This window comes from Pleurodeles waltl, chromosome 12 (genome assembly GCF_031143425.1).
Source record: "Pleurodeles waltl isolate 20211129_DDA chromosome 12, aPleWal1.hap1.20221129, whole genome shotgun sequence".
NCBI lineage: Eukaryota > Metazoa > Chordata > Amphibia > Caudata > Salamandridae > Pleurodeles > Pleurodeles waltl.
Genome location: NC_090451.1, coordinates 390,764,761 through 390,836,849, shown reverse-complemented (window position 1 = coordinate 390,836,849; position 72,089 = coordinate 390,764,761).

The following is a 72,089-nucleotide window of genomic DNA, read 5'->3' as shown; positions in this document are numbered from 1 at the left end:
GTATTTGGTTCTCTATTTCAACTATTCCAGATTGAACGTACCAAGTGTCGTACTGCAGCGAAAGCAATAAAACTTCCTTGACCCAGAGTATATGTGTTCGCCAGTGCCTCATATGTTAGGAATTGCCCTTCGCTGTAGATATCACCCACGGTGAGTATGCCCTTCTCTGGCCATATCCTCAAGCCTACCTCAGTTGCAATCTTTGCAATTTTTGGGATGGCCAGTAGTGGGATCTTGGGGGAGTAGTGTTTTTTTTTATCTCCTGATAGAGCGTAACATCCCCATGCCCAATGAGCTATGTTCAGTAAGATATTCTGTGAGTGTTTAGAGCCATTTCGATTCATCAGGTGTTGCAAAATATCAGTGTGTCCGAGGTCCGAATGTATCATCTGAGTTTCTACACCAGTAGGGTTACCAAGCCATTTAGATATCCATTGTAACTGGGCGAATGCATAATATAATTCAAATCTAGGTGCTCCTAGCCCTCCTATTGTAAGTGGTTGACATATTTTGGATAGCGCCATCCGCCGCCGGCCATTGCCCCAAATTAGGTCTATTAATATGCTATTCAATGGACTGAAAAAGGAGGAGGGTAATGCTAGTGGGAGTGCCATGAAGAAGTACAATAGACGTGGTAGTATTAGCATCTTTGCTATGGCCACTCTGCCCATGGGCGAGAGTGTAAGCGAGCACCAGAAGGGCAAAGAGCCCCTGATGGATCTGATCACTTTTCCCAGGTTACCGTCTTTGAGGTCCTGGGGATCATGATACACATTTACTCCTAAATATTTAAAAGTGGTGTACCACCATTTCAGGTCTCCCGGATTGGAGGTTAAATGAAATATTTCCGGAACCGGTTGCATGGGGAATAAGCATGATTTAGACCAGTTCACTTTTAATCCGGATACCGAGCCGAATTGGTGCAGAAGTTTCAATAAGTCAGGTAGAGAGTCTGTATAATTTCGTAGGAATATTAGTGCATCATCCGCGTATAATGACACTATGCGCTGTGTGTGGCCGTCCGGGATGCCCCAAGCCAGGGCAAGTGTGTGGAGCCTGGCAGCCAAAGGTTCTATAGCTAGAAAAAATAACAGTGGGGACAGTGGGCAACCCTGCCTGGTGCCTATTTCGATGCTGATCTTATCGGATATCACGTCACCTGTTTTGACTCTCGCTGTTGGGTTAGAGTAAAGTGCTCTCACCCAGTTAACATATGTCATGCCGAAGCCGATGCGATTAAGAGTTTCTAACAGAAAGGGCCATCCTATTGTGTCAAACGCTTTTTCAATATCTAGTGATGCTGCTACCCGATTGTGGTCGCCCACCGGGGAATTTGGCATAAGGCGTAGTAGATTCCGTATGTTTATGAAAGTGTTGCGGCCCGGTATGAAACCGGATTGGTCATGGTGGACCAGATCCGGCAACCATGGGAGCAGGCGATTCACTAAAATTTTACCGAGCAATTTGCAGTCTGTATTTAACAATGAAAGCTGCTTGTATGAACGAACATCTAGCGGGTCCTGGCCTGTTTTAGGCAGTACCGCTATCAGCGCCTCACGTAAGGTGTCCGGTAGTTGACGCATTTTAGGGCCACATGTAACATTGCTAGGTAAGGTGTCAACGTTTGTTTCTGGAACGTGCTATAATACTCTGCGGGGATGCCGTCGCTGCCTGGTGCTTTGCCATGAGTTAACTGTTGTAGGGCTTGTTGTACCTCTGCTAACTCTATCGGTTTCTCCATGTCCACCAACTGAGTAGCAGTTAGGCGATTTAATTTGATTCCCGAGAAGAACTAATTTAACTGTTCTGTTGAGGGAGGGCCTTGTATAATGCACTATAATACTCTCTAAAGGCGCTGTTTATTTCCACTTGAGTATTTACGATTACCCCTGAATCCAAGCGGATGGCCCCAATAGGGGGATTTCGACGTTAATTTTTTAATAACCATGCCAGTAGTTTTCCTGATCTATCTCCTTCCGCATGTGTGCGGGCCATGTAGTGGCGGTGATCATAGTGCCTTAAGCGCCTATCTGCCTCACTCCATTGTATGCGTAATCTGTTGAGCTCTGCAACAGTGATGGTGCCCTCTGTTTGTTTGCATTCAGCAATGTGAACTTCCTGTTCTAATTTGCGGAGCTCTTGCGACAGTGTATGCCGCACTCCAACTGTCATGGATATGCATGTGCCCCTTATAACTGCCTTGTGTGAATCCCATTCAATTGCCCTGGAGCTCCAGGTCCCGTTATTTAAGGTAAAGTACGAGGAAATGTGTGTGGCTATTTCTTTTCTGAACGGGGGGTCTTGTAGTAACCGGGGTTGCAGACGCCAGGTTGGGATGCAAGCATGTGATCTCCCCCACCTGATATGGATAACAAGTGGGCAATGATCTGATATTACCTTGACGGTGTATTCTGCTGCTGTGAATCTGTATGTTAAGTCCTGTGAGGCGAGAATAAGATCTATGCGGGTGTGTAGTAAATGCACAGGGGAGTGGTACGAGTATTCCCTTTCTTGTGGGTGTAGGTGTCTCCATACATCGATCAGGCTGCGGTCTGTTATCCATGTTTGTAGCATCGGTGCGTTTTTCGCTACTGGAGCGGCCACCAGTGGGGGGTGTGATCTATCCATATCTATTTGCTGGACACAGTTCATGTCCCCGCCCCAAATGCTGGATAAAGTTAAATCGCTTGATAAGTGAGAGATCGTTTTTTGTAGGAATTTGCCTTGCTTAACATTTGGGACATATAACCCATTTATCACTAGTTTTTCACCATCTAGTCAGCCTACTAACTGTAGGTACCTGCCTTCTTTGTCCGTAGTGCAGTGTTTTACTGTGTGGGGAACCCTTGGAGCAATCCAAATCAGCACTCCTCTGGCAAAAGTCGATGTTCCAGAGCTATATATTTGTCCCGCCCATCTACTCTCAATCTGTGTGATATCTTCAGGTGTAACATGTGTTTCTTGCAGTATGGCTATGTGTATATGATGGCGTTTTAAATGTGAAAATACCCTATTACGCTTAGATGTTCCCGCCATGCCTTTCACATTCCACGTTAGTATGTTGTAAGTAGGTTCCTTATGCATTATATCATGTGGTATTATTTAAAACAATCGGGATTCCCACAGCGAGACGTAGCCCAACTCCACGAATCGCCACCCAGCCCCCCGCGTGCACGCTCCACCCGTCCAACACCCCGGGCTCTAAGACCCCACGCCATACACCATCGACCCTGAAGAAAGAGGATAGGCCCGATATATGAAGATAAAAAAAAATAATATGTATATATAAGGAAGTCAACAGAAAAGGATATTTTGGGCAAGGCCCAATTTGAAACGGAGTGGCACAACCGGTGGCTTAACTAGAGTCCGGGGAGTTCAGTTCCATTCGGGTACCGTTCAGGTGGTGGGGGACGTGGAATAGTCGAGGTAGGCACACTCTTAGCCCACCTCCAATATGCTTCTTTCCCTGCGTATATCAGAGTATGATTAAATAGTCCGGTGCTGGTTTCGCCAAGGCCTGTAGGATCGTGATCGGATCGGCCTTTATTCAAGAATGACCATGTGTATCAGTCTCCACGCTCGGTGAGGGGGGGACCCGCATCCGATTGTTTGAGGTCCAAACAGCTCCATCGAGGTACATCTTGCAGGTTCTCAGATTTCATCTGCCAGACTTGGGGTAAGATTAGGTCCGACCAACAACTGGGACAAGGATGAACTGGACCTGCTACCTGGTGAGCCGCTTTTGTTGATATCCACTTCGCTCGTAGTAGCTGATATCGACCGTGCAAATGTGTTAGCTTCTTGTAAGATTTGCGCCTGATCAGCAGCCATCTGTGACTTTGTTGGGGGCACCATCGTGTTTTTCTTGTTCTTTCTCCTAGAGCTGGGAGTGTTCCATTCCTCATTTGCTGCGACATCTGCTGGTGAGATGGCCAGGCCTTTGGCGTGTATCCATGTCCAAGCGTCTTCCGGGGTGGAGAACATAAGAGTCTTTTCGTCACTCATTATTCGGAGGTGAGCTGGGAACATGAGTGAATAAGTAATTTTGTGTTCACTCAGTAGTTGTTTGATTTTGAAGTATGATGATCTTTTACGTTGTACTTCCATTGTGTAATCAGGGTAGGCTGATACGTTGCTGTTTTCCAAACTGATTGTGCCTGTGGTTCTGAAATGTTGGAGCACCAGATCTCTGTCTCTGTAATTTAGGAACCACACGATCAGAGGACGGTGCGGGGCGCCAGGCCGCAGGGGTTTCCCCGGGATTCTGTGTGCTCTTTCTATCACTGGGACCTTGGTGTCGTCCTGTATTTTCATTATGTTTTCAGCCAGATCTCTATGAATTCCTCTGCTTTGGGAGTCTCTGAGCGTTCTGGGATGCCCAGGAATCTGATGTTACTGTGTCTGGAGCGACCCTCCGCATCCTCAGCCCTGCGTTGCAGTTGCATTAATTCCAGTTCCATTTGTTGGATCTTGGTGCTCATGCCTGTGACCTCTGGTTGAACAGTTTTTAGTGCTGTTTCTGTAGTATTGACCCTGTCAGTGAGCTTGCGATGATCTGCACTGAGTAGTGAGACTTCTAAGGCCGCAGCATCAATTTTACCTTCTAATGATGTCTTAGTGTCCATTATTGCTTGCAATAGTTTGTCGAATTGCAAGGAGTGTGTGCGCAGCGTTTCGCTCACCTGGACAAGTGTTGTGGTTTGTGTATCAGAATGACTTAAGGGGGGATGCCACTGTCCATGTGGGCCCCCGGCTTGGGGTGTATTGGCTTAACCATTGTGCCACAGGGCGATAGACACTGCCGGGTTGCTCACTGAGGCTGGTTACGGATTAAGTTGCCCAGGGGTGCAAGGCAGTCGCCCTAGGTCACTCACGACTGAGCGGCACGGGGGCGTAGGTTGCCCAGAGTTCCACCTGAGCTGCTGTTATTGTGTCTCCCCGGTGGGAACCTCCGGGGTCTAGTATGTTATTTTTTCGGATGTTTCACTTGGCGAGATTCCCATAGGGAGACCCAATTTGCCGCAGTGTTCCAGAGTACGCTAGTTTACTGCCCGGAGAATGGAATAATTCACAGCTAACTTCATCGAGATCTGGATATTCTGGGTCGTAAAGTTCCGCCCTACTGTCGCTTATGGTTGTTAGGTGGGCGATTAAACCAATCTCAATGTTTGTGGGTACTTAGTGAGCTCCTACAGGGCTTCTTGTTGATTGTTTCGCCTTTGCGTCGGTTCGTCACACTGCCTGCAACTTTCTGCGAGCCCCTGAGGGGGTTTTCAGATAAGTCTTCGTAATCCGGCATGGTGCGTTAGTAGGGGTAAAGCTATTGATGAATAGCCCTTCCTGCTTGCGCCTTCACACTGTGACTCCGTGCGTGGTTCCCTGTGTGGGGTCACTGGAGGACCACAGGTGTCCTGTTTACCTTTATTCCTGCGTAGATGAGCAATACGTGCTGGTGCATGAATTGTGTAATTTTCTCTGTCTGTCCTTTTTATTTTTTTTATTTTTATTTTTTTCCCCTTCTTTTCTACTTCTTTCTTTGTCTTCAACCTTTCTGATTATTTTGTGTGGTTATTTTTTCTTTTACTTTATTTTTTCCCCCTCGACTCTGCGCTGGTTGGAAATCAGCTGTATGCACCAACTGTGCACTCACCGGGCCAAGGTCCCGCCGTGGGGTCCAAGGCTAAGGGGGAGCAGGGGCAGGCCGCACCAGGACCCGGCCGCGGCCCATCCGACACGGCCATGAGGGCACGAACCCAGGCACTCGCCCCGATGAAGCGTGTCGCGTCTCACCACAGTGGCCGGGGCCTCCCAAGTGGAGACCCAGAGGAAGACTGTTCAGCTGTGGTCGCGGCAGCACATACGGCCCGGCCGCACCGCCTCGGGCGCGCGCGGGACCAGCTGTGCCCACGAAAGGGAAGGCCTGATCCCCCACGCCCACGCGGCGAGGAAAGGCGCAGCTCGGGGTCCGGAGAGGCCGCGCCCGGGGGCCAGTGGCTCCCGCCTCCCCATCCCCGAGCGCGGGGAGGCTCTCCAGGTCCAGGCGCACGTCGTGGCCCCTCCTCAAGGCCGGGGAGGCAGCGAACCGCCAGGCAGCGTTCAGGTTAGTTTTTTTTGTTCGCCGGCGTGCTCCGGGGTTCCCAGCAGGTCGTTAGCTTTGTAAGAGAGACTGCAGGGATCAGGATAATTGCTGCAGTTGGTGGGCCGAGAGCGGAGCTCCTGGATCAAGCGTCCGCTCCGGCCGCCATTTCAGCCACGCCCCAAATTAAGTTTGATAACTAGTAAAACGATCTTCAAACCAAAACACTGGAAACAGTGTTGCTTTTACTAGGGTTGAGGGGGCAGCAAGGCAAGGATTAGGATGCTTATCAGAGAACTCCTATATGGAAACCTGTATCTCATTAATCCTTCTGCAAGGACCCCAATTCCCTATCAGTGATGCAGCCCATCTGGAAGTTGGAATCACTGTGAGGCCTCTTTTTTGCAGAAGATGAGACAGGTGCTAAAGAAGTGAGTGAACTGCAAAGTGGTATGAAAACAAAATGCCACTCAAAATGGCGACCACAATGAAGAACTGAACGAATCATGGACCTGTCACTGAGATTGGGGAGAGAGGCAGAGGAGGGTGTGGGGCTTACAGACACCGTGTCTCAGGCTATGGGGTCATATTTCTATTAACTATGGACTGCAGAGTGACTATTGGGTGAAAGCAGGACTGGAGGCAGGAGGTAACCTATGTGGTGCAATGGGAATGAAGGGTCATGATCTTTAGAGTGAGAGATATCAGCACTTCACTCAGATCCCTAGCAGAACTAGGTAAACCGCAGCACAAGACATGTGGTCAGAGAGAAGTGGCCAGAATGCCTGGTGTGAAAACTGGAGCTCTGATTGATGCTCCGCTGGGCCTGTTAGGTGGTAGAGAGTTGACAGGTTTTTCATTACATTTCTCCCTGGCTCCCACAGACCATGAGGCCAGGGTAAATCCCACAAGCATGATATGAGTGAGCAATGGACATCTTCACTCTAATGAGTATGAGCACAGGTCTGGAGAGATCACAGTGCCCATCCACACATTCATGGAAGTTTGTGATAGGGATAGGCAACTGAGATTGGCGAGTGGGAAAGTGCTCTGTTGGTCCCATCTAGCTTGTGGTCACATTTGGGAATTTTGAGCCAAAATTATTGCGGTTCTGAATTAGAACAGACTGGATATTGGTGCTGCACAGCAAGGGTTTAGACAGCATGGTTGGTCACAGATTGCACCTCCTCTCTAAAAGCTGTGATATTGTGCCACCCATGGCTGGAGACACTCCAAGGTTGTGGGGAGAACTGCCTCTGCCTGTCAAATAAAACACAGGAGAGGAAACACCCTGTGTGGAGCTACATGAGGGTCTTGACATCAATGTATCCTGGGAAAACCAAAAGCAGAAAAAACTCAAAACAGGCTCTAGGATTGCATCTTGAGTTCACTAGCTTGCTTCCAGCAGTACTGAGCACAGCTTTACATGAAGATTAAAGAAAAGGTGGATATTGCCCTGGTCATGTTGGTGTCATGCCCACTGTTGCCCCGTCCATCAGGTGCTGGTTTTGGGACATCTTCCTGATCTACTGACCTAGCATAAGAACTAAGAATGCAGATCTGCAAAGTTAGAAAGAAAAGAGACAGTGAATATGGTGTTTGGACAAGACGTTGACTGAAAAATATTGTTTGACATATATATTGTGTTGTCAAAAATATCGTCAACTGAAATATTGAAGCTAAGAATATTGTTTTAAGAGTTTTTATATAATTGTCAAAAATATCGTTAATTCAAATATTGTTGTTAAAAATATAGGCCCTCATTACAACCCTGGCGGTCGGTGTGAAAGCGGCTGTAATACCACCAACAGGCCGGCTTTAAAAAAAATGGAATCACGACCACAGCGGAAACCGCCAACACAGACAGCCACTTTAACACACCGACCGCCACAGCAGTAGCAACAAACACTGCGGCGGTCACCGCCAACAGACAGACGGAAGACAATGTACCGCCCACCCCATCACAACCGGCCAGCTTTTCCCGGGCGGTACCAACGCCATCAAAAGCACAGTGGAAACAGGACTTGGAAGGGAAACCACTCACCTTACGACAATCAACGAAGAACCAGGACGCCATGGAGCACGAGCTACAGGTCCTACCCATGCTGATCTACCTCCTCATACACGAGGAATATCACAGGAGGCGGCGGCGACGACCACGGTGAGTACTGCACCTAGCACACAGGGGAGGGGGGGAGAAAAAAGAGAGTGACACACACATGCAACACCCCCCACCCTCACCCACAACGACCATACACACAAAAACATACAGCAACATTACATTTACACCCCGTAACCCCTGGAAAAACGCAAGGACAAAAGGAATGGAGTCAAATCTGTGATATATTAGAAATAGGCAGATATACTTAACAAATCGAAAAACAGTACATACAGTTATTTACAATATGTACAGAAGGCCGTGCTCTGTCCTTTGTAAATGTACGTGGCCCACTGGGCCAAAAATCATGGGCAAAGCCCACACTTGACTCCTGTCTCAATACAGAGAGAACACTGCAGTGGCATCAGGTAGAAAAAACACACAGGCACCTCAGGGGGACGAGGAAGGGGAGGGCACCTTAGCCAGAAGATGGTACTAGGCCACTGCTCCTCGGGGGGCTCCATGCCCACAGCGATGTCCTGGGGAGTGCAAAGCCACAGTCTCTCAAGTGGGTGGGTTGCCCACTGTTTGCTCCTGGGGAGAGCAAAGCCACAGTCTCTCAAGTCTCTCAAGTGGGTGGGTTGCCCACTTCTTGGTCCTGGGGAGCACAAAGCCACAGTCTCTCAAGTCTCTCAAGTGGGTGGGTTGCCCACTGCTGGTCCTGAGGAGTGCAAAGCCACAGTTTCTCAAGGGGGTGGCATCTCCACTGGTTCTGGAGGGGGCTTTGTGCCCAGTCTGCTTCATCTTACCAAGGATAGGGTGAGTGGATGCATTTCTCCACTGGTTCTGGAGGGGGCTTTGTGCCCAGTCTGAATCATCCTGCCAAGGATAGGGGGAGTGGATGCATTTCTCCACTGGTTCTGGAGGGGGCTTTGTGCCCAGTGATGCTGCACTTGGGGTGTGGCAGTTCACATTCCCTCACCTGGGTGTCTGAGGCACAAGATTTGCAGGGAACAGGTAGCATGATACTCCATGGAGGCAGGGCCCAACTCTATCCTGCAGCGACTAAGGCTGCATACTGGTGGTAGTGCCGGTGCTGGTGGGGGTGCTTCCAGTGGTGGTGGGAGGCACCAGGCTATCTCCTACAGCCTCGGATGGCTGCCCCCTGGGTATGCTGCTGCTGACATTTGTTGTGGCAGTGGCGGGCAGGTGGCGGTGCAGGTGGCGGGGATGCTGGAGGTGCTGTCCGTCGTGCAGGTGCCGGTAGTTGTCGAGGGAGGCACCAGCCCGTCTCCTGCAGCCTCAGATGGCTGCCCACTGGGGATGCTGCTGCTGACAGTTGTTGTGGCAGTGGCGGGGCAGGTGGCGGTGCTTGCGTCGGTGCTTGTAGTGGTGCTTGGTGCAGTACAGGTGACGGGGCTGTTGGTTCTGATGGAGGGCACCAGGCCCTCACCTGGTGCCGCTGAGGCCTGAAGTGCCTTGCCTTGGCTTTTCTGCCCCTTCCTCACCTTGGCAGATGCTGCTGGGACCTTGGCATTGGCAGCTTGAGTTTTGGAGGAAGCCTTGCTGGGTGGGTCGTGCTCCTCGGCCATGCTGCATGCTGGCCCCTTCTTCACCTTGGCAGGTGGCGGAATGGGTTGCTCTTTTGCAGGGGTCGGTAGCACACTGCCTGGCCTGACGGGTGCCCCTATTGACCCTCTGGGAGTTGCAGTGACCACAGCGGATGCCGACTTGGTGGCTGAGGTGCTGGCCTGGGATCTGGACACCCTGGCCCTAGGGGAAGGACGGGGGTAGGGGTAGGGAAGAGGTCAACGTTAGCCAGGAAAAGTTTTTTAGAAACACTGGGTCGGGAAGATGGAGAGGGTTTGGGAGTGGAGGAAGAGGGAGTGGTTGTAGGAGGTGTCTGTCTGCTGAGTTTGGGTGAAGGTGCATGAGCTGGATGCTGTTGTGAGGTGAATGCCTGTTGGGTGGGTGGGTGCTTGCGTTTGTGTGCTTTGGGAGGAGGGGTCACAGACACACTGGGAGAGGACACAGGGGACGTGTGCATAGTTGTGGGGGTGGTGACTGCTCGTTAGGGGTGTATTGTGATTGGCGTACTGGTGATGGAGGTAGTGGATGAGGATGTAGTGCATGCAGGTGTGACGATACTGGGAGGGAGTTGGGTGAAGAGGAGGGGGGGACACATTGGAAGCAGTGGATGTTGGTGTGTGTGCATGGGCATGGTGTTTGTGTGAGTGCCTGTGAGATGAGGTGTGGTGCTTATTTTTGCCTGAGCCACATTTGTGTGTTGATTTGGGTGAATGCTGGTCTGAAGGTGTGCTTTAGATAGGCTGAGGTTGAGGGGATTGGGACTAGGTGGAGGAAGTTGGAGGGGGGAGGCTAGACACAGGGACAATGGCTGCCATCAGTGCTGAGGCCAGAGCCTGAAATGCTCTCTGTTGGGCTGCCACGCCAGAGTGAATGCCCTCCAGGTATGCATTTCTTTGTTGCAAATGCCTCTCGATTCCCTGGATGGCATTCAGAATGTTTGACTACTCAACAGAGAGGGATCTCAGGAGGTCAATAGCCTCCTTACTGAGGGCAGCAGGGCCTGAGGTGCCTTGGGCGAAGGAGATGCCCACCCTCCTGGGTGAGCAGGCACGGGAAACACACTGACGGGCTGCTGGGAGGGTGGTGCTGGTAGGGGGGTGTGGCGGCTGTACCTGTTGTTGGGGTGGGCACAGAGGTGTCTGCCACCGCTAAGGAGCTTCCATCGGAGGAGGAGTCGCTGTCTGTGGTCTTCCCTCGTGTCCCCGTTGTGGTGCTCCCCTCGCCCTCCATCCCACTGGTGCCTTTACCCTCGGTGGATTTGGCCTCCAGGCCCATGTCAGATGCAGCTCCCTCCGTTGCCAGTGCCTCTGCTCCTCCACCAGATGATGCTAATGCATACAAGGACAGGGTGACAAAACAAAAAGGGGAGAGAAGAGACAGAGGATACACTTGGTCAATGCCAGCAACAACACCACAGTTGGCGTACACCACACACAGGGATCAGCCCTATAAACTAGGCCATGCACTACCAGTTACACAGCTAGTCACCAGCCCATGGGGTACAATGCCTAACACTAGAATCTGCACACCAGAAACCCACAGGACCCTGCCCAATAGTAGATGGCCACTTACACTATTGGGGTAGGAGTGCTCCAGAGCCTGCCCAACAAGGGACCTACACTGCCATGTTCACCCTGGCCTAGGGGCACCCACAGCCCACATCCCCCCCCAGGTAACACCTTAACGCACGCAAAGTCGTGACTCTGAATCTGTACTCATCCCCTTGTGGCTGCTGTGATGCACTCAAGCGCCCATCCAATTCCGGATAGGCCATTGCCAGGATGCGAAACATTAGGGGGGATCATGGTGGGACGGGCACCCCTTACACGTGGGGAGGCCAGCCCCAGCTGGGCCTCCGCCATCTTCTTTGACCAGTGGCACAGGTCCTCCCATCTCTTGCAGCAGTGGGTGCTGTGCCTGTGAAAGACCCTGTGATCCGAAAAGCTGTGGATCTACCCGGATGATTTCCTCCACCATTACCCTTAGCTCCTCCTCAGAAAACCTGGGGTGTCTTTGGGGTGTCATGGATGTGGTGTGAGTGATATGTGTGAGAATGTGTGGGGTGATGTGTTGTGTATGCTGTGATGTGCGTGAATGGTGTATGGGTGATGGTGGTCTGTGCCTCTGATTAAGTGGGTGCTCCTAGCTTGTCTCTCTGTGCTTGGTCTCTTTTTTTTACGTAAGGGGTTGTGGGTATTGTGGGTGGGTGTTTTATAGTGGTTTGGGTGTGTGGGTGTGGTGTTTGTATGTGTGTCAGGTGTGTGTTTTTTTAATTGTCCAATGCGGTGTTGTTTTGTTTGAGTGTGTGTATTTTGAGTGCTGCGGTGTGTACCACCAATGGTATACCACGTTTGAAAGACTGCCACAGTGATTCGGGGGTCATAACACTGTGGGCGTATTCCTGTTGGCGTAACGGTGTGGGTTTTGCTATCGCCAGTTTATCACTGACCTTTGGTGTGGCAGACTTGTGTGGGTTTCTGTATAGTGCTGGAATTCTATGTGTGGGTCATAATACCCATGGCGGATTACCGCCTCGCTCATGGTATGTTGGCGGCCGTCAGCACAGCGGTAGGTGGCATTCACCGCCAGGGTTGTAATGAGGGCCATAGTTTTCATGTGTTAATTCATATGTGTTTTTATTGTATTTTATCATATTTGCATGTCACTTTTTTGTTAATGTTTTTAGTAAATTGTTATAGTATTTTTTAAAAATATTGGATTATTTTATTTTAAAGTTAATTTAGATTTTTCATTCTTTTGCATATATTTAAGCTTTAGGAGAGGGATGATGGGCATTTAGAGGAAAAGGATGGTGAGATTATTCAAACTTGTTAATAATAATTTATTTGTATGTTATATTTTATTTAAATTGTACATTATATTTTATGGATTTTTTAAAATGTATAAATATTGCATTAAATTATATATTTTTTTGTTTTTAAATTCTAAATGTTATCTATACATGTTTTTAAATGCTATATAGTTTATTTTCATAAATTGGTATATTTGTATGTCTATAATAGACTATTTTATCATTTTAGACATATATTATTAGAAATGTAATTACAAATTATTTACATTTATAGTTGATAAGTTTTGGGACTTTTTAATATTTATTTTTGCTTGAGGTTATTAATTATGTTTGAAATAAAAATTATATAATTTTATTATAAATACATATCTTGTTTAATTGTGTAAGTTGTTTTAAAAATATAAAAATGTTGTGCAGAAAATATTTATTAATTGTCTTTTAGAAAAAATGTATTATGTATTAATAAATGTTTGTTTTAGATGTTGAATTTTTTATACATAATATGTATTAAGACCATTTTACAATAAGAGCCTGATTACGAGTTTAGCAGTCTGGGGACCACCATGGCGGCAGTGGCAGTCTGACCACTGCTGTGTTGGCAGTCTGACTGCCATATTAAGATGTTGGTGGTGTGCTGAACTAGAGACATCGGAGTCCCACCAGCACCGCCAGCCATCCGTCGACCACCTTGACGGTGGCTGGGGAAAAACAGCCATCACAGGGTAGTATAGGCAAGGGTACTGCCATGAACATTCTGATGTGCTGTTCCGCCGAGCCAACCATGGTGGGCAAGACCACCTGTAACAAGATGGCGGAATTTAAGGAAATGGAGTGCTAGCTTCCGCATTTCCTTCTTTTCCCAACAGTCTCCAATGTGGGCCTCTTCATCCTAGGTCTACCCTTCACGGCAGCATCTTCACCCCTGGAAAAAAGAACAAAATACAGGTGAGTACCACTTGAATTTTTCTACCATATATGGCCCAGTCACTAGCAATAGAATGGTACATGCACATCGTATTTTTAAACATGTGTCTTACATATGTGTACCTTTTGGTCAAAATGTACACACCTGAATCAACACAAATGTAAAAATATGACTTGCATTTCTGACCACGTCCCCCGCCGATCCACCGCCATCAAGTGCTCCACAGCTGGGTCAGTGGTAAAATTGTTATATGGTGGGCGAGAGACCATCGACTCGGCGGTCTTTTTAGGACCACCACCTTGGTGGTGTGGGGGTCCGTCCACCAAAGTCGTAATCAGGCCCTTAATAACTTATTGTAATACTGAATTTTGTTATGTGAAAATCTACATATATAATAGATATTTTTCTAGTTTTTAATAATTGATAGTAATAATTATCAATTCATTTTGGGGTACATATATTTTTTATTTAGTTTTTTTTATTTAATTTATAGATACATGTTTTGTATGACTTTAATGAAGTATTAAATGTTTGCTAGGTCAGAACAATTTTTTCTGCAGTTTTGGGAAAAAGTATAAGCATTTCCACACTTTTTTTTTAACAAAACCTAGCATAAAATTGTAAAGACTGGAGGAAGAATATAAATGTAACCAGTGTATTATCCAACACCTTCTCCAAAATTGTACACATTGGATTGGGAATAGTAAATATAACTCCTTTAGTCGCCCACCCCTTCCCCAAAATGATATAGAATGGAGAGGCAATAGTAAATGTAACCCCTTTATTATCAAGCATCTTCCCTAAAATGATATAGATGGGAGTAGACGAGTAAATTGAACTCATTTAGCATCCAACACCTTCCTTGAAATTGTTTAGATTGGAGTGGGAATAGTAAATGGTACCCTTTCAGTGTCCAACACCTTCTTCAAAATGGTATAGATTGTAGTGAGAATAGTAAATATAGCCCATTTATTATCCAACACCTTCCCCACAATAGTATAAATTGGAGTGGGAGTAGTAACTGCAACCCCTTTAGTGTCCAACGCCTTCTCCAAAGTGGTATGGATTGAAGAGGGAATAGTAAATGTAACGCTTTCAGTGTCTTGCATCTTCCCCAAAATGGCATAGATTTGAGAGTGGAATAGTACATGTAACCACTCTATTTTCCAATGCCTTCCCCCGAAATGGTATATATTGAAGTGGGAATATTAAAGGTAGTCTCTTTAGTTTCCAAGATTATATTCAAAATAATGTACATAGGAGTTAGTATCTAGTTTTTCAGATACATGGTTATATTTTATGTTTATAATAATAAAAGTTAATAACATACTTTTTATTGACTGTATATGCATATCTTTTTTATTGTCTACTTATTTTTACATGTGGGAAAAACATTATCGTGTTAATTTAAAATACTATGCTAGTTGTGTTTCAATAATGAATAAAATAATACATATACACGTACATATGTGAATTATTTAACAGTTTTTTCATTTGTTACTTTGTTTATTTGTACATTAACAGTTGTTTTACACACATTTTTTACTCTTAACTAATACAATTGTTTTTATAGTATTTATTTTACAGTTTACATAGGTAATTAATATTTGTATAGTGTTTGACATGCATTACATTTTTTTACATTTTAACATTTTAAACATTTTCTAAACAGTTTTATATTTAATACTCATTATTTTCTAAAGGAAAATAGGATTTTTTAATTTTCATTTAGTAGCCATTTTTTCTGATATCCTATCTTTTGTTGCCTATTTGCCCTGATTTTGGTTCATTTTCCAGAAAGAAAGTTGTGGAAATGTGCTGTCACTCGCCAGAGCACTTAGGAACCTTTTAAAGGCTTTTTGAAGGGCTTTGGTGATATATGGTTATGTTACATATAGGTTGTATTTGTTAGGGAGATATCAAGTTTATTTATATATTGTATTTTGTCATATTATATGCATTGTATCACTTAATTGTTATGTTAGTTGTATATTTGAATGTATTGTTTTTTGTGGATGGGTGTTAGCCTTGGCAAACTAATAGTGTCCTTCCCCCAACATTTTGCCTACCTCCTTCACTTTTCTGACCTTAATTTTTCTGGCCTTGAGACTGTGCAGTTTACCACTACTAACCAGTGTGAACGTGCTTGTGCTCTCTCCCCTAAACATTGTGACACTGGGTTATCCCCAATTGGCATATTTAATTTACTTACAGATCCCGAGTAAAGTGCATTACATGTGCACGGGCATGTAAATTAAATGCTACTGGTGGGCCTGCAGCTCTGATTGTGCCACCTACTTAAGTAGGTTTTTAATCATGTCTCAGGCCTGCCATTGCAAAGAGTGTATAGGTAGTTGTATGCCTCCATGTCGACCTGGCACAGTAACGCTTTGCCAGGCCCAAACCTTTCCTTTTCATACAAATCAGTTGCCCCTAAGGTAGTTCTGGGACAATCAAGGGGGTAGAGTGCAATGTATTGAAAAGGCAGGACACACTTTTAAGTATACATGTCCTAGTAGTGAAAAACTCCCAAAGTCATTTTTCACTGCTGCAAGGCTTATCTCTTCACAGGATAACATTAGGATTATCTTATTACATATTTTAACCGTCGTTCAGAATCTGGAAGAGGTCAACTTTTTGAATTTGTTGTCTCTGGAATCACAATTTAAAATTACAACTGATGGCGAAATCAAATTTTAAATTGTAATTCTGAAAACTTCACTTTTAGAAAGTTGGCATTTCCTTACTTTAGCCATTTGGCATCTGCTTCCTGCCTCTGATCACTTGTCTGTTGTGGTGTGACTTGATGGGCCTTGATGGGACATCCTGGCAGAATGTGAAGGAGGGACTGGCCACAGCCTCACTTACACATGAATAGTCTGAGTCCTGTCCTCACAAAATGGTCTGAATAACCCCCTTTAATGAGTTCAGAGCCAGGGCAGGAAAGGAACGTCCTCTGTGCACTTCAAAGGTCTTTGAAGTCCCCTCACCTCAAAGGCCCAATTGGGTATAGGTTCTGAACTTCTGACACTACTAAATCAGTACACTTCTGGACTTGTGACTACTCTGCCAGGAAAAAGGATGATTGTGCTGCTGAAGTACTGCCACTCTGCTGGACTGCTGCTTTGCTGAACTCCTGCCTTGCTGCACTGCCCTGCTGCCTGCTGTTCCCCAGCCTGGGTGAGAAGGACTGGACCCTCATCACTTGAACCCAGAATCACTCCAAGGGCTGGTGGGCTGTCCTCCTGATCTAAACTGTCAGGGACATAACAGACTTGACCTGGACTCTGCCATCTGTGAGCCTGTCAAGCTGAGCCAGCCCTGGACCTTGTGAAAATGGACCCAAGATGCTTGCACCAGAAGAACCGATGCATCCTCTGCTGCGGGAGCAGAAACAATGCATCACCACTGGTGTGTAGACAAAATCGTTCTATCACCTCTTCTGTGTGGAACAGAACTGGTGCAACCAGGATCGTATCATCGCTGTACCTCGTATCTCAAAACCAGTACATAACTCTTAGAACCGACAATGCAGAGTTTTTCTTGAAGCAAGGTTATTGCATCCCCGTCGACGTCAGCCTCGACGATAAAACTCTGCATTGCAGCCTCTGTACTCATCAGAACCACTGCATCGACTCAGCTACACATCATATCCTCGATGTTGATGCAGTAGGAACTCACACCACAGCCTCACCACATTGCTTCTCAACCCAGATTTAAGGTACTTTTGTTCAGCAGGCCAAACAGGGTCCCTGTAGTCGGCCAATGCTCCATTGCAGTCGGCTTGAACTTTTGACTTTGTCCCGGTCAGGTGCGACCAGATATTCCTGCTTGGCACTTCTTGATTCTAAGTTTTATTTTACAGTTTAATCTTAAAAAATTCACATCTCAAGTTCTACTTATTGTATTTTTGCCATGTTGATCTTGTATTATTTAAATTTGCTCCACTTTCTATCCTGGTGTGGAATCTTTTTTGTGTGGTGTTTTCACTGTTTTACTATTTGAAGTGTTGCACAAATACTTTACACATTGCCTTTAAGTTAAGCCTGACTGCTCCGTGCCACGCTACCAGTGGGTGAGCACAGGTTAATTTAGGGTTTGTTTGACACTTACCCTGACTAGGATTGTGGTTGCTGCCCGACTAAGGTTTACGCCTCAGTCAACCTACAACCCAATTTCTAACAGTGTGTGTTGTCTCTTGTTTACAGGTTTATGGATTTGAAGGTATCATAAGGACATCTGGATTTTTTTAAAGGAAATAATTTTGGTTTCTAGCAACCAGTATTTTGATTTCCTATGATTTTTTGGTTTTCCTGGAGCTTTTTTCCTTTTCATACGTTTTTTGGATTTTTTGTGGTTGCTTAAGATTTTGGATTGTTTTAGTGGACCTGTGTTATTTTTTTCATTTCTGGGATTTCTTTACATCTATTTTCCCTTTTTAGTGGAATATAATTTTTACTACATTACTAAGGAGGTAGAACTCTGTAACTAATCTGTAAGTTATGTTTCAGTTATTTATTGTTGGGTGGGAAATTATATATTTATTTATGAATTTATATTTGATGAGATTGTTGTATATTGTGTTTGTGTGATTTATTTAATTGGTTTTATCTGGTTTTATTTATATTATACATTTTGGTATTTTGTGATTTTTTTAATTTATTAATATACATATTAATTTTACTCACCAAATTAATTTTGAAAATTTGTTTTATGGATTTTAAACTGATGTTTAAAATTAATTTGTTTGCTAATTAGGTAAAAAATATTTTATTGTTGCTGTTTTTTTTACTTTGGTCATTGGGATTTGTGTCAGGAATTTGATTTTGTACAATAGAGTTTTGGCTGTTGATTCTAAGTAGTGTACTCCTCTGTTAACAAAGTGCTTTACTTTACATTGTAGCATGTCATACATTGTTTTTGTTTGTTTTGTTACTTTATGATTCATTTAGATTTAATTTGAGTTACTCATTGTTCCATTTGTAATTATTGTTAGCTTTGTTCTTTTTGTAGGGTTTCAGTGAATTTGTATAGTGTAGGTTGTGCTCCCTCTAATGTAGATTAGAAACCAATATGCCATCCTTCCACTGCGTTGTTTGTTTTGGTTCCTGTACCATGGTGCTGTCAAAGACATTCCACCACGGTATTTGGAAATTGGGTTGGCGTCTGTGTCTTGACCAGTGCAGTCTGCTAACCGAGGTGTCGTCAAAATAGTTCATTAGGGCAGTGTTTTTCAACGTTTTTTATGCAAAGGCACACTTGTTTCATGAAAAAAATCACGAGGCACACCACCATTAGAAAATGTTAAAAAATGTAACTCTGTGCCTATATTGACTATATATAAAGTAATTCTCTTGAATAGGAATCAAATAAACACAAAGAAAGTATTTTATAATTACTTTATTATGAAATAGTAAGTAAACAGAAATATGAAAAATTATAAAATACTTTATTCAGTGCGCAACCTGGGCCTGTTTAGCTGAACACAAAGCTGATATTCTGGCTGGAATCGAAGAAAGACACACACGTAGCTCTTCGTCAACAGCTCTCAGTCTCTCTCTGTATTTAGTTTTTATAGCAATCATGCTTGAAAAGCTCATCTCACACAGATATGTAGTGGAAAATGGGAGCAATGTCAAAATAGCTTTGTTTGCCAGAAGGGGGAACTCCTTGGCAGTATCCAACCAAAAACTGTCCAAAGGTAGATCAGCAAATCTTAGCTTGAAACCACGATTTTGTCTCAGTTCAGTTAGTTCCTCCTGCTCCTGTAAAGTCATGTCCTTTCCACCAACTGATGCTGAGCTATAAGGGTCCCTAACCCAGTCAAGGCATTCAGTGGAGACTGAAGAGAAATAAAATGACAACTTCTCCTCGAGAGTTTTTAAATGTTTAACTATTATCTCACACAGTGCAGCAGTGTGAACACCTTGCCATTGCTTGGTGAGTGTGAACATTTCAAGATTGCCACTTTCCACGTGTTGATGCCAGAGTTGCACCTTTGAACGGAATCCATTTATTTTATCTGTACTTGTAAGCAGGTTTTCATTTCGGCCTTGCATTCGTGTGTTCAGTTCATTTAGATGATGAAATATATCTGCCAGGTATGCCAGCCTTGCACACCACTCATCACTTGCAAGCAGCTTTGCGTAATCTGACCTCTCATTTGTCAGAAACACTTTAAGTTCCTCCCGCAGCTCATACACACGAACCAAGACCTTGCCACGCGACAACCACCGGACCTCCGTATGAAACAGCAAGGTTTTATGCTTCGCTCCAATCTCCTCACACAAAGCTGCAAATATGCGAGTTTTCACGGGTCGTGACTTTACAAAGTTTACCATGCGCACAACATCATCCAACACATGAACTAGGTCTGCTGGTAAAGTCTTGGCTACGAGGACCTCACGGTGTAAAAAACAATGCGTAACAATAACATCTGGATTTCTTTCCTTCACTCTGCTTACAAAGCCTTTGGTGCGCCCGACCATGGCTGCAGCTCCATCGGTGCAGACACTTGTGCAGTTTTCCCACTTAAGTCCTCCTTGTTCAAGGTATTCTGATGTGACCCGAAAAATTTCTTCTCCTGTTGTTTTTTCTGGCAATGCCTTGCAAAAAAAGAAGTTTTCTCTAATTGCATCACCATCAACAAAACGCACATTGGCCAAGAGTTGAGCATGTCCACTGATATCAGTAGACTCATCAAGTTGCAATGCAAATTTCTCACTGATACGGATCTTTTCCAAAACCACACTTTCGATGTCTGCAGACATGTCATTAATACGTGTGGAAATTGTGTTGTCTGAGAGAGGTACTTTGGCTATTTCCTTAGCTGCTTCAGGTCCGAGCATCTCCTGTACAATAGCTTTGCAGGCAGGAAGTATTAATGTCTCTGCCACAGTGTGCGACTTTTTTGACTTGGCTATAAGTTCAGCAACTTGATAGCTAGCTTTAAGAGCTCTTTCATTTACCTTTGTGGTTTTTCTCATGAAAGTTGCCTCTTTCTCCGTGTTTTCACGCAGGCGAACAAAATAGTCTGCATTCTTGTTTTGAAGCGAAGGGTGTTTCGTTTGGAGATGGCGTTTAAGTTTGCTTGGGACCATAGCACTGTTAGCTAGCTTTTCACCACACACCACGCACAGTGGAGTTGGTTTGTTTGCATCTCCGGTGAAAGTAAATCCAAATGAAATATAGCTTGCGCTATATTGCCTTGTGCCAGAGAATTTGCTTGAGCTAACCATCTTTGCTTTCTTTTGATCCCCACTCATACTTGGGCTCTCATCTGGCTCCAAATTTTGTTCAGAGTCCAGTTCTTTCCTTTTCAAAAACTTGTCCATCACTGCAGTATCTCACTGTCACTCAGTACTTACTGCGCTTGTCTCCTCCAGATAGCCGCTGTCCAGATCCATCAGTCAGTGCTCTTCTGCTCTTCTGCTCATGTTTCCTCCAAATCCAGATCCATTGGCGCTCTTCTGCTCATCGGCGATCTACTGCGATGTCTCCTCCTGTCCTCCTCCTGTTAGTGTAACAGTGACACTGGAGCTATTTATAGTCCTTAACATCAGTGGTGGGATTCAAACATTTTAGTAACCAGTTCCGACATTCAAGCATGGTTTAATATTTGTTTCTTTAATGGCAAACAAAAACGTTGCGGACCGTTCTCTGCTCAGCGGGGATCGATCCGCTGATCCCCGCTGAGCCGGCGGATGACAGCTCCGTCTCCGCAGCTGACATCCGCTGCTCCATAGCGCTGAATAGGGCATCCAATCAGATCTGACAGGCGGATCTGATCGGAACGCCCGTGTGCAAGAGGCGAGCCCTTACTTTTATTCGATGAATAATAAGTACTGAATAATAAACTTTCCAAACTACTGCATAATAAAAATCATAGTAATAGTCAGAAAAAATCACAATGGTTATTGCTATTTGGATTTATTTTTTTTTTCATCTTAATTTGTCTCACAATATTATATGAATGAATGCGTGGTTTCTACATCTTGCTCCCAGAACGGATCATGTGACTCACGGGCATGTGCCGGGGGCCTATTAGAGTGGAAGCCCCTTTATAGTAATAGGCATTGCACAGGTGATGGTACAGGCATGGCACAGGTGTATTTTTTGCACAGGTTAACACTAACGGCGCAGTTTCAAGGGTCAAGTATCAGGTTTTGGAGACTGAGTTCAATCTGAAACCTCGGAGACGCTGGTTTAGAAGCATCTGGTTACGTAGACATCAAATTGGTTCAGCACCTCTGCAGCAACTTTATGCAGCATCGGGGTCCCTGGAAGCCACACACTGTGACTCATCTAGGGCACTGAACCACTTATCTTTCTAATCACCTGAAACACCTGTGGTTTGTGTCATCTTTCTACAGTTAAAGTGCTGGAACTTTCATTGCTATGGGGCTCAATGTTACCAGAATAAAAGTACATATATGCATAACTCCATGATGAATTCCTCCATGAATTCCACCACGATGCCCCCAATGAAATCTTCAATGATGCCCCCGATGAACACTTCCATGATGCCCCCGGTGAACGAATCCATGATGCCTCAGATGAAAAACGCAATGAATTGTGACTCTGACTCCTTCTGTGAGGTAAGTGCCATTCTAGTTTTGAATCCTAGGTACTCTGCTTGAGAAACAACTTGTGTTTTGGTGTGTATGAGAGGAACAGGTGTATGATACATCTTTAATTCTTATTAACTCGCTGTAGCTCACCTCAATTTTGAGCACTCAATTTTACTAAAATTAGCTGTAACTACAACAATAATACTGTTAGACCTGGCAGCCTTGCTATGGTTTTCTCTAACTTTTTGCATTCAGACCACATGTTTTAGAACTAGACCACAGTAACCTTACCTTCTCCGTGGTAGACCTCCTTCTCCTTGTCTCTCGTTACCGCCGCTCTCTCGTCCTCCTCGTCCCGCTCCTCGACGAGACTCCTTCGTCTCGTCCTGCCCTCGTCGCGCTCTCCCTCTCTTTCGGCTCCAGACCCTTTTCACCACTCCCCCGGAAGTCCTGAAGCGTTTCCCTGGAAACAGGGAAACGCGTCATCGACGCCCGGAGCGTTCCCATGGAGACATGGGAACGCGCAACGGGCTTTCTCGGCGAGAAGCTGGTTGGCGCTGGCATGGACGTGGTCCCCCGTTCACAATGCCCTACAGTCCGGCGCCCGCCGCCCTAGTGGGCGGAAATTTGACACGGCACACCAGGCAACATCTCGCGGCACACTAGTGTGCCGCGGAACAGTGGTTGAAAACCACTGCATTAGGGAACTTTGTGTTTGTTTTGTTGGTAGAAAGGACTTTCTATCAGTAATGTGTAGTGGTAAGATACCTCTGTGACAGGTACATAGAATAGTGGTGTCATTGGTTTAATGTTAAAGGCAAATTGGCTTTTGGTGGCGTACAATACTTTGATCAAAGTGGTAGTTACAAACGTGTATGGCTGTGTGGGCAATGTTTTAGGGTCGTTTGGATAATTATTTTATGCGAGGTTCGTTTTACTTTTAATGTGGGTTAATAGTTCTGGATAAGTATTGCTTTGTGTATTAGTAATAGGGAATGTACCAACGGTATATTAGTACTTTGGTACTCGCCATGTAGGGTGTATGTCAGAGTGAGTGGTTTGGGGAACATTTTTAATGTGCCTTCCATCATCCATGCTTGACTTTGTGTACGTTTTGGTAAATTATCAGTGATAGTAAATATTAAGATATGTTTTTCATTGTTTAGGTTATCATATAATAGGAAGGGTTCCCCAGTTATGTATGATGGTTAAGTGTTCAGGAATTTGGACATTATGGTATCGTCTAGGGGCAGGAGGGGTGTTCATTGTGTCTTTTTTAATTCATGCTACTAAGCGTTTTAAGTTAGGTCAAGATAGTAGCTGGCCTTTGATGTGGTCGGGGGTTTTAGGAAGTACATCTTTAATATTTTAATTGTAGGTTCTTGGGAAATGGTACCAGCCTCTCTTAAATCATGTAGTACATGCTGTACTTTGATTTCTGTGATATTTGGGGGATGATTGTGTTCCTTGACATTAGTCTTTTGTTGTGACCCTCTTATAGTATGCATTAGACTAATATTTAGTACATTTTCAATTGACTGTTGCTGTGCTTGTACTTTCTTTGCTGTTGTGTAGCCCACATGAGACGGTAATTGTTTTGTTTTCTGAGAGGTAATATACCTTGCTCTTTCTGTCTTTTCATCTGAAAATGGTGTAATGATATAAAGTACTAAGGGCCAGATTACGAGCTTGGTGGTCCATGGACTGCCATGATGGTTGCGACAGTCTGACTGCCGTCGGATTGGTGGTGGGGCCACCATATTTTGATGCATGCAGTCTCACTGGCATAGCCAGGCAGTGCAGACCATCACGGTGGAGAGATAGGCCAATGAGAGTGTTTGAGCCAGTGTTTCCGTCTGGGACATTATGATGTTCCCCTTCGCCAACTTGACTGTGGCAGTCCAACCACCACATCCAAGCTGCCAGAAACGGAGACATAGAAGGCAAGAACTCACCCGTATGCAGCGTCACATGTCCTGTCCTGTCATGGAGTCAATCACACACACCTTGCCTCTGCTGCTGCTCATAGATGAAGTCCAAAATACATGCCGCTGTGGACGCAACCGACAGCAAGATTACACACCTACCTGTGTCCAAAAACTCCACAACAGGTTGTCGCACCACCATAGAACTTGTATTTGGGTTACGCAAACTGAATCAAGTACACTTTTTATGTGTCCTTGTCAGAATCGATTACAAGTGACCCATACAGAGCCACATGATGCCCCCTTTGGGCAATTCACTGCCACTGCGCTGCCCCACTCCACAAAACATACATGTCTGCCCATCCCAGTTTCAGGGACAGTGAAGGGTACAGAACATTGTGTCACACAACAGCAATACCACATCAACATCACACATAATAAAACTGACACCCTCGCATTGCTTACATGCCATGGACTGTTTTGACATTGAAAACACATATGTATGGATGTTTTATTTTGCCTAAACACACCCTCCATGAAACATCCCTGTGATGGACCACACCTATTACCCACATTGCAACACAATAGAAAAGAAATGGGGTATACAATATTTTGTGAGACAAATATCCAAAGCACACAATGTAAACAATACCTGCTCAATAGGGGTGGGGCATCGGGGGCACTCCAGGAAGGAAGCTGCCCTGGGACATATTTCACTTTGTACATGCCCTTAAACACCATTTCCACAGGAACTGTCCCTTCATGTATCTCAAGGACAACCAATAATAGAGCTAAGTGCCATGTCAATCTGGATAATGTGTAAGTGAAAGTCAAGAAAGCAAATATGGGTCACACATTTAGATGAAGTGGCTGAAAGGTACACATGTCAAAATGGACACAGTTAAACACCCTCCATGTGTGGACAAACAAAACTCTAGCTTGCACACAATACAAATGTCCAATAAACATCAGGAGGACAAATTTCAACACAATACATGCTGACATTGACCAACCCAAGGTGAAATTCTTACCATATCAAACAGCACACAATGCAATGACACCCCAATTGGATTACCACCCACATATCCATAAAGTAAATATCTACCCTTCCCATGGGTGACACCAGCACTGCCCAAATAGTCAGACCTTGCCAACCTCAGTAAATGGATCAGCAATCAGGGTGAAACACACACAACTGTTGGTATACAACATAAATTACTGAGGAACAACAAAAAGGTAGAAAAGCAATGGCAGGACAAGTGTGTACCGAAAATCAACCACTTGGGTTAATTTAATTCAAATGATTTAGATCAAAGGCCATTGGTTAGTCCACATTAGTCCATGCACAGTACTGTGCTTAAGCTTGGCTCCAAACACTGCCAGGGAACCTCCAAAGGGAGGGGCATCAAGTGGGCATGCAGGCACCTCAGGGATAATTCTTGGGTGGGGTTGGATTTGGGATAGGTGAGTTTTGGTTTGGGAGGGGAGGATTTTTCTCAGGAGGAGTGGGCTTCCTCTTTGGGGTGGGAGATGTATGTCAGCTTGCAGGGGGGACAGGTGTGACAGGGGACGACTTGGATGTGGAAGGCATGAGATGGGATGTGAGTGGGGTCCTGTTGGGCTTTGAAGATGGGGTGGAGGTCACAGGGGAAAGGGCAAGGTCAAAAAGGGAACTTTCCTTGGGAAAATGGACAGTTTCTTCAGAATAGATTAGGTTTTGGGAGGTTGAGGGAGTGGTTGTCTTGCCTGTGAGTGTTGATGCTGCTGGTGGGTATGGTCTGAGGCACGCTTGGGTTTGGGTGGTATCTGTTGTGTGTGTGAGTATGGGTGTTTGCATTTCTTGGGGGCCAGTGAGGCAGAGGTGCTGGGTAATGTGGGAGTGGTTACTATGTTTGTGGTCACTGAGGTGGTGTCTGGGGTATGGTGGATGTGGTGGCTGTGTCTGTGTGTGTTGGGGTGGTATCTGGGGGTATGGTGTCTTGGGTGTGTGGGTGTGTGGGCGTTGAGGTTATGTCTGAGGGTATGTTGGGTGTGGTGGATGTGTCACTGTGGGCTGGGGTGGTATCTGTGGGTATTGTGGCTGTGGGTCAGTGGGGTGTTGTCTGTGGGAATGGTGACTGTTGTGGTCTGTGTGAGTGACTGTTGAGTGCTTGTATGCTGTTGTGTCTTGTTGTGCATGTATTTATGTGTGCTGCTTGTATCTGTTGAGGTGGGTGCATGCATATTTGTCTGTGTGCTTGGGACAGGTAGGGTAATAGGGAATTTGGGTTGGGAAAAGGTAGGTGGTGGTGGGGTGATTGTGGGGGATGGATGGCTGTCATCAGTGAGGAGGCCAGAACATGAAAATGTCTCTGTAGGCCAGACATGTCACTATGAATGCCTTCAAGGTACGCAACCATCTGCTGGAGCTGGCTGCCCTGCACCTAGATGGCATTCAGAATGGCAGTCTGACCCAATAAGATACTCCTCAGGAAGACAATAGCCTCCTTACTCAAGGCAGCAGGGGTAACAGGGGCAGTGGGTTAAGTGCCTGGGGCAAAGGAGATGTCCGCCCTCTTGGGTGAGCATCCATGGTCAACTAGGTGGGGAGCAACAAGAAGTGTGGAGATGGAACTGGGGGTAGTGGACAAGGATGTAACAGGAGCAGGTCCTGATGGGTCCAACACCACTAGGCAGTGGCCACTGGAGGAAGAATCAGATGATGATGATGAGGCTGATTGTGTGTCCTCCTGGCACTTCCCTCATCCACTGGGCCACTGGGTCCCTTCATGTCGGCCGTCTCATGACTGGAGGTACCATGGCCATCTGCTTGGTTCCACCCTGTCTGCTCCGATTGCATGGGATGATGCTGAAATTACAAAGAGAAATAGGGTTACTTCATGTTCCTGATCACACTTGAACAACAGCTGTGATTAGCAAACATTACCTTGACATACAGTAGTCCCAAGGCACAAGCCAAAGCAGCTCCAACATTTGTCACTCTATATGCATGCATGCTACATGAGCTTTCAGCAGTTGGCCACAGCAAATTCAGAATCACAGACAAGTCCAGTTGCATGGGTAAAGTTGTGCAATCACAGTACCCACTGGACAAGTAGGAGACCTCATCACCTTCAATGGTTTGCCTCATGTAGCATCCCTCAGTTAGCTGTAGTCATACAATTGTAGGGTGATGACAAGTTCAGTTACACAGATCCCACACAAGGTCATGCATCCAGCTAATCCTCATATACCCAATGCCACATCATTAAGAAATGATGGCCCAACAATTTTCAAACATGTTTCTGACAGATTTACTGTAGCCTGAAGGGGGTGACATGGAAACACCCAAGTCACACTGGAAACAAATCAACAGTGCTCACTGCACTATGTGCGCATTGTCTAAATGGACTCATGGAGGTTGTGCTAATGGTGCTCTGATAGATAAAACATCTTGCAAGGAAATGTACACTGGAGACAAGTGTGCAAAATGTCAGGGAGAAATGTCAACAAAATCCATCCAACAATGATTCAGTTAGCCCCAGAGATAACACCTCTCTTAATTGGTACTCCTAACAATACCATACTCTGGTTGCATCAGTAGGGGCAAATAGTCCTTTGAATGTTGCAGAGGGCCAGGAATTCCCACTTACTTGTAGATGACACAACAGTTTGCCCAATTGGAAGCCATGTCACTGTCTCTTTTTGTCATGCAAACAGATTTTCTTGGATGAATGGTTATACACAACCACATATGATTCCCATATAACTGCAAGTCAATCCATGATGCATGTCAAAAGTTAGCTAATGAGCCTTCCCCATTTCACATGTGCAAAGCACTGTGCCACATGATTCTACATCAATGGCATAAACATGCACATTATGGGTAAAACCTGTAGTCCTACTTGTCATGTCCTCCATTTCTACTGCAGTTGTACCTGCCACATTACATGCATTGATGTGTGAGGGTAAGTGTGAGCCACCATTCAATGGTGACACAATCCAGTCTGGGGCACCACATGAACTCTAGCCCTATCACATATGCCCAATTCCAAATAGATGTTGGCATGCACACATATGTGAGGGAAGTCAGACATTATCCCTTGAAGACAGGTAGACCATGCAAGAAACAGCAGGAAAATTATTTGGCAAAAATGGAAGGAACACATGCTAAAATGTAGGAACAAGGAATTAGGACAACAGTGATGTCATAAAATTAATGTCACTGGGCATTCACCACTTACCAAAGGGAAGTATTGCTAAGTGACTGTACCCAAAAAGGCGTCTATGCTCTGTTACATGTGTGATGGCCACCTTCACGTGACAGACAGCAGTGAGGCACCACCACTAAGGACACACTGAAGACAAGTGGCCTGTGGGGGACAGATGCCAGTATACTCACTCATTTTCAAAGAGAATGAGGCAATCCCAGTAACCCCAGGACCAGGGTATGTAAACATAACAAGATGTTTCTGGCCCAAGGGGGAAATATAGCCCTTGACTCCCAAAGCAAAAATGTATGCTCTTAAAAACCCATCTATCAGTAAAGTTAAAAGAATTTTATTTGGGAAGCATTTAATTTGATTCTAGACATTAACATGAACCAATATATGTAGGTGCTCCCAGACAAACAGCGCAGTGAAACGCGAATCGTAAAATCAATATGGTGTCAAGTGTTATATACAATGTATACAAATATTTATCGAGTGATCTTCAAAAGGACCATGTGGCAGGGCTCCACCGCAAAGGATTGCCTCTAACAGCCGGTTTGGGTTCCCCAGGGGGACTATGAATAGAATATCGTCCGCACTCATGGAGGAGTGTGCCAACGTCAGCGGGGAGAGAGTCCATGGAGCAGGAAAGTACGGGGAGAGAGATGCCTGGGAGCGGAAGAAGAGGACCAACCGATTGAGGAGGAGGTGCGCCAGAGGCCAAACGAGGACCACCCGAGCGAGGAGGAGGTGTGCCAGCAACCAACCGAGGACCGAATGGATGAGGAGGCAAGAAAAACAGCAAAGGACGAGTTATGAGGACCAGCTGATAGGTCCAGGAGACGCGGAAGAACCTGGAGCGACGTGGCTACTTCAGGTACATGACCGCTTGTGCCATTGCTGCACACCAATACTAAAATGGATGGGAATAGCCGGGAGGGACAGGGAAGGGAGAGGGCGGGAGGACAGGTGAGGGGAAACCCTGGGCACATTTTCAAAACAGCGCTAGAACAGTGAAAAACAAAAAAATGTAGATAAAACCTAGAAGAAGACCCATAAAGCCCCCTGTTTCACATGGCCAGCACATAACATGCATAAAATAAATTGTGCTTCACAAAAGGGACTTCCTCACAACCCCTCCCCTATCACATGCAAAAGAAAAATATAGAAATGACTTACCTGACCACGGCTTGTTGTTGCTCTTCCCTTCCTCTGGCTGTCTACCAGGGGACAGACTCCAGCAAAATCCTGATGACCTAAAAGATAAAGAACAAAAGAACCAGTAATCCCGGGAAGGAACGAGGAGTGGAAGAGAAAAACTATATACACAAATATACCTATGACTATACCCACAGTTTGGGATCCTGTATAACAAATCAAATAAGCAACTATTGGGATAATCACATCCTGGTTTTGATCGATTTCAGAAGAATAAGTAGAAACCTGGTTACCTCCCTGGGAAGAACCCTATGACAGACCCCTTCAACCCTGGTGTCAAGAAGTCACTCATCCCAATAAAGAATAATCCACAAAAACTAAACGTTTCGACCCCACAAAGTGAATCAATCAATAAAGGGTCATCATCAGGACAAAAGTGATATTTTCTTAGGTAGCACCTAAAAAGAACCAAAAATAATTTGAATCAGTCTTCTCACTTAACAGAGTGATCCTTAGACAAACAGTTGAGGATAAAACATCAATAAAGACTACTTACCTTCACAACATCAAATGTTAACACTTTTATGCCTTCCTTTAAATGTGTCCAATTCATAAACAATGATTTCCCTGAAGAAATCAAAAAAATAAAAAGGGGTCATTCCTGTTAATATCCACAAAAGTCAAACATATATCAAAATAGTAAGGTCAGAAGGCAAAAGAATTTCTGAAACATCTCCCATCTACTCACCCTCATCCAAAATACAAATCTGCTATTTAAAATAGCCTTGTCAAAACCATAGGGATTGTAGTATAAATCCAATATCAATCCCGCAGTCAGCCTAGAAAAAACAATTTGAAAGCTTATTATGGCAGTCATGTGGCGAAACAGTGACTCACAAGCCAGTGGTCTAAAATCCCAAATCCATTCCTGTCCAAGTAATTATATAGGAGTACAACATCTTTATTCCACTTGTAGCTTGATAACAAAAAATTGCAACTATTGTTCCGTTAATCCAGGCCGGATAGACATAGTGGATGGAACCACTCACTGCCTGAGTTTAGTCACTAAGAAAACTAACCGTCCCGTATGCGCGATGTTAAGGATAAAGGCATCTATAGTAAACCGCCTAATGAAAACTCATAAAGATCCTATCAATCAACTGTAATAATAAAATGCAGAAACAGTGTACCAATCAAAATTGACCAAGACTGTCAAAGCTGACATTTTTACAGCATTCTCGGATACATATATATATATATACACACACATAAAACATCCATACAGCGATGGTTGATAATATTTTGTTGTAAAAACCCTTCTCATCCTCTGCTATCAGTCAACCAGATTTAATACTTGGCTGCAAAGACTGCGGATAAATGTTTAGGTCTCAGGGACCATCATCCGCTAATGGAACAAAACAGTGGCTTACTATGGGCCTGATTACGACTTTGGCGGAGGGGGTTAATCGGTCCCAAATGTGACGGATATCCCACCCGCCGACTTACTAGTCCATTAAATCCTATGGAACTCGTAATAGGGCGGGCAGGATATCTGTCACATTTGGGATGGATTCACCCTCTCCGCCGAAGTAATCAGGCCATATAATTAGATTAGGGAAACAACAAAGATAGCCTCAGCCATGATACCTTATGCGACACCAAGATTAAACAGTTGTGATGTTACATAGTATCCCGCTATCGGAAACACAGTTAGAACTTTGTCGATCAACTCTGATCGACAACCTCACCAACCACGGCCTCAGACAACTCGTCAACACACCCACCCACATCGCCGGCCACAAGCTTGATCCCATCTTCTCCTCAAGCGCCCACGTCACCTTCAACCATACCACCGAACTCCACTGGACCGACCACCACTGTATCCACTTCACTTACAAGAAACATACCGAGCACCACTGCACCCAACAACCACCCCGCCGATGCTGGAGCAAAGTTACCGAAGACCAGCTTACCAACACCCTCGCCCAGAACCCATCCTCTGACCCCACCGACCCAGACACCGCCGCCCACAACCTCACACTGTGGATCAACGATTGCGCCAACAACCTCGCGCCACTCAAAAAACCCACCAACAACCAAGCCAGAAGAAAAGCCACCTGGTTCACCGACAAGCTCCTAAACTCCAAGCGCGACTGCCGGAAACTAAAAAAAAAAATGGCTCCTCAAACGCACACCTGACAGCCTCACAGCCCACAAGGACGCCACCCGCAGGCATCACCAGCTCGTCAGACAAGCCAAACGATCCCACTTGAAAGACCCCCTGGACAACAATGCACACGACAGCAAAGAGCTCTTCAGCATCGTGAAAGAACTCTCCAACCCCAGCGCCAAAGTCAACGACATCCCACCATCCCAAGAACTCTGCGACGCGCTGTCCACCATTTTCCACCGGAAGATCACCGACATCCATGACAGCTTCAACGCCACACCCACGCCAGACCCCACCCCCGAAAGCTCAACCTGTGCAAACCGCTTGACCTCCTGGACCAACGTCAACGACACAGAGACACGCAAGATCATGAACTCCATCCACTCAGGATCTCTGTCAGCCCCTTGTCCCCACCACGTATACAACAAAGCCAACTCTACCATCGCCCCCCAGCTACGAAAGATCATCAACATCTCCTTCGAAACAGCGACATTCCAGAGAAAGTTGGAAGCATGCCGAAATCCGCACCCTCCTCAAGAAGCCCAAAGCAGACCCCAACGACCTCAAGAATTTCCGACCGATGTCCCTACTCCCTTTCCCAGTGAAAGTCATTGAAAAAATCATCAACACACAACTAACCAGCCACCTCGAAGACAACGACATCCTGGACCCCTCCCAGTCCGGCTTCAGATGAAACCGCAGCACTGAGACCGCCCTTCTCGCCGCCACAGACGACATCAGGTGCCAAATGGGCAATGGCGAAACATCAGCCCTCATCCTTCTGGACCTATCTGCCGCCTTCGACACAGTCTGCCACCACACCCTGAAAACATGCCTTCACGAAACCGGAATTCAAGGAAAAGCCCTGGACTGGATCATCTCATTCCTCTCCGACAGAACCCAGAGAATCCGCCTCCCCCCCTTCTGCTCCAAAGCCACCGACATCATCTGCGGCGTCCCCCAAGGCTCATCCCTCAGCCCAACGCTGTTCAACATCTACATGGCCCCCCTCACACAAGTGGCCCGACAACACGACCTCAACATTCTCTCCTACGCCGACGACACCCAGCTCACCCTCTCCCTCACCAAGGACCCACGCACCGCCAAAACCAACCTCCATGAGGGAATGAAATCCATTGCCGAATGGATGAGAAGCAGCCGTTTGAAACTGAATTCGGACAAGACGAAGGTCCTCATCCTCAGCCCCACCCCCTCGGCCTGGGACGACTCCTGGTGGCCTACCTCACTAGGAACCCCACCGGCACCGACCGACCACGCACGCAAACTGGGCTTCGTCCTCGACTCCTCCCTCACCATGTCTAAACAGGTCAATGCAGTTTCCTCCTCCTGCTACAACACACTCCGCATGCTCCGTAGGATCTACAAGTGGATCCCGACAGAAACAAGAAGAATGGTGACACAGGCCCTCGTCAGCAGCAGGCTAGACTACGGCAACGCACTCTACACAGGCATCCCAACAAAAGACCTACAATGCCTCCACCGCATCCAAAACGCCTCCGCCCGGCTGCTCCTCAACATACCCCGCCACAGTCACATCTCCCACTACCTGAGAAACCTTCACTGGCTCCCCATGGACAAGAGGATCACTTTCAAGTTTCTTACCCACCCTCACAAAGCACTCCACGACACCGGACCAGCCTACCTGAACAAAAGACTCAGGGGCATATTTATACTCCGTTTGCGCCGAATGTGCGTCGTTTTTTTCGACGCAAATTCGGCGCAAAACTAATGCCATATTTATACTTTGGCGTTAGACTCGTCTAGCGCCAAAGTATGGGCAAATGGCGTCATTTTTTGGCGTGAACGCCTTCCTTGCGTTAATGAGATGCAAGGAAGGCGTTCCCGTCTAAAAAAATGACGGCGACGCGAATGCGTCGTATTTATACTCCCGGGCAAAAATCACGCCCGGGAGTGGTCGGGTCAAAAAACTCCGCATTTGCGCCACTTTTTAACGCCTGGGTCAGGGTAGGCGTTAAGGAGCCTGTGGGCTCAGAATGAGCCCAGAGGTGCCCTCCCCTGCCCCCAGGGACCCCCCCTGCCACCCTTGCCCACCCCAGGAGGACACCCAAGGATGGAGGGACCCATCCCAGGGACAGTCAGGTAAGTTCAGGTAAGTATAAATTTTTATTTTTTTATTTTTTTGGGTGGCTTAGGGGGGCCTTATTTGTGCCCCCCTACATGCCACTATGCCCAATGACCATGCCCAGGGGACATAAGTCCCCTGGGCATGGCCATTGGGCAAGGGGGCATGACTCCTGTCTTTACTAAGACAGGAGTCATGTAAATGGCGTCTGGGCGTCGTTTCAAATGGCGCAAATCGGGTTGAGACGATTTTTTAGCGTCAACCTGACTTGCGCCATTTTAAGACGTCCTAACGCCATTTTTCCCAACGCCGGCGCTGCCTGGTGTACGTGGTTTTTTTCCACGCACACCAGGCAGCGCCGGTCTGCTTGCGCCGGCTAACGCCATTCAATTAATACGGCGCCCGCATGGTGCTTCAGAATGGCGTTAGCCGGCGCAAACATTTTTGACGCTAAACTGCGTTAGCGCAGTTTAGCGTCAAAAAGTATAAATACGGGCCTCAGCTTCTACACCCTCACCCGTCAGGTCTGCTCCGCAAACCTCGCCCTCGCCGTCGTCCCCCGCATCCAACGAAAGACCTCTGGCGGCAGATCCTTCTCATACCTCGCCACCAAGACCTGGAACACACTGCCTACCAACCTGCGAAAGACCCAAGACCTACTCACCTTCAGAAGACTCCTCAAGTCCTGGCTCTTCGATCAGTAACAGCAGCTCCCTCCCCTCCCCCCCAGTGCCTTGAAACCCTCACGGGTACGTAGAGTGCTTTATAAATTCAATGATTGATTGATTGATTCAAGTTGGGAGATGGACGCCAACTCGTCTGTTTCCCACCTCACAAAATCAGCACCTATAAATAGGTTTTGCCGTATGTAGCATTGTCGCAGTAAGTGAGGAGCGCCCTCTTATGTCCATTTGACAAAAGGCCTATGGTAACACCTTCAAAACAGCCTCATAGCGAACCATACAGGAATATCTTTGTCAATCCAAGAAATAAGTGGGCTCGTATGAACATATGAGTGTCATTACAACAATAAAATAGTCAAACAATTTAACTAAAAATAAATAAAATAAAAAGCCCAACCAAAAGGATCATGTTAATTAAAAATGTAAACTTCAATGTAAAGTCTCTATTTTAGATTCTGTAAAGTGAGAAGGACATGATTCAAAACTACACTCATGTGGACTGTAAATTGGATAGGTGTAATAACACCAGTTCTATATATAACAATGACAAAACCAACCGAACAACAAAGAAATCCATAATGGCAGGCCCTCAGTGAGTGGACCACAGATGGATATATAATTTCATTAGTTACATAACTACAAAATGTCGAATGTCTCGGACCAATACAGTTTATCCATTTCACAGATTGGCACTTATAAGGATGCCGACTGCCGCCAGGCCTCCAGTGTGTTAAACCCCATTGTCACTGTCCCATATTTCTCCATCCAATAAAGTTCACACTTGGATAGTAGTCTATTCTTGTCCTCTGTACGGGGTCCCAATTTCACTTGTTCTATGACTTGCAATTTCAGATCACTGTTGTGTTGTTGGTCCAAATAATGCTCCACAAGTGGCGTTCCCACAACTTTGTATTTAATCCTACTTTTATGTTGTAGAATTCTGCACTTCACAATTTTGGGTTGTCTTACCTATGTACATCAAGTCACAGGAAACCACATTACATAGACAACTTCTTGTGTGTTACAATTACTAAAAGAAGTTAGATTAAACACGTTGTTGTCAAACCAAAAATAATTTGTATTCAAACTCAGCTTACATGCTAAACATTGTCCACGTTTACGATGACCAAGTACAACTGGAAGACCCCATATAGTATTGATGAAAGGTTAGGGTGCTTGAGGTAATGCTGCTCTAACCAATGCATCCTTCAAGTTCTTTGCTTTTTTTAAAGAAAAGAGGGGTACTTCCTTTTCTGTCAAAAAATCTCTGACTAATCCCCAATGTTTTTTGATTCTCTTCCTGATATCGGTACTGGCTGGATAGAACGTGGTGACACAGATTAGTCTATTCAAGTCAGCCTCTCTCTGATTAGGCTCCAAGGTTATTCTTAGCCCTTTTCCTTGCTCTCTTGACCAGTCTTTTGGGAAACCCTTTTACAATCAGCCTGTTGATCAATATGTCTGATTCCTTTAAGTAGTCAGCATTTTTCATACAGTTCCTACAAATACATAAAAACTGACCAAATGGTGGATTGTCCATTAGATTCCATGGGTGGCTGCTATATAATATAGGAGTGTGTTTTTCTCTGTAGGTTTTCTGTAAAGGGACATGAATAGTCTTGTTATTGTTATATATACTCACTCAAGCAGACACATGGCTGAGGACAGTGATCTATTATTTCATATTGTTTGGACTGTCACACAGAAGAGTAGTGGACTGCTGTGTACAAATTACACACACAACAACAAACAACATGAACTGTTTGGTCACTGTACCCAGCCATGTGTTGGGCCGGGAGGGTGAATTGGTTGTGGACTGTACTCTGTTGTGTCCTAGGGCACTGGGTTAATAGGCACGGCACATCAGCATGCAGCAACTTCCATATCTTCACAAACAGTTACTCATCTTGTGTGTCACACGTGGACCAACCCCAGTCTTCAGGGAGAGATGGCAGAACCTAAAACATCAACTTGTCAATGTTATGTTACAAGCAAGAATATGCCCTGGGCTCACCCCCATGTAGCTGCTGTGCTCCCCTTAAACGACCTTCAACGTACGGATAGGTTGCCAGCAGAATGCATGTCATGGGGGGTTAGGCTCTGACATGCACCCCGCCCACGTTAAGAGGACAGCCCCAAGTAGACCTCAGTGATCTTCCAGGCCCAGCATCAGTGGGCCGTCTGCTGATTATGGTACCCCAGGTTCTGCACCTTTCAGACGATAGCTCGCCAAATCCTCTTCTTCTGATGGGTGTTGACCTGTATAGAAGCAAGAGACAAATCAAAAGGTAACAAACACAAGTTTTTGCCCAAATGCGCATGATGGTGCCTATAGCATTCACTCTGTCAACGATCCTGTCCCACGATTTGATTTTCCTAATGAGACGAGTATGCTGGACTTGTGCTCCAAACAATTGTGGCTCTTCTCTTATGATTTCATCCACTATGACTCTTAACTCAACTTCTGAAAAACACGTCTTTTTAGAAAAACGGGGATTTTTAGAACGTGACATGGTCAAACAAAAAAAACAGGTGACAGTGACTTAATAAACAGGGGAAATGCAAAAGGGTGTGAATGGACAAAAGTGTGTGCAGGGTGTTCAATGGGATGATGAAAAAAAGGGTGCCTAATATATGTACTCTGTGGACAAAAAACATTCTGGCTTCTGTGTTTTATGTTGGAAATGCAAAGGTCAGTGGTCTGTGAAGGTATGCGTTATGTGGTCTCCTTTGCAGGTGTGTCCACTGTGACAATGTGTCATCTCTGTTGTTTTCAAATTCATCCAATGTGCAGTTGTCTATTACTTTGCTGACCGCAAACCGCTGTCCGCGGTTCAGTCCATCATTGGCTGACCCGCATGATGGGTCCGTCACGGCAACAGTGTGCTTGTAATATGCTGGGTGATTGGTCACGGTGCTGACAACGCTGGAGGTTGGACCACCTATTTCCAGACTGTTATGCTGCTGGTGGTCTGCTATTTTTGCTTGGCAGTCAGCAGTCCTGCTTGTCTAACTCATAATAGGATGGTCCTTTCAAACTCTTAATCAGGCCCAATATTTCTATAGGTAAAAACCCAAATGTTAAAAAACGACTAAAAATGTTGCAAATCCATGCAAAACATTTTCTAAAAATGTTAATGTCTTAAAGAATCACAAATATTTTTGTAAAGAATAAATTAAACAGTACTATAAGAATTTTAATTATATATTAAGTAGTACTATTGATATAAATTAAAAATGCATTATTAAAATGTACGAAAATAATATATTATCCAAAAACATACATGTAAAAGGTTTAGGCCCTCATTACAAAATTGGCGGTAAAAGCCGATTACCACCGTGCAGAAGGCCGCCAACACACAGCTGCGGCCGCGGAAATCCGCCACAGCTATTATGACTCACAGCTCGGAATCTGCCATAATTCAGACACCCACACAAGTCCGCCACACCAAAGGTCACTGATAAACTGGCGAAAACAAATCCTCCACCGTCACGCCAACAGAAATACGCCCACACTATCACGACACACGAATCCACGCTGCGGTCTTTCAACCGCGGTATTCCATTGGCGGTACACACCGCCGCACTCAAAATACACACACATATACAAAACACAGCCACATTGGACAATTCGAAATACACACACCTGATACACATACACACACCACTCCCACACACCCATTACAATATAAAACACCCACCCACATCACCCACAAACCCCTACAACCACAATTACCGAGAGCAGGCCAGAGAGAGACACCACAAACGACTACCAAGCATCCACAGGCACACAATACCATCACCCACATAACTTCCACGCACCTCACACAACACACCACTAAATATCACCCCACTTATCACTACACATACCACCCCACACATCACCCACACAACCCCATGGCACTGCAAAGACACCCCAGGTTCTCTGAGGAGGAGCTCAGGGTCATGGTGGAGGAAAGCGTATGGGTAGAGCCACAGTTATTCGGATCACAGGTGCAGCACACCTCCATAGCTAGGAAGATGGATCTATGGCGAAGAATAGTGGACAAGGTCAACGCAGTGGGAAAGCACCCAAGAAATAGGGATGACATCAGGAAGAGGTGGAACCACATACGGGGGAAGGTGCTTTCCGTGGTCTCAAGACACCACCTTGCGGTTCAGCGGACTGGGACAGACCCCCACCTCCTCCCCCACAACTAACAACATGGGAGGAGCAGGTCTTGGCGATTCTGCATCCTGAGGGCCTCACAGGAGTAGACGGAGGATTGGACTCTGGTAAGTCAAATCTTTACTATTACTTTCCCCACCCTACCTGCATGCCATCACATACCCCCACCCTCACCCCATCACTACAACTCCTCACAAATGTCCCAACATCACAAACCACACATCCTAACACCTATGAAGGACAACAGCGAGCACAGAGTCAACCAACTCAGAGGTACGTACCCACAGCTTACACAGAACACAAAGCATAATCCAAAATTTGGCCTGTATGAGTGTTGAGGCAAGGCCTAGGTATGTGTGACATATTTAAAAATTAAGCCATGTGGGCCCCTGAAATGGCGGCTGCCTGACCTGTAAACTGGGACAATGGGATGTGAGGTAACTGCGCTGCCGTTGTACACCGTCGCGGTAGGCGGTCGAAGGTCAGCGCCCACCAGAAAAACAATATTTGTCCATCGCCAAGGACGTCCGGACCCCGGGGGTCTACCACAGACGGAGCACCCACTGCTGTAAGAGATGGGAGGAAATTCGCTGCTGGAGCAAGAAGACAGCAGAGGCCCAGATGGGGATGGCCTCCCAACGTGGGAGGGGTGCACGTCGCACAATGACCCCCTGATGTTTAGGATCCTGGCGGTGGCGTACCCGGAGTTGGATGGGTGCTTGAGGGCATCACAGCAGCCACAAGGGGGTTAGTACACTCTCATTCTGCTGATTATGCGCACAGTGGAGGTGTCTGGGTGGGGGAGGTGGGCTGTGGGTTTCCCTAGGCCAAGGCGAGTGTGTTAGTCAGGTCCCCTTGTTCTGGCAGACCCTGTGGCACCCCACCCCACCTGTGTGCAGTGCCAAGTACACCTAGTCAGGCTCCTGTGTCATCCATGTGTGCAGATGTCAGCCATAGCCTTGTAGGCCATGTCCCAGGGATTGAACAGTGGACCCCAAGTGCGCGGCGTAGTGCAGGGGGCTTCTGTGTCTGTCGTGTCCGCCAACGGAAGCGGTAATGCATGCACTCAACATGTCTTTCTTCTGTCGTCCCTCACTTTTGTGGTCTCCCTGTTCTTGTGTGCATTAGCTTCATCAGGTGAAGGAGCAGTGGCACCAGAGCAGGAGGGAGCTGCATCCCACATGGCCCTGGAGGGCGAGACAACGCACTCGGAGATCACCAGTGGGACGGAGGGCGTGGGGAGCTCCACGACGGGGACAGGAGCTGACACCAGTGACACGGACTCATCCTCTGATGGGAGCTCCCTTGTGGTGGTGGCAACATCTGTGCCTCCCGCATCTACAGGTACAGCCGCCACCCCCCCTACCAGCACCGCCCTCCCAGCAGCCCCTCAGCCTTTGCCCCGTGCCCGCTCACCCAGGAGGGTGGGCATCACCTTCGCCCCAGGCACCTCAGGCCCTGCCCCAGTCACCCCTGCTGCCCTCAGTGAGGAGGCCAATGACCTCCTCAGGTCCCTCACTGTTGGGCAGTCTACCATTTTGAATGCCATCCAGGGTGTAGAAAGGCAGTTGCAACAAACAAATGTATTCCTGGAGGGCATTCATTCTGGTCAGGCGGCCCTTCAGCAAGCTTTTCAGACTCTGGCCTCAGCACTGATGGCAGCCATTGTCCCTGTCTCTAGCCTTCCCGCTCCAACCACCTCCACCCAGACCCAATCCCCTCTACCTCAGCCTATCCCAAGCACACCTTCAGACCAGCATGCACACACGTCAACACACAAGGGAAGCTCTGGCAAACATAAGCACCACACATCCCACAGGCACTCACACAAGCATCACACACATGCAGACACACCAACATCCACTGCCTCCACTGTGTCCCCCTCCTCCTCGTCTCCCTCCTCCCTCCCAGTCTTGTCTACACTCACACCTGCATGCACTACATCTACAGCCACTACTTCCTTCACCAGCACACACACCACCACAGCCCGCTCACTTGCAGTCACCACCCCCACTGCCATTCACACGTCCCCTGTGTCCTCTCCAAGTGTGTCTGTGACGCCACCTCCCAAGCTACACAAACGCAGGCACACACCCACCCAACAGCCATCCACCTCACGACAGCCTCCAGCGCATGCACCTTCACCCAAAGTCACCAAACGAACACCTCCTACAACCACAACCTCTTCCTCCACTCCCAAACCCCCTCCAGTTACCCGTCCTAGTGTTCCCAAGAAACTTTTCCTGTCCAACCTTGACCTCTTTCCCTCACCTCCCCCACCCCGTCTGTCTCCTAGGGCCCGACTCTCCAGGTCCCAACCTAGCACCTCAGCCACAACATCTCCGGGACCAGTGGTGCCTGTAGTCACCGGAATCTGGAGTGCACCGGCCACCAGGGCAGCCAGTGTGGCACGGAGCCACAGCACGGACAGTCCCCCACCTGTCAAGCATCAAAAGTTGGCCAGTGCCTGGCGGGAGAGGGGGAAGACTCCAGCCACCAAAGCCGCTCCCAGGGGTACAGGTGGGAGTGTGGAGTCAGCTGCGACACCTTCCAAGGTGGGAAAGGGCCACAAGAAAGTCAGCAAGTCTGGGAAGAGCAGCACAGCGTAGAAGACCACCATCATCCCGCTGCCCAGGAGGCCACCGCCATCATCCCCACTGCCCAGGAGGCCACCGCCAGCACCAGCCCTACTGCCCAGGAGGCCAGCACCAGCCCTGCTGCCCAGGAGGCCATCGCCACCAGCCCTGCTGCCCAGGAGGCCATCGCCACCAGCCCTGCTGCCCAGGAGGCCAGCACCAGCCTTGCTGCCCAGGAGGCCACCGCCAGGACCAGCCCTGCTGCCCAGGAGGCCACCAGCCCTGCTGCCCAGGAGGCCACCGCCACCAGCCCTGCTGCCCAAGAGGCCACCGCCATCATCCCCACTGTTCAGGAGGCCAGCACCAGCCCTGCTGCCCAGGAGGCCATCGTCACCAGCCCTGCTACCAAGGAGGCCATCGCCACCAGCCCTGCTGCCCAGGAGGCCAGAACCAGCCCTGCTGCCCAGGAGGCCACCGCCAGGACCAGCCCTGCTGCCCAGGAGGCCACCACCACCAGCCCTGCTGCACAGGACAGGACCGCCAGCACCAGCCCCGCTGGGCCACACAGGACCACCAGCAGCTGAGTCACTGCAAAGGACCCCGCCGCCACAAGCACCGCTGAACAGGGCACCGCCACCGCAAGCACCGCTGAACAGGGCACCGCCGCCACAAGCACCGCTGGCCCATGAGCGCCAAAGGCACTGACGCTACTGAGTCCGTCACAAGCAGGATGAAGCACTCTGGGCACCAAGCCCCCTCCAGAACCAGTGGAAAAAGGCATCCACTACCTCAGTCTTGGCAGGATGAAGCACTCTGGGCACAAAGCCCCCTCCAGAACCAGTGGAGTATCAGAACCACTACCTCTGTCCTTGGCAGGATGAAGCACTCTGGGCACAAAGCCCCCTCCAGAACCAGTGGAGAAAGACATCCACCACCTCTGTCCTTGGCAGGATGAAGCACTCTGGACATAAAGCCCCCTCCAGAACCAGTGGAGAATGTTATCCACTTGAGAGACTGTGGCTTTGCACTCCCCGGGATTGAACAGTGGGCAAACCACCCACTCTAGAGACTTGAGAGAGTGTGGCTTTGCACTCCCCAGGATGGAACAGTGGGCAAACCACCCACTGTAGAGACTTGAGAGACTGTGGCTTTGCACTCCCCAGGATTGAACAGTGGGCAAACCACCCACTGTAGAGACTTGAGAGACTGTGGCTTTGCACTCCCCAGGATTGAACAGTGGCCAAACCACCCACTGTAGAGACTTGAGAGACTGTGGCTTTGCACTCCCCAGGATGGAACAGTGGGCAAACCACCCACTGTAGAGACTTGAGAGACTGTGGCTTTGCACTCCCCAGGATGAAACAGTGGGCAAACCACCCACTTGTGAGACTTGAGAGACTGTGGCTTCGCACTCCTCAGGATTGAACAGTGGGCAAACCACCCACTGTAGAAACTTGAGAGACTGTGGCTTTGCACTCCCCAGGATTGAACAGTGGGCAAACCACCCACTGTAGAGACTTGAGAGACTGTAGCATTGCACTCCCCAGGATGGAACAGTGGGCATGTGGCCCCCTTGTGGATTTGGCATCGTGCACTCAACCGGCTGAGGTGCCCCCCTTTCCCTTCCCCCTGAGGTGCCTGTTTTATTGCTATCTGATGCCCCTGCAGTGTTCTCTCCGTCATGTTCGAGGATTGAGTGTGGGCCTTGCCCATACCATGTGGGCCCAGTGTTCCACGGACTTCAATGGAGCACTACCTGGACTACTGTTCTTGGTGTATATTTTGTTTATATTGTATATATATATTTTTGCGTGCTGGATTTTAATATATTACAATGGTTACACTCATTTCCTTTTGTCCTTGCATTCTTCCGGGGGGGTTGGGGGGCGTAACTGTAATTTATCATGCTGTATTAGTGTGTGTGTTTTCGTGGGTGAGGGTGGTGGTGGGGGTGTTGTGTGTTGCGTTTGTGTGTCACCGTTTTTTCCCTCCCCCCCTCCCCTGTGTCGTAGGTGCAGTACTCACTGTTGTCTTCTCCGCTGGCGTTCGTGCTCCTGGTGGAGGAGCAGGAAGATAAGGGCTGGCAGGATCTGGAGTTCCGGTTCCATGGCGTCCTGGTTCCTCGTGGGGTGTGTAGAGGTGAGCATTTTCCCTTCGAAGTCCTGTTTCTGCCGTGTTTTTGTTCGCGGTGAATCCACCCCGGTAAAGGTGGCGGATTGGTAGGTTGTGATACTGTGGGCGGTACATTGTCCTCCGCCTGACGGTTGGCGGTGACCGCCAAGCTGTTTGTTTGTACCGCCGTGGCGGTCAGAGTGTTAAAGTGGCTGTCTTTGTTGGCGGTTCCGCCATGGTCGTGATAAAAAAATTTTTTCCCGCCGGCCTGTTGGCGGTCTTACCGCCGCTTTAACACCGACCTCAGGGTTGTAATGACCACCATAATGTACTATTTCTGTATAACGGTTAAACGTATATGTCCTAAATGCAATACTTATGATACTATACCAAAAATATAAATAAACATATTGTAACACTGTACCATGTGAAAACACTGTATTTTTATTTCTTGGTAAAAATACAATATACACAAGTACAAAATACAAACCATTTTGGTAAAGGTGTTTGACATTATAGTGGTCAAATTTACTATTACCACTCCACTTTGTGAAAGGCGGTGTACTCTAAGGGGATCATATTTAATATTCCCACTCTGATCCAAACTATTTTGGTAAAGGGGCTGGACACCAAAGCAATCAAATTTGCTATTCTCACTCCAATCTAATACATTTTGGGGAGGGGTTTGATGGAAAAGGGGTAAAATTTACTATTCTCACTCCAATGTAAACCATTTTGGGGAAGGTGTTCGAGACTAAAGGGATCAGGTTTATTATTCCCACCTCAATCTAAATCATTTTATAAAAGATGATGGACACTAAAGTGGTAAGGGCTATTATTCCATCTAAAATATAAACCATTTCGGAAAAATGTAGGACATTAAGAGGGAAGATTTTCTATTCCTAATCCAATGTAAACCATTTTGATAAAGATGTCTGACACTAAAGGGGTAATATTTACCATTGCCACCGTAATCTAATCCATTTTGTGGAAGGTGTTGAATTTAAAGGGGTCACATTTACTATTCACACTCCAATCTAAACAATTTGGAGTAAGGTGTAAAACACTAGGCGAGTCAAATTTGCTATTCCCACTTCATTCTCAACAATTTAGGTGAATATGTCACACAGTTAAGATACTAGGTACTAGGTTTACTAGTCCCACAATTTGTAAGCCATTTTGTGCAAGGTGTTGGAAACTGAAGGGTCAGATATACCATTCCAGCAACACAATAAATCATCTTACCAAATCACAAAAAATACAAATTAGTAATTGTCAGTTACCATGAATATTTACTGTAAATATTTGCAATTTATACTCAGAAAATAACCATAAGGCTGTACAAAATAAAACTTAACAAATAATACTCACAATATTTAAAAATAAATAAAATCAAACACTGAAATATTAAATATATGTAAACAAACTAAATCATAACAAACATAATAAAAATATGTAAAATATTTCTAAGCTAAAAGATTCTCTTTTTCTTAACCAACTTTACTGATAATATGAACATTAATAAAATGACTTTACTAATTTAAAAATTGAGATTTAAATCTTGAAAAAAATGTAAATAAAATTATTTTTAAAATAAATAAATTAATATATGAAATTATATAATGTAGTAAAAGATTAAAATATACACACACTTGCTACAAATTTACATAAAATAAAATATTATTTAAATATATGTAAAAAATTTCATTGATTGGAATATTAAAATTATTGAATATTTCATTTAAATTTATAATGAAAACTTAAACAATTATTAAACACTAAAAAATTATTTAAAATATTAAATCTGCACTGCACTGTTGTTTCTTTCTTGGTGAGATTCGTGGTCTCAAGAAACACCTTGGCTTCACTTGATTCAGCTGCTTCAGTGGGGAGGAGTTAGCCTCAGCGCTTATAGCGTTATTACTGCCCCCACAGCACAGGATGCTGCACTACTGTTTCTTCCCTGGCGGGACACACAGTCCAATGGCACACCTTGGCTTCACTTGATTCAGCTGCTGCAGGGGGGAGGAGTCAGCTTCAGCACTTATAGTGCCATTACTCCCCTGTGGAGCGGGATGCTGTACTGCTGTTTCTTCCCTGTTGGGACTTGCAGTCCCTCGGAACACCTTGGCCTCCCTTGATTCAGCTGCTGCAGCAGGGAGGAGTCAACCTCAGCACTTATAGCACTGTTACTCTTCCCTCAGTGCAGGATGCACGTGGGCTTTGTCCAAACAAAGCCCAGGCCAATGCGAGCCTGTCTGTGCCCGCCAGAGCCCTTAGGAGGGTGGGCTGGGCCCCCTGTGGCCTTGGAAACTGATTTTTGCACAGTGGGTCTTATTATTTTTCTAATTTTTATTTTGTAGGTGATTTTATTTTACTGGCATCCTTCGGTAAAGCATTTGTCTGAGTGACTGGGGCACATGCCTTAAGTTTTAGCCATTGGCTAGCCCGACTGCAGAAATGCTTCAGAGTATCATAGCGCATTCTGCTGTATCTCGGGGGGAATTTTTCTTGGCAGAGCTGCATCAAAATGCCCCATGTGGTGTGGAGAAGAATGCCTTCCTAATTCATAAATTAATAGTTTTAATGTGTTGTCATTGCAGGGGGTTTGTAAGCCTCCGTTCTCTAGGCCAGTGTTTTCGTGGTTAATTCATTAGTTTGTCTGCTTAGGCATTCTGGACATTGGAAGTGTCTTTTAACTATTGTTGCATTTTGCTCTAAGTTATTGAAGGGTAGGCATTTATATTCTGATGGGAAAACGTAAAATACCCTCATGTGCCTCGAAATCCAAAACTACAATGGATGTGTTTTTGACGCAAGCTGTGGACATTATAGCTGGGGAGATATTGCTGGTGGAACGTCTCCTTTCACTCACCTCATCTATTTCTCTACCCTCTGGCTCTTTGAAGCCCATCTCACCGGCTCCCTAGCTGCAGATGTGGGGGCGGCAATGCTGTCTCTGCCTGAAGGTACCCAAGAGGGCCAGTCTCTGATTATATCTACTTCTGTGGCTTTGTCTCCTCAGAGGCCTGGTATTACAATTATCCCCGTGGAACCAGAAGCTGTGATGGTATCTAATAAGGGTTTGGGTTTGATAGGGACAAGAAATAGACAAGAGGATGATAGGAAATCAAAATGCCTTAGGGTTATTAGTACCCAGTCACCCAAAACTAAATACCTGCCTGTTAGGGGTAAGGATAAGTTGGAAACCTTACTGGATTATGTTTGTGCTACCTTAATCTCCGGTCTGGACTCCAGGCTGGTCCCAATTAAAGAGCGGTTGGCTGCAGTTGAGCTTTTGCTAAATAAGCAGATTAATCAAGTGCAAACTACGGGAGATCAATTGTCTGTCCTTGCCTCATCTGCTTTCCCAACCATGACTACCAGGAGGCCTACTTCACCTATGACAGGAGAGGGGTCTCTGTAGAGGTGTAGTGAGCAAGGCATTAATTAATCTTCTGCATCCATTCCATCTGTGCCTACTAGTGGGCAAGCCTGTGTGGATGGGCGGCTTAAAGGGACAGGCTAGCTCCTAAGGAGTGTGTAGAGGTTCTTGGGTCTGTTCACATGGCTTTGTTCAAAGCCCTAGGGCAGAGGGCTTAGCCAACACCTCTGGGTTGTCCTCACATTCTACTGCTGCCATTCCTAATTTAGCCCCAGAAGCTATGCCCTAAGTTGTCGTCTTGGGCAATGTGCCCGCTTTGAAACTCGGTACCAGGGAAAGTTACTATCAGTGAAAAAATAAGGTTTTGCACTGGTTGAACTCAAACACGCCACTGGGACTCATATTGGTAGATGGATCATTATGGTTCAGAGGGTTAAGTGGATTGGTAAATGAAAGAATTGTATGGAGGGTGATTGTGTGATTATACATTTTAACAAGCCATTCCTTGCAGATAGAATCCTTGCTTCCATTAGATGCCTAATGTTGATTTTGTTCTGACCCCTATTGTGGCCCTTACCCTGTTTTTTTTTTTTATATGTCTGTGCCAGCGGTGGGTGTCCTGGAGTTAAAGCAGCAGCATGCCATGTGTTCCCAGTAGCAGCCCCCCATGAGTTGGTCTGTGCTAATAGATTTTCCCCTTTGGCCAACCTGGATGGCTGTGATTGACTCTAAGGGAATGCCAGCAAAGAGGGGGCTTGGACAAATCCATCAAAACAGCTTAAAGAGGATCCACTAGTTTATGTGCTAAAACCCCCAAGTTTATCAGTTGGAAGAATGCATGCATTGTGGACAAATTTGAGGATCCTATGTAGCAGAATTTTATTAGAGGCTTCTCAGTAATCTGTCTTCAGAAGACATGGAATTGTTCTTTAGAGGAATATAAGAACTTTTTCACTCCGGCAACCTATGTGGAACCTGTCAGGTTGATTTTGTTGAGCTTTTACAAACAAATGTTCAGGTCCTGGCAATGTTTCTACGGCATTTGCCAGATTCTGTCTCATCCACAGATAGTCTCTTGGTGGCATGTAGGACATTAAGAGGGGAGATTTTCCATTCCTAATCCAATGTAAACCATTTTGATGAAGATGTCTGGCACTAAAGGGGTAACATTTACCATTGCCACCCTAATCTAATCCATTTTGTGGAAGGTGTTGAATTTAAAGGGGTCACATTTACTATTCACACTCCAATCTAAACAATTTGGAGTAAGGTGTTAAACACTAAGCAATTCAAATTTGGTATTCCCACTCCAATCTCAACAATTTAGGTGAATATGTCACACAGTTAAGATACTAGGTACTAGGTTTACTAGTCCCACAATTTGTAAACCATTTTGTGCAAGGTGTTGGAAACTGAAGGGTCAGAAATACCATTCCAGCAACACAATAAATCATCTTACCAAATCACAAAAAATACAAATTAGTAATTGTCAGTTACCATGAATATTTACTGTAAATATTTGCAATTTATACTCAGAAAATAACCATAAGGCTATACAAAATAAAACATAACAAATAATACTCACAATATTTAAAAATAAATAAAATCAAACACTGAAATATTAAATATATGTAAACAAACTAAATCATAACAAACATAATAAAAATAGGTACAATATTTCTAAGCTAAAAGATTCTCTTTTTCTGAACCAACTTTACTGATAATATGAACATTAATACAATGATTTACTAATTTAAAAATTGAGATTTAAATCTTGAAAACAATTTAAATAAAATTATTTTTAAAATAAATAAATTAATATATGAAATTATATAATGTAGTAAAAGATTACAATATACATACACTTGCTACAAATGTACATAAAATAAAATATTATTTAAATATATGTAAAAATTAAATTGATTGAAATATTACAATTATTGAATATTTCATTTAAATTTATAATGAAAACTTAAACAATTATTAAACACTAAAAAATAATTTAAAATATTAAATCTGCACTGCACTGTTGTTTCTTTCCTGGTGAGATTCGTGGTCTCAAGAAACACCTTGGCTTCACTTGATTCAGCTGCTTCAGTGGGGAGGAGTTAGCCTCAGCGCTTATAGCGTCATTACTGCCCCCACAGCACAGGATGCTGCACTGCTGTTTCTTCCCTGGTGGGACTCACAGTCCAAGGGAACACCTTGGCCTCACTTGATTCAGCTGCTGCATGGGGGAGGAGTCAGCTTGAGCACTTATAGTGCCATTACTCATCTGTGGTGCAGGATGCTGTACTGCTGTTTCTTCCCTGGTGGGACTCGCAGTCCCTCGGAACACCTTGGCCTCAATTGATTCAGCTGCTGTAGGGGGGATGAGTCAGCCTCAGCACTTATAGCACTGTTACTCTTCCCTCAGTGCAGGATGCACGTGGGCTTTGTCCAAACAAAGCCCAGGCCAAGGGCGAGCCTGTCTGTGCCCGCCAGAGCCCTTAGGAGGGTGGGCTGGGCCCCCCGAGGCCTTGGAAACTGATTTTTGCACAGTGGGTCTTATTTTTCTAATTTTTATTTTGTAGGTGATTTTATTTTACTGGCATCCTTCAGTAAAGCATTTGTCTGAGTGAATGGGGCACATGCCTTAAATTTTAGCCATTGGCTAGCCCGACTGGAGAAATGCTTCAGAGTATCATAGTGCATTCTGCTGTATCTTGGGGGGAATTTTTCTTGGCAGAGCTGCATCAAAATGCCCCATGTGGTGTGGAGAAGAATGCCTTCCTAATTCATAAATTAATAGTTTTAATGTGTTGTCATTGCAGGGGGTTTGTAAGCCTCCGTTCTCTAGGCCAGTGTTTTCGTGGTTAATTAATTAGTTTGTCTGCTTAGGCCTTCTGGACATTGGTAGTGTCTTTTAACTATTGTTGCATTTTGCTCTAAGTTATTAAAGGGTAGGCATTTATATTCTGATGGGAAAACGTAAAATACCCTCATGTGCCTCGAAATCCAAAACTACAATGGATGTGTTTTTGACGCAAGCTGAGGACATTATAGCTGGGGAGATATTGCTAGTGGAACGTCTCCTTTCACTCACCTCATCTATTTCTCTACCCTCTGGCTCTTTGAAGCCTGCCTGACCGGCTCCGTAGCTGCAGATGTGGGGGCGGCGATGCTGTCTCTGCCTGAAGGTACCCAAGAGGGCCAGTCTCTGATTATATCTACTTCTGTGGCTTTGTCTCCTCAGAGGCCTGGTATTACAATTATCCCTGTGGAACCAGAAGTTGTGATGGTATCTAATAAGGGTTTGGGTCTGATAGGGACAAGAAATAGACAAGAGAATGATAGGAAATCAAAATGCCTTAGGGTTATTAGTACCCAGTCACCCAAAACTAAAGACCTGCCTGTTAGGGGTAAGGATAAGTTGGAAACCTTACTGGATTATTTTTGTGCTACCTTAACCTCCGGTCTGGACTCCAGGATGGCCCCAATTAAAGAGCGGTTGGCTGCAGTTGAGCTTTTGCTAAATAAGCAGATTAATCAAGTGCAAACTACGGGAGATCAATTGTCGGCCCTTGCCTCATCTGCTTTCCCAACCATGACTACCAGGAGGCCTACTTCGCCTATGACAGGAGAGGGGTCTCTGTAGAGGTGCAGTGAGCAAGGCATTAATTAATCTTCTGCATCCATTCCATCTGTGCCTACTAGTGGGCAAGCCTGTGTGGATGGGTGGCTTAAAGGGACAGGCTAGCTCCTAAGAAGTGTGTAGGGGCCATTGGGTCTGTTCACATGGCTTTGTTCAAAGCCCTAGGTCAGAAGGCTTAGCCAACACCTCTGGGCTGTCCTCACATTCTACTGCAGCCATTCCTAATTTAGCCCCAGAAGCTATGCCCTACGTTGTCGTCTTGGGCAATGTGCCCGCTTTGAAACTCTGTACCAGGGAAAGTTACTATCAGTGAAAAAATAAGGTTTTGCACTGGTTGGACTCAAACACGCCTCTGGGACTCATATTGGTAGATGGATCATTATTTTTCAGAGGGTTAAGTGGATTGGTAAATTAAAGAATTGTATGGAGGGTGATTGTGTGATTACACATTTTAAAAAGCCATTCCTTGCAGATAGAATCCTTGCTTCCATTAGATGCCTAATGTTGATTTTGTTCTGACCCCTATTGTGGCCCTTACCCTGTTTTTTTTTAGATGTCTGTGCCAGCGGTGGGTGTGTCTGAGTTAAAGCAGCAGCATGCCATAGGTTCCCAGTAGGAGCCCCCCATGAGTTGGTCTGTGCTAATAGATTTTCCCCTTTGGCCAACCTGGATGGCTGTGATTGACTCAAAGGGAATGCCAGCAAAGAGGGGGCTTGGACAAATTCATCAAAACAGCGTAAAGAGGACCCACTAATTTATGTGCTTAAACCCCCAAGTTTATCAGTTGGAAGAATGCATGCATTGTGGACAAATTTGAGGATCCTATGTAGCAGGATTTTATTAGAGGCTTCTCAGTAATCTGTCTTCAGAAGACATGGAATTGTTCTTTAGAGGAATATAAGAACTTTTTCACTCCGGCAACCTATGTGGAACCTGTCAGGTTGATTTTGTTGAGCTTTTACAAACAAATGTTCAGGTCCTGGCAATGTTTCTACGGCATTTGCCAGATTCTGTCTCATCCACAGACAGTCTCATGGTGGCATGAGATTTAAATGTCCACTTATGTGGGGACCCCAGGGAGGGTGTGGGCACATGCCAAGGTGCATGTTATTGCTGGGCTTTCGTTTGGAACACTTGTATCAAGGTTCCTTTTTAAATACCTTGTTGAATGAGTTAAATTTAGTTTTTTCCTTGGATAGGTTTTTTCATCAGTGAGTGATCTAAATCCCACCTTCATTGGGAGAGGGTGTGAGACATTTATTGATTTTATCTTTGTTTCAGCACCTCCATTGTGTCATTAAGGGCCTTATTACGTGGCTGGCGGTTTGCAAACCACCAGCCTCGCAGTAGCAGTCGGACCGCCATGGCTGTGGCAGTCAGACGGCCACATTACGAGGTTGATGGCAGACATGCCAACCTACTGTCGTCCCCACCAGAATCAGCGATCCGACGGGCTGACGGTGGTCCTGGTGGAAATCACCCAGGAAGCGCTGAACTTAGCGCTGCCCTGCTAATTACAACCTTGTTCAACTGCCATGAAAAGGCTGGCAAAGAACAAGTGCAAGGGTCCCCCTGCCCAGCACCCTTGAAATGTGCACTGTCTGCTTGCAGACAATGTGCATTTCAAGGGTGCTTGTGCACCGTGCATTTGGCAGCATTGCTGCCGGCTCAGTTATGGTGGGAACCTTTGTTTCCCGCCCGTCAGTCCAGTGGGAAAGTTGTAATAGGGCCAGTGAGTAAAATGACACCTCAACAGCTGTCTCCTCAGTACATGTCTGGCAGTCAGGTTTTCCAACTGCAAAACTCGGAAAGAGGCTGATAGTCAGAGATACCTATGAGCCCATTTACTGACCACAACCCATTGTGTGTTGTCTTTGTGCTGGTCTCCTTTGGACCAACAGGCCCCATTTGGGGCCGGGAGAGTCTGCAGACCTATGTCCCACGGTAGGAGATTGAGGGGGTTGCATGTAGAGCTGGATGACTTATTTAGGCCATTATACTTGCATTGTGGGAATAAGCGCAGGGTCTGTTCATGGGATAGTAGCCTGCCACATGAAATGTTGGGGGCATTCTAAACCATTTCCAGGCTGGCAGCTAGTCTCTTGGAGGTCCCAGCATCTCGAGGATTGCCAGCAAAGCCTAGATGGTTTGATAAGGGTTGTACCCTGGCAGATAGACATCTCACGTGTGCCCTGAATGCCAAGACTAGGGATTCTGCCCTAGTGGAGATCTGCCACACTCAGCATAAAAAGGAGTTGGGGAGGCGTAAGAATGATCTAGGGGAAGTGGCCTGAAAAGACCTGCATTTAGCCAGCATGTTAAAATGTAGCTCTAAATTTTGGGGTCTAGTAATAGCCCATTCTTGGCTCCAGATGCTGTTGTGGCCGTGAAGTCCCATATTACTGAGGATTGTAGAGTTCTTTTTCTTGAGGAATCCCATAAGATCTTGCAACCTGTTGGTGGGGGCGGAGGGGATGTTAACGAGGACCCCAAATAGTTTTTTTTCCTTGAAGAAGTCAAGAAGAGTATAGCAGGTCTAACTAGGAGTAAAGCCCCAGGACCCGATGGGATCCATCCTGACATACACATCTGTGACTCCGAAGTTTGGACCCCTGTCCTGACCTCTATTGTGAATGTGGCGGTAAAGGAGGGACCTCTGCAAACATGGGCAACCTCTATAATTGTCCCAGTTTTCAAAAAGGGGGACAGGGACAATCCATCATGCTACAGGCCCATCTCACTTCTCAATTCTGTCATGAAGGTAGTAGAGAATATGCTACCGGACAGAGTAGGGAAGTAATGGCTATTGATAATGCTGTCCTTTCAGAAGTTTAGTACGGGAGATCAACGGTGGATCAATGCTTAAACTTTTACATAGTTTTAAGTAAATATACCATCGCTCACCCAGGGTCAATATATTTATGGTTCATGGATCTTTTCTTGATGTTTGATCATGTTAATAGAAAGAAACTATGGTAGGCCGTGTTATCGTTGGGAGTGGAATGTGACATCGTCCTCTTTTTAAGAGGACTGCATATGCATATCACAGCCTCAGTTTAATACTCCAGTGAGCTCAAATGCTCGTGAAGCTTTGATATAAAAATGGGGGATTGCCAGGGCTGTAGTTTGGCCCAGTGTTTGTTTAATTTATACATCAATAGATAAGAGAAGGCCTTGATTGACACAAATGCAGATTGTCCACATGTGGGGGCTCGACGTTTGCTGGAGCTCTTTCATGCAGATGATGCTGTTATCATGGTTAAAATAGTCAGGGGCTTAAAGTCCATGCTGAGCTGTTTTGCCAACTTCATGGAGGACCTGGATTTAACAGTTAATGTTAAAAAATCATATGTGATGGTTGTGGGCCCTCACAAGACCAAGACATGCATGTTTACCGTAGGGACTACTGTTCTCCCAAAAACAAGAATTTCTCTTATTTGGGTCTTTTATTTTCCTCTTCTTTGTGCTGTCATCCTCAAGTGACTAGGAAGAAGGAGGAATTTACTAGGGATAACACTGCAGTGTTTAGTTTTGCCTCTCACCTAGGGAGAAGACTGATCAAGGCCTTATTGCAGATATACCAGGCAAATGTATTTTGAAAGTAGTCTAAGGGAGTGAGGTTTGGGGGTTTGTCAATCAGGTGGAACTGCAAGCCATTGAAAACTCCTTTCTAAGACGTTTATTGTTTGTCCCGCACAGTGCGGCGACATTTTCTGTGCATGAGGGGCTGAGTGTAGGTTATATAATGGGCGTTATGACTTTCGTCCTTTCTCCTGGTGGCTAAACATTTGCACATGGCCCACTGCTATGTTGAACAAGGAGATTTTAAAAGATTGTGGGGGTTATTCCAACTTTGGAGGAGGTGGTAATCCGTCCCAAATGTGACGGATTTACCACCAGCCGTATTACGAGTTCCATAGGATATAATGGACTCGTAATACGGCTGGTGGTATATCCGTCACTTTACCGTCACTTTTGGGACAGATTACCACTTCCTCCAAAGTTGGAATAACCCCCTGTATGTCATTTGATCAGTCACTTCACATTCCATTGCTCAAGTATATTAAGGATCTTTCGCAGAGCCTTCGAAGGAGTGAGTTGTTTATTTCTCCTGATAGAATTGTTAAAGCTGACCGTAGATGAGTGAAATTTTTTTTTTTCCGGTTGAAGTCTAGCTCTAGAGAGGAGACTGCCCCTTTGAAACCCCAAGAGCGTGCCCACTACTTGCTGCAGACCGTTCCTCTCCCTGAACCATATATTTTAATGGTAAAAGCACATATGAGTGCTTTCTGTAAACTAGATGTAGGTTTTAACTTTTTTACGTCCTGTTAGCTTTTTCCTGTGGGCGGCACCTCGTTCATTCACTTGAGCCTTGTGGTTGTGATAATTTGTCCCCACATTATAATCTGCATGTTACCATGTTCTGTAACTTCAATGAGGGCCCAGGATGGCGTACCTTATCCCGTTGTTAAAAAGAATGAATTCTTCCCAAGTACGAACTGCTCTTTTGTACTTGCAGTTGCTATCAGAAGACATTGTTGTTGCTAATGCGTCCTTTTATGTTAATTTATTGCACATTAGGACTCATTTTAGGCCAATGAATCTTTTGACCCAGTTGAGAGACACCGTAGGACGAGATAGCTAATCAATATGTCAATCAATACATCAATAATGTCATCAATATTTATCACCACAATACATTTTACCTTAGTCAAAGTCATTAATCAATTCAAGACGCTACCATGACCTTTCAGTCATGAATCACGACACAGATTTAGTAGAATTTTATGAATTTTATTCCCTACTAATTACAATCTAAGATTAAATGCCTTAATCTCAAAACCAAGAAACATAACAGCATAGTCACAATGTGGCAACTTTGATAAGCTTTCATTAAGGCAAGAATCACAAACATTAGAATATAGCACAGCGTAAACATAGATCAAAGTATAGCAGAGTATTGATATCACGTCAGTTCAACAAAGCATAGTCTCAGTCGTTTGTCTATTTGTGTCAATTTGGTGAACACCTGTCCTAACCACTGATTAGCATTCACATGTTGTGCTTCATGCAAAACAATTTAGAACACCAATTTGGAAAACATCTAGCTATGGTCTCTGTCAAAACAAGCAGTTGGTACCTAGAAAGGAAAAGCAAACAGACAAATTACAATTGCATTGTCATAATTACCCTCCAAAGATTAGGTCAGCGCACAGGTTCAGTCTTCGTCTTCAGGAAATCAGTCAAATCGCCATCAGTCAGGACTTAACTAAAGGGCAAAAGAGCACTTCCCTCATAAGAAGCAAAAGTGTGAATGGGCAGTCTAAGGACAAGGATGGTTTCAATAAAGTTTCAAGTCACCAAACAGAGTGACAGAGTTTCTGGATAAAATCAATAGCATTCCCTACCTAATTCCCCGACCTCTCTGTGACATGGGTTTTTATCCCCTTTTTGTAGTACATTCCCCCAAAAGTCTATTGGACATTTACTATACCACACTATCTTTAACCTATCAAATTTAACATTCGGTAATCCCAATTATCACCCCACGTTATTTTACTGATCGTTGATTGGTCTTCATAATTGACGTCTTCAGAGGTGGCACATCCGGCGTTACTTCATATTTTGGCATCTCTTGGCACATCCTTTGGGTCAGCAGTTTCGTTGTTCACCGGTCTAAGTGACCTTGTACATAACATTAATCTACACTTGTTTCAATATTTTATAACATTCATTTCAGGGCACCGAAGATGTGCCTGGGAACGGATTTAATATGGTTTCATTAGTCTTCCAAGTTTGAAGAAAAGAACATTTGCAGGGTCATGGCCCCCTGTGAGTCAGCACACTGTAAAACAGGAAAATGCATTTAATATGAGAGTCAAGCAGCTAAACTGCAGCTCACGCTAACTTAAGGCCTTTGAAGAATTTCAATACAGTTTCAACAATACGAACGTTAATATAAGCTTAAATGAACATAACATAAACATTTTATTCATCATTATTAGTTGCGTCTACTCATCGTGGTCACAGTTCCAGCACACGTTTAAGCAAAATCGCTATTATTATAGTTTTCTATGCAGTATCATCACACATTAATATATAGACTTTTCATGCTAATATAGGTTATATAAACTACGCTCTCTCAGTCATCCTGGGATGTTTTCTAAAAGCCTATTTGAGAGTGAGGAAAACCTATGATTGATTTTGATTGCTGTTCGTTAATAGTTGCTTCATATGTATGGTGTTCATATTATCATGCAACTTTATGATAAGAGTTTTATTGTTATACTGGACATATTTTAATCTTCGATATTGTGTTGTCTTGCATTAATGGTTGTTTGTAACAATGAACCAAATAAAGCTTGTTTTGATTTGATTTAATTGAATCTTGACTTTGAAAATGTAATATTTTAAAAACAAAAACTTAAAAATAAAATACTAATAATTAAAATCTGAAACAGTATTTAAAATATAAATATAACAACAAATACCTCAAAATCTCTCCTTAGCCTATTTACCTATAGACCCAATACCCCCCTTATAAAAATATTATTAAACTGGTTTTAATGAAACCATGAAAAATATTAAGGGCCTTGTTATGAGGCTGGCGGTCTGAAGGCTACTAGCCTTTCGGTGGTGGTCGGACCACTGCAGTTGTGGCGGTCTGACCACCACATTATGAGGTTGGTGGGCTGACCTGCCAGCCTACCGACGTTCCTGCCAGGATCAGTGATACCGACAGGCTGACAGCAGTCCTGGTCGTAATCAGCCAGGGCAGTACTGAACTCAGCATTTTAAAATGCTGGTGCACCCTATGTCGAGCAGCATTGCTGCTGGCTCAGATATGATCCGAGAACAATGCTGCAGCACCTTTCCCACTGGATTGACAGGTGAAAACCTTGGTTTCTGCTGGTCAGCCCAGTGGGAAAGTTGTAATAGTGCTGGTGGGACGACCGTCTCCTCACTAGGAGTCTGATGCTCGGGTTTTCTGACCAGCAAAGTCGTAATCAGGCCCTAAATTACATAAAATAACATTTAAAGTTAAATATTTAATAAATACACATGCTTAATCACCAAAGCAACTTTTTTTAAAAACGTTTTACATTTATAAAAGGTACAAAGAAAAAACAAAGTAACTTGAAATTAATTTGCAATTGAAAATAAATATTGCATGAATACATAAATACATTGATGCAGTCTTTGAATATTATGAAACAGTATTACAAAATGTATGTAAAATACAAATAATAAAATAAATAAATACATAACAAATTAGGATAACATTTTAGGCATACATTTTAAACTTAAATAAATACATGAAATGAAACATTGTCAAAAACAAAAAAAATAACACTACATTTAACTTCGGAAAATTTACAATTTCTACAATATAACAATACTAATTAAAAATGGAATTAAAAAATGTAAATTATTTACACAAACCTCCCACCCGTTTCTCCTAAAAAAAAATTATACTGATGCAAAAAAAATTAATTAAGCATGCATTTTTATTTACATTTTTTCAAACAATGCATTCTAATTTAAATACAGTAAACATTTTGATTACTTTTTACAATAAATATACATAATATTAACCAATGTTTAATTTAACTACATTACAAAAAATAAAAACAAACATAATTCAACACAAATATTGCAAAAATCAACATTTTATACAATATTATTTTAGTAAATTATATATTTTACAAATATATTAAAAGAAGATTAAAAAGTATGTACTGACCACCAATATACCTTCAATACTGATACCACCATATGTTTAACATTACAATATTCTTGTAATGATATTTTGTATCACTACATTTTGTTAATGTCCTTTCCAAACACCACTGGGAATTGAAGGCATTTACCCTAGAGGACTCTTATTTCAAAGGAGTTATTTGGGAAGAGATCCAGAATTATTTTAAGAGAACAGGGTACCAGCAACCAATGTTTGGTTGAATGGGGGGCATTTATATTGGTAATGATGTTTTACTTTATTAAGACTTCCTATGGGGTAAGGATGCATTTGGAAGGGGAGATGGAGGTTGCGGAGACACAACTGACTGGATGCAAAAGCATTGAACAAAGGCCTCTGTTCAGAAAGATAAATTTGTGCGGAGAAGAAAATTTATGTCCAAAAATTACACATTATAAAATGCAAAAATGCATGGATTGTAAATAGTACGTCTTGAGCAAGCAAGCAGAAGGGCAAAATGATGGTGAGGCTCCTGGCATCTCTGATAAAACCAAAGAATAGAGGTTACCCCAATAGCTAATGTAGACGATGGGCAAGGAGAAATACCTTATTCTCAGGAAGAGATAAAAAGTGGTTTAACCAATTATTACTCTAATCTATACAGAGAACTAGCTGAGTTGTATGAATAAGACATGTTAGATAATATCAACTATTCTAAAATATGGACATTGTTGAAATGACAAGTGGAAGTTTTGGATGTACTTGTGATTTGTTCATTTGTCAAGAGTGGGATCACAGATCTGGCTGGGGGAATAATGCCTGAGTGGCAGATTACTTGCCAAACGTTATTCATCGTACTGCAGTTTATTGGCCCCCATGCTTTTGACATGTACCCATATGTTATGTCTCAGAGGCACCTGCCCTGCTCTACAGGGGAAGCGTTCATAGTGTCCCTGCCTATACCAGGCAGGATAGCCAGGGTTGAGGAAACCTCACAGCATCCATTATTAATATTGAATATTAATTACAAATAATTGAGTGAGGTGATGAAAAAATGTCTCCTCCATCTTCATCTTGAGCTTGGCAATGCAGGGCTCAGAGATGACCGCCATTTAGGCAGGCTCCATTGGTTGTTCACCAATCCTTAAGGGTCCTTGTGCCTGAACAACACTACATCCAGCATTGGATGACAGTGGCGATTATACTGACCTGATGCCTTGAATTTAGGGAAAGAAGCTAACTTTTGGTACCCTACAGTGGAAGAGACTCACCTTGCGGCCTGTGTTGCAGCCAAACCTCTATCCTGTGGGGTAGTGTGCCGGGGCCTGCATTGCTGCCCTTCAAAATATAAACTTCTGACGTCCGGCAACTGTGCTGCTTGAGCTATCAGCCCCATCCAGCCTTCCTGTGTTGCCTGCGGGGAGTCCAGCGGCTCGAGGAACGACACCAACAGCTGGTGTGTGCTGGAGTGTAGCCGCTGTAGATTTCACACAGTGTGTCACATGTCTGTGGCTCTGATTGTGAGCCTCCACCAGCGGCCACTAGGTCTGAAAGGAGTCACACCTCAAAAGGTATGTGCTGCGCATTGGCCAAAATGAGACGCCCCTAGGACGGGGACCCTAGAATTGCTTGGACTTCAGTTCTGGACCACTGGAGCTAGACCTACAAATACGCCCTCAGTGCTGTGGGGCCTAGGCAAGGTGGCAGCTGCTTGACCTAGAGCCTGGCAGTGTCTGAAAACTTGCATTTGTGATGCAGGCGTCTACAAGGCACCATCTTTGCCTCCTTGTATCCTTTGGGTGCTCCTCCATTCCTGGGCCTCAGCTGTGATGAAACAATTGGCCGCATGATTCCTTGGCACCCTATCTACTCAATCAGCTTCTTGCCCCGCAGGGCAACCCCATTATAGACCACAGACAGCCAGAGACTGTGTGCTAAGCTTGGAGGAGGGACCCTCTCTTGCAGAGGAACCCTGGGTCCTGTCATAAAGACTGAACCAGGTCAAGATACTTTTCAAGAAGCTCCACAACTGAGTTACTGGTCCCAGCATGGATGCAGTGGATGGAGGAGAGATTGGGAGATTGTGACCCGTTCTTGTATTGGATGAGAAGCGGGTTGCACTGGCCTCTCTGCTATGGGCTGCATCTGGATAAAGGTCCCTAGAGAGCTTTGAAGCCTGGTTGACTTATTTATTCACCTCCTCAGTGCTTTAGGATTGTAGCGTGGGGTGCCTGTCTGATGGAGATACTTTTAGCACAGCATGGTGTCCATTTGTCCCTATGCTGCATGCCAAACACCCTCCCTTCCGGCAGACTGACCCACAGGAGCAGAACGTTGAAAATTGCTACTGAGATTGTACAAGACACTCCAGTGGCTTGGTGAGAGGGAGGGAGACTCTTGAGGGAGCCCACATAAACATTGAGCTGTAACAGCCTGTTGAGTCGACGCACACCTGATGGGCTGTAGGTGCTGGCTGCAATGGACAAAACAAATAAATCTCAGCCTAAACTGCAGTGTGACCTTCCCAAGACTCCATGCGCATGCGAGGAAGGTACCGCCATATGGGGAGCGATGTCTAAGGATCCAGAGTTGAAGGAAGACACAGACCTGAAACAAATCCTTAGAGCTTTGCAACACAGCCTCATGAAAATAGATAGAAGATGGATGCCTTGACCTTCAGGATGGACTGGATGTCAGAGAGGGTGGACAAGCATGCAGAGTGCTTGGACATGGTCGAGGGTCTCAGAGGCTGAGGATGAACAGGTCGTAGTCTCTGCAACCCAAAAGAAGATGGACAAACTTCTCCTCACCTTGAGGTCGAAGTTAGAGGCTCTTGAGGCCTGCTCACACAAGAACAGCTTGAGAATCGTAGGTTTTGATGAGTCCACCAATAGAGGTAACATTGAACAATCTGTTGAGCAACTCTTGTCTGACCTGCTGGGGTGAGACAATTTCTCAGAAATCTTTGTTGTGGAACATTCTCATAGATTTCCCACCCCATGCATGATCCCATGCGGCCCCACCTCTCCTCATCATCACAAGGCTGTTCAATTATAGACATAGAGGTGCTGCACTGTGCAAGGTCAGATAGTTGAAGGTCTTGCAACACAAAGGCTTCTAACTATCAATGTACCTGGATTTCACATAAAAAGCCGAGGAGGTGAGGAGAGTGTTTATATCGGCAAAGAAAAGGTTGCAGGAACTACAAATGGGCTACAGAATGCTTTACCCAGTGAGGTTACGAGTCATGGTGGATGACAATGCGACTATCTTCAGTGACCACAAACAACTTCAGCAGTTTCTCAAGCAGAGGGAAACAGTGAGAGCTCAATGCCCCTCCCCTCTGGAGGACAGCAATGGGGCCGGTGGCACGCAAGACATGGAAGACTGAGATCGCCTTCGCTCTACTGGATACTTGGACCTTTTGTTCCAGGGGGCACCTGCTGTGGCTTTATCCTGTCGGCGCTCCCTGTTCTGAGGCTCTTCGGGCAGAGTTAAAAGCAATCCTGAAACAAAAACAGTCACTAAGGCAGCGGTGGACTTGTAATGAACTAACCCAATGCCAAATAAGTTGGAGTGTGGTATGAGCATTTCTGCAGCTGCGTTATGTTTGCATGTCAAGCCAAGACGCAATATGATACTGCATTACCCAGGTAGCAAGGCACTGCTATGGACCGCCAATGTACTACCACATTAATGTGGTTTTTCTTTCCACTGTTTTATGCGCATGCCATACTTGATGAGCAGCCCTCTGCAGTTGCATACTGTACCAGGTACTAGGCCAAGCAACATCTGCCCCAATGTGTGCATCACCAACTTCTGTCCGGACACTGTTGAGGAGGGGTAAAGGAGAGGCTGGGAGGGATGATATATTGCTGTGTAAGTTGGGGGGATTCATAGCTTGGGTGGGTGGTCAGTGTTGGTTTATAATGTTGTTTCCTATGCTTGAGTGTTGGTTGCGAGTGCTGATTCCATCTGGGCTGGGCCTGGCAGGTAGTCTATATCAGGTGGTTGATTGTGGATGACGTAAAGCGTGCAACAAATGGCCCTATGAGCCATTCATTGTTAAAATTTCTCAGTGGAATGTCAGGGGGCTGAATGACTGCAAAAAGATCCAGAAAGTGGTGGATATCTCTAGAGGCACAGAGTTGATGTAGCAATACTACAAGAGACCCATCTGGCATCAGGAAGTGGAGTGTTGACACAGCATAGAATGCAGTGTCTTTGCAGCACAGCAGGCTTCACCTCGCATGCCAGGGGGATTTTGATTTGGGTGCGCAGGAGATCAGGTGTCCAACTGCAGGAGGTGTTCACATATCCGAGTGGCAGATATGTGGTAGCACTCTGTTACAAAGATGACCTTGTGGTCTTGTTAATCGGGTGTATGGGCCCAACTATACCAACCCACAATTTTATTATTCACTTAATACTAGTCTAGTGCAATGGGGTGATATGCCATTAATATGTGGAGCAATTTCAATTGTGTGTTATACCCAAATCGTGATCGCTCCAAGAGTCCACCTCAGCGGCCATCAGTAGTGGCAAGAGCCCTTGTGAAAATAACTGATCAGGACAGACTATCGGACATTTGGTGCCACAGGCCCCCCATGGGCTCAAGAGACACTCACCACTCAACCATGCATAATGTCAATACCCCTATAGACTATGGGTTGTTGTCCAAGGGATTGATCCCCCCATTTTCAATGCTGTGAACCGCTGCCCGTACATACTCTGACCACTCTCCACTCCTGTTGGAACTAGAGCTGTGCACCCAAGTCCACCCACCTTTTCATGGTGCTTCCCCCCATACTCTTCGCTGGACACCTTGTTTCAGGCAGACCTAGAGCAGGCGATCAATGAGTTCTTTCGCACTCGTGGGCACAGTGTCTAAATTTGGAATGGTGTCGAAAATATTCAAAGTTTACATATGGGGCATTATGATATCTAAACATGCAGGGTTTCTAAAGTTCCTATGGAGGAGATCATCACCGCTGGAGACAGACATTGCTGAATTGGAGTGGCAGCGTTGTGAAACATCTCAGCACCACCTTTTGGGTAAAATAAAAGCCAAGCTCGACGGGTTTCATGAAAATGGCCCAGAGTGTGATTCTTCACATGGATAAATACGCAGTTGCACGCTCAAACAGGGAGGGTGAGCACACTGGGGAACACTAGTGGTATTGCTGTGCCCCTGCCGCAAGGCTGTTGAGATCCTGGAGGTGCAGGACACACTAGGGCTACCCCTTTGCACTGCGGAGCAGGTATCCGATCGCTTACATGCTGTGGTGGCTGGTGAATTTTAAAGTTGGTGGGGCGTAAGACTAACCCTGCAAGCTGCACTCAATCTTAGGTGGATCAAATTAGCAATGAGTGAAATTTATCACATACTCTACCGATGCGTATAGGTTTTCAAGTGTGTTAATTAGTCCCTCCTCCAGGCACTCTTAATCGAGACATAAGGTAGCCTCACTAGTATATAAACATGTGACAGGCAGGTGGACGCAGCACACTATCAACACTTAATTTTATGTTCAGTCCTTGTGTTCATGCTCTAATTTGTTTGAAATCTGAGTGAGTGTGCTCTGGAATGTCCTAGGCTGTTTTTTTAAACAACATTTCTTTATTTACTATTTTGAAATAAGTGTGACCTTGGTCTATATGATTGGTTGAAATGTTTGCACAACAGTCTCATCAAAACATTTGCCACAAAACCGTGCATTAAGTATGTTGCGTCTATAAATAAACTTTCCTTGGGAGGGTGAGCAGTTGGACTTGGACTGCTCCAGTGCTTAGTTTGTAAATAAAAAGGTGCCGGTGCTCAAAGTCCTCCTCTTAAACCCGCGGCTGCTGCAATTAAATGTGGGAATACGGAATACTGAGGTGGCGTAATCCTTCAATCCATTTAAAGCCACTCTCTACCCTTTGAGCTCACTCTTGCAGCTTTCTACTTTCTCCCCTTGTGAAGCTTTTTTGTTTTTCTCTTCCTCCATCTTTCCCATATGTGTCTTTTGCTCACAGCAAAGGCTTGAGGCAGAAAAATAAGCCCCGGCCCCCAAAAATAAGTGCTGGTGCTCAGCACCGGAAACAACAAGCACAAATTAAGCACTGGACTGTACGTCTTTCACAATAACACTTGTCGATACGCTCGCCTCAACCATACAACTGAGGGAAAAAAGACTGCCATTCTGTTGCTCCAATAAAGTGTGCAAATACTGGAAGAGCAAGTAGTCTGAACCCCTTTATGATAGCGACAGGCATTGTGAGACATTCCCATGGCGTTCAGCTCTAACTATAGCGCTCTCAATTGTACCCTGCAGTATGCAGCATAAAAGACTTTTGTGTTGGATAAAAGTCAAAGCCAGAGGAACAAATCTGATTAAATTAAATACTTGGAGTATATACATAAGTATATACACCATATCACATGAAGTGTAAAGTGTGATATGAAACAGAATGCATAAGTATTCCAACCTAAAACCAGATGAGCTCTCACGGGAGGTGATTGAACCTAATGGCTACCGTTGTTGACCATCTAACATGGGAACCCAGGTTCAAATCCTGGCCTCACTTTAGCATTATAGCATTATGTGAATCATGACAAGTCTCTGTGCCAGAAAAACATCATGCAACATAGCCTGCATCTGTTACGAAGCACTCTTATGGCTTTAAGGAAGGTCTGTGCTGCTATTTAACACTGCCAACAATAAAATGTCTGCTTGTCACCTCAACCTCCAATCACATCCTTTAAAAGTGGAGGGAAAGCATTATTCTTAAATGTCAGAGAGAAATGCACTCTAGGGGATGTACTGCACAGAATGAAACTGGAAAATCTGGGATCAATCCTGGTTACCCTGCTAGATCAATGTGTGTGATCCTTGCAAACACATTCTTTCACCGAGCCCGTATCCAATATTACATAGTAGTGCACTTTTAAAAATTTGTGTTCACGATGTGCACTCCTAGTTCGCCAACAGCTTGGTCACCTGGGCCAGGGTGGAATATTTCTCCCTTCACATCTAAATAACATTTCTCCATAGAGATATAATCTGATAACCTAGGGTGAAAAGCTTTTAGTTTTAAAGAAATACACTTTTTGAGTTTTGAAGGCATCTTATCAGTCTCATCAAACATTGACCACTGAGCAGCTCATTATGTTGCTAGACCAGAGTTCATTGTTAGTTGGCATGTTTATTGCATGATTTACATGCTAAATATTGCCAAAGCTCAGCTTGTGTGCTCACTGTAAGAGCCAAGGAAGTACCTCTGCTTTCCCTGTTGATTTTTAGGGTTGCCCACTTCTAATTTGAGGCCTTGGAGTGGCAAGGCAGAAGAGAGGTCCTGAAGAGAAGGAATAAAAAAAAAAAGATAACCATTTCCTTACCTAGAGAAAGACACACAGACGTTGCACTGGCCCGAGAGAGCCACCGGGAGCTGCTGAATGTGGAAGGCTGGACTGGCTTGTAGTGAGTACCAAGGGGTACTTGCACCTTGCACCAGGCCCAGTTATCCCTTATTAGTTTATAGGGTGTCTAGCAGCTTAGGCTGATAGATAATGGTAGCTTAGCAGAGCAGCTTAGGCTGAACTAGGAGACGTGTGAAGCTACTACAGTACCACTTAGTGTCATATGCACAATATCATAAGAAAACACAATACACAGTTATACTAAAAATAAAGGTACTTTATTTTTATGACAATATGCCAAAGTATCTTAGAGTGTACCCTCAGTGAGAGGATAGGAAATATACACAAGATATATATATACACAATACCAAAAATATGCAGTATAGTCTTAGAAAACAGTGCAAACAATGTATAGTTACAATAGGATGCAATGGGGTCACATAGGGATAGGGGCAACACAAACCATATACTCCAAAAGTGGAATGCGAACCACGAATGGACCCCAAACCTATGTGACCTTGTAGAGGGTCGCTGGGACTATTAGAAAATAGTGAGAGTTAGAAAAATAACCATCCCCAAGACCCTGAAAAGTGAGTGCAAAGTGCACTAAAGTTCCCCTAAGGACAAAGAAGTCGTGTTAGAGGAATAATGCAGGAAAGACACAAACCAACAATGCAACAACGATGGATTTCCAATCTTGAGTACCTGTGGAACAAGGGGACCAAGTCCAAAAGTCACAAGCAAGTCGGAGATGGGCAGATGCCCAGGAAATGCCAGCTGCGGGTGCAAAGAAGCTTCTACTGGACAGACGAAGCTGAGGTTTCTGCAGGAACGAAAAGGGCTAGAGACTTCCCCTTTGGTGGACAGATCTCTCTCGCCGTGAAGAGTCGTGCAGAAGTGTTTTCCTGCCAAAAGAACGCCAACAATCCTTGCTAGCTGCAAATCATGCGGTTAGCGTTTTTGGACGCTGTTATGGCCCAGGAGGGACTAGGAGGTCGCAAATTGGACCAGGTGGTAGAGGGGACGTCGAGCAAGACAAGGAGTCCTCTTAGCAGCAGGTAGCACCCAGAGAAGTGCCAGAAACAGGCACTACGAGGATGCATGAAACGGTGCTCACCCAAAGTCACACAAAGAAGTCCCACGTCGCTGGAGAACAACTTAGGAGGTCGTGCAATGCAGGTTAGAGTGCCATGGACCCAGGCTGGACTGTGCACAAAGGATTTCCGCCGGAAGTGCACGGAGGCCGGAGTAGCTGCAAAAGTTGCGGTTCCCAGCAATGCAGTCTAGCGAGGTGAGGCAAGGACTTACCTCCACCAAACTTGGACTGAAGAGTCACTGGACTGTGGGGGTCACTTGGACAGAGTTTCTGGATTCGAGGGACCTCGCTCGTCATGCTGAGAGGAGACCCAAGGGACCGGTAATGCAGCTTTTTGGTGCCTGCGGTTGCAGGGGGAAGATTCCGTCGACCCACGGGAGATTTCTTCGGAGCTTCTAGTGCAGAGAGGAGGCAGACTACCCCCACAGCATGCACCACCAGGAAAACAGTCGAGAAGGCGGCAGGATCAGCGTTACAGAGTTGCAGTAGTCGTCTTTGCTACTATGTTGCAGTTTTGCAGGCTTCCAGCGCGGTCAGCAGTCGATTCCTTGGCAGAAGGTGAAGAGAGAGATGCAGAGGAACTCGGATGAGCTCTTGCATTTGTTATCTAAAGTTTCCCCAGAGACAGAGACCCTAAATAGCCAGAAAAGAGGGTTTGGCTACCTAGGAGAGAGGATAGGCTACTAACACCTGAAGGAGCCTATCAGAAGGAGTCTCTGACGTCACCTGGTGGCACTGGCCACTCAGAGCAGTCCAGTGTGCCAGCAGCACCTCTGTTTCCAAGATGGCAGAGGTCTGGAGCACACTGGATGAGCTCTGGACACCTCCCAGGGGAGGTGCAGGTCAGGGGAGTGGTCACTCCCCTTTCCTTTGTCCAGTTTCGCGCCAGAGCAGGGCTAAGGGGTCCCCTGAACCGGTGTAGACTGGCTTATGCAGAATTGGGCACATCTGTGCCCAAGAAAGCATTTCCAGAGGCTGGGGGAGGCTACTCCTCCCCTGCCTTCACACTATTTTCCAAAGGGAGAGGGTGTAACACCCTCTCTCAGAGGAAGTTCTTTGTTCTGCCATCCTGGGCCAGGCCTGGCTGGACCCCAGGAGGGCAGATGCCTGTCTGAGGGGTTGGCAGCAGCAGCAGCTGCAGTGAAACTCCAGGAAGGGCAGTTTGACAGTACCCGGGTCTGTGCTACAGACCACTGGGATCATGGGATTGTGCCAACTATGCCAGAATGGCATAGAGGGGGCAATTCCATGATCATAGACATGTTACCTGGCCATATTCGGAGTTACCATTGTGAAGCTACATATAGGTAGTGACCTATATGTAGTGCACGCGTGTAATGGTGTCCCCGCACTCACAAAGTCCGGGGAATTGGCCCTGAACAATGTGGGGGCACCTTGGCTAGTGCCAGGGTGCCCTCACACTAAGTAACTTTGCACCTAACCTTTACCAGGTAAAGGTTAGACATATAGGTGACTTATAAGTTACTTAAGTGCAGTGTAAAATGGCTGTGAAATAACGTGGACGTTATTTCACTCAGGCTGCAGTGGCAGGCCTGTGTAAGAATTGTCAGAGCTCCCTATGGGTGGCAAAAGAAATGCTGCAGCCCATAGGGATCTCCTGGAACCCCAATACCCTGGGTACCTCAGTACCATATACTAGGGAATTATAAGAGTGTTCCAGTAAGCCAATGTAAATTGGTAAAATTAGTCACTAGCCTGTTAGTGACAATTTGGAAAGAAATGAGAGAGCATAACCACTGAGGTTCTGATTAGCAGAGCCTCAGTGAGACAGTTAGTCACTACACAGGTAACACATTCAGGCACACTTATGAGCACTGGGGCCCTGGTGAACAGGGTCCCAGTGACACATACAACTAAAACAACATATATACAGTGAAAAATGGGGGTAACATGCCAGGCAAGATGGTACTTTCCTACACTGAACAAGAGTAATTGGATATTGCCAGACCACCCTGCCTAAAGGCCGAAAGTATTTACCTTATTTTTAGCACGCTCTCTTGACAGTCCTGCGCGATGTTTGGTGAGGCGTGAACAGTGACACTTCATGGGGATGGTCTAGCGAAAGAAGATGTAACGTGATAGAGAGGCACACGCGCCTCAGCATCAGAGTGACTGCTCCGTGCTGACAGTGTGGCAATCTCACGGACAGTACTTTACGAAATAACTCAGTAATGCAGCATCTACAGCATGCATGTTTCTATAAAACTGAAACGTGCGCACTGTGTCTCTTTACTGCATGTGACCTGGTGTCACTGATGACGCCTATCACATGCACCTCCTCCAGTCTTGTCATCCCATTCCCAACTCGTCACAGAGTGGGGTGGGATCAGTCAGGTTTGCTGATCCTCCCATGCTGGGACGAGTTAGAAAAGGTGGCACCCTCGCTGATTGACACTCTGTTTTGGGAAGCACAGGCTGCAGCCTGAAGCGCCCAAGTACAATCCGTCAGAGAGGGTGGTGTTTGTCAGTGGGGAGGAGTGGCCCTACGCTCCTTCAGGCCACAGAATCAAGGGCGTAAATCAGGCAAGCCCTGGAAAACCTGCGACATTGCACGTGCGCAGTAAGTGCGTGTGCCTGTCAGTGCTGTGACTGCCTGACCCTCGCGCAGAGAGAGGGTCAGAAGCTATGCTGAGCAATCAACACTTACTGCAGATAGGATTTAGGAATAATTTAAAAAACTGAGAGAGTCAAGAAATATAGGGGGCGTAGCCCCCACGCCCTTTAAAAGAAACCGCCCCTGCTTACATGAATATTAAGCTGACCTGTATAAGTTGTGTCTTCCTTATGATGATGCGGTGGCCACAGGCTACTTTGCACTAATAGCTATGAACTAGCTCACGGCTGAAGCACAGGGAGTGCCTTGTAGACCCACTGTGCCCAGAGGAGATAAGTGTTGCACTCAGAGATCTGCCATATGGGAAGGAACCAGGTACCGACGAGCTCACCGTGGCCTTTTACATGGCCTATCTCGATCAGCTCATACTCAGATGGTCACTCTGGTTGATACAGGCTGCATGCCCCCTCTCAATGCATGAGGCTTTACTGGTAACACTTCTGAAGCCGACTACACTGCCGTATTGTTGTTCATACTACAGGCTGTTGTCACACCTCATTGTTGACGCTAACATATACACAAAGATTCTGGACACAGTCTGGCCCTGTTGTAGTTGAGGTCGGTGGGTCCAGAGCAATCCGGTTTCATTCTGGGGTGCAGCCTATCATTCAATCTCAGAACATTGTTTGGAGCTATTCAATATCTGGACCCAGGAGGGTGTGTTCAAGCAGTATTCCTTGATGTAGAAAAAGCATTTGACTTGGTCGGTGGGGTTTCAAGCTTGCAGTTCTAAGACATACAGGGGTAGCAGATGTATTTCTAAGGCTAGTAATGGTGCTATATATGCAGCGGACCACCCTGGTATGCATCAACAGCATTGTCGCTGCACCCACTGACATCTCGAGGGGTTCCAGAGATGGTTGCCCCCTATAACATTTATTATGTGCCCTGGTGGCCGAGCCATTGGCCTATGCGCCAGTGCCATCTTTAGGGCGGTGCGGCCTCACCGGGTGCTCAAGGGGGGCGCTGTGTTTAGCAATACCTTACGAAACTTGCGATTTAAAAGCACCTGCTGAAAAGTTCCACATGGGTCCAGCCTTCACCAAACAATTTAAATGTCAAGATTCCACTTGTGATTAATGTTCCTGCCAGGTAAAGAGATGGGAGTTTTGTCTAGGACAGCTTTGACTCACCATAAAGTAGCGTAGAGGGTTAAAATGCCTGCTGAAAAGAACGGAACTATATTTTATTTGGATAGCTGAGTGGATTAGTAAAGCCAGCCTTTACACGCGCTTTAAAACAAATGACTATATGTGAAAGGAGGCTATTTAGAGATGAGAGGCACATTTGCCAGGTGGCAGTGAGTAAATCCGAGAAGGTGATCATTGGGTGAGGGCGCCAAAAAAGACCGTTGCACAGGGCGCCACCAGCGCTAAAGCCGGCCCTGCTATGCGCTATTGGAGTACCATGCACATTAGGGCTTGCAACTTCAAGGTTACAATCTGATCATATTGGCAATGAGACCTTGCTTTATATCAGTAATCTAGCACAAAATCTTGCCCAGTGCTCAGTTAAATGCTACGGTTTAGGGGATACTCTAGACTTTGATTAAACTGGAACAGATCTTTTATATTACTCCTCGCTATGACACAGATGCAATTGATTTACCCCTTACAGGGGTCAATGGAATGGTGCACTACTGTGGGATACAGGTGCACACGGATCCGGTGGTCACCATATTGGACAATTACCTCAGAGCAGTGCAGTGGCTCTCGGAATCGGTGGATCAATGGATCAGGTTGCTGTTGGCACTCGCTCGGCGTATCACTCTTAGGAAAACAGTGGTACTGCCCCATTTTCTTTTTCTATTCCTGCACATCCCGATTCTGTTGCTCCGCGTTCAATAAATAGTCTTCAGACTCTCATGGGCCATTTAGCGTAGGTGGGAAAGCAGCGTGGCTGCGCCGGGAGACCCTGGCCCTATCATATGAAATGGAGGGGAGGGGGGGCTTAAAGCCCCTGATCTGGAAATCAACCACAAGGCAGCACAGTGTATGTTTGCCCATTTTTGGTTTCAGGACCCACGCGAATTACCACGCTTGTGGATGGAATGTGATGCCGTAAGTCTACACATATTGCCCCAAATGTTATTTAGCGACCCAACACGGCACTATGGTGTCCTTGATTCGTTGATCGCGACTGTGCACTCCTGGCTACGGCTCCTGGAGCGGCAAGTCGGCACTTTTCTATTTGGATAGTCTTGTTGTACAGGACAGAAAGAATCTGCACCAGTCATGTGATATCTCCTTCCTGCAATGGAGGGAGACGGGCCTGACAGAGAAGCCCTCTATTCTCATTGATATGAGTTCTTGCTGCTTGAGGGTGTTAAACTTTTTTTCTACCGGATTGGAGGGAAAAACGTATGTTTTAGATGAAGTTAGATAAGGGCTCAAAAACTTTTTTTTTTTTTAATCTTTCTGTTTGCAAATGTTATTAGAGTTGGTTTGGGAAAACTGTTTTCATGTATTCATTTTTAGAAAATATGATAATGTCAGTGACTGATTGTCATGTGATATTTGAATTGTTCAACCTAAATAACGAAAAAAAGTATGTTTTCCCGGTCTTTAAAATTGTTTTTTGCTGGGTCAATCAAGCACCAAACGTAATAATAGTGCCCAGTGTAAGCACACTAGTCCACAAGTGCGCCTTAGGGATGACATGCATTCTACAATTCCTTGTGACCAATTATACACCGGAAATTATTATTTTCAATCTGTGGGGTGGCAACGTGGCTGTTCAACTGATCTCTTTAGATCCATGTCAGAGCAGAACAAAGACATACAATTTGGGTCCACTTTAAAATGAAATCAAATGATTAGTTTATTCAGTCCTTATACACATACCATTCACTTCCTTAAAACATATACATAAAAATGATACATCAAAAGTTGCATAAAAATACTAAAACGTCAAATACATTGCTAGTTAAAAAATATTCTGATTTGTACTTCCACCAATCATGTTCTAGAGATTTTTCCATTTTCAGTGCATGTTTCGAAAACTGTTCCTCGTCACTGGGTACTTTGCAGAATTAATTTCAAATACAAATTTAAAAGTGCTCTTGATGACTTACAAGCCTTG